General features: G+C 43.2%; 3 protein-coding genes across 7 annotated transcripts in view; 2 read left to right on the top strand and 1 right to left on the bottom strand.

The window, feature by feature from the left end:
* Nucleotides 1–24,994: 24,994 nt before the first annotated feature.
* Nucleotides 24,995–27,894, top strand: dlx6a (distal-less homeobox 6a). The gene is made up of 3 exons (XM_041901758.2): nt 24,995–25,619; nt 26,289–26,482; nt 26,887–27,894. The coding sequence occupies exons 1-3, from the start codon at nt 25,307–25,309 to the stop codon at nt 27,127–27,129; spliced, it is 750 nt and encodes a 249-aa protein (XP_041757692.1). The 5' UTR covers nt 24,995–25,306; the 3' UTR covers nt 27,130–27,894.
* Nucleotides 27,895–31,636: 3,742 nt separating this feature from the next.
* dlx5a (distal-less homeobox 5a) lies at nt 31,637–34,769 on the bottom strand. The gene is made up of 3 exons (XM_041902151.2): nt 33,792–34,769; nt 33,179–33,363; nt 31,637–32,876 (listed from the first exon to the last, which is right to left on the bottom strand). The coding sequence occupies exons 1-3, from the start codon at nt 34,153–34,155 to the stop codon at nt 32,565–32,567; spliced, it is 861 nt and encodes a 286-aa protein (XP_041758085.1). The 5' UTR covers nt 34,156–34,769; the 3' UTR covers nt 31,637–32,564.
* Nucleotides 34,770–60,356: 25,587 nt separating this feature from the next.
* ago2 (argonaute RISC catalytic component 2) overlaps nt 60,357–72,089 on the top strand; it is a 25,193-nt gene continuing 13,460 nt past the window's right edge. For 2 of the 5 annotated variants that reach the window (XM_041902147.2, XM_041902145.2), the window contains exons 1-14: nt 60,357–60,841; nt 62,331–62,378; nt 63,428–63,608; nt 63,734–63,854; nt 65,924–66,105; nt 66,455–66,591; nt 66,972–67,124; nt 67,364–67,451; nt 67,709–67,856; nt 68,528–68,647; nt 68,890–69,012; nt 69,729–69,865; nt 70,114–70,298; nt 71,942–72,089. The exon at nt 71,942–72,089 is cut by the window's right edge and continues 12 nt beyond it. In XM_041902147.2, coding sequence (XP_041758081.1) covers nt 60,817–60,841; nt 62,331–62,378; nt 63,428–63,608; nt 63,734–63,854; nt 65,924–66,105; nt 66,455–66,591; nt 66,972–67,124; nt 67,364–67,451; nt 67,709–67,856; nt 68,528–68,647; nt 68,890–69,012; nt 69,729–69,865; nt 70,114–70,298; nt 71,942–72,089 — 1,796 coding nt within the window. In that variant the 5' untranslated portion in view covers nt 60,357–60,816. The remainder of the gene's footprint in view (nt 60,842–62,330; nt 62,379–63,427; nt 63,609–63,733; nt 63,855–65,923; nt 66,106–66,454; nt 66,592–66,971; nt 67,125–67,363; nt 67,452–67,708; nt 67,857–68,527; nt 68,648–68,889; nt 69,013–69,728; nt 69,866–70,113; nt 70,299–71,941) is intronic. The other 3 variants (XM_041902150.2, XM_041902146.2, XM_041902148.2) reach the window with 3 other exon arrangements.

Genomic DNA, 72,089 nt, shown 5'->3' with positions numbered 1-72,089 from the left:
ATCTATAGATTTCACATGACTGGGAATACAGATATGCATCTGTTGGTCAAAGATACCTTTAAAAAATAGTAGGGACATGGATCATAAACAGTCAGTATCTGGTGTGACCACCATTTACGTCATGCAGCGCAACACATCTCCTTTGCATAGAGTTGATCAGGCTGTTTATTGTGGCCTGTGGAATGTTGTCCCACTCCTCTTCAATGTCTGTGCAAAGTTGCTGGATATTGGCGGGTACACGTCGATCCAGAGCATCCCAAACATGCTCAATGGGTGACATGTCTGGTGAGAATGCAGGCCATGGAAGAACTGGGACATTTTCAGCTTCCAGGAATTGTGTACTGATCCTTGCGACATGGGGCTGTGCATTATCATGCTGAAACATGAGGTGATGGCGGCAGATGAATGGCACGACAATGGGCCTCAGGATCTCGTCACAGCATCTCTGTGCATTCAAATTGGCATCAATAAAAAATGCAATTGTGTTCATTGTCTGTAGCTTATGCTTGCCCATACCATAACTTCACCGCTATCATGGGGTTCACAACGTTGACATCAGCAAACGGCTCGCTCACACAACGCCATACACGTGGTCTGCGGTTGTGAGGCCGGTTGGATGTACTGCCAAATTCTCTAACACAACGTTGGAGGCAGCTTCTGGTAGAGAAATGAACATTAAGTTCTCTGGCAACAGCTCTGGTGGACATTCCTGCAGTCAGCATGCCAATTGTACGCTCCCTCAACTTGAGACATCTGTGGCATTGTGTTGTGTGACAAAACGGCACATTTTAGAGTGGCCTTTTATTGTCCCCCGCACAAGGTGCACCTGTGTAATGATCATGCGGTTTAATCAGCTTCTTGATATGCCACACCTGTCAGGTGGATGGATTATCTTGGCAAAGGATAAATGCTCACTAACAGGGATGTAAACAAATTTGTGCCAAACATTTGAGATAAAAAAGCTTTTTTTGTGTGTATGGAACATTTCATGGGACCAACACTTTACATGTTGCGTTTTATATTTTTGTTCAGTGTAGATCCCCTACAAACTGGTCTTGACAAGAAGAAGAAAAACTGTCAGAGAAAGTTATCTTCTGCACTGTTCAACCAATCCAGTAAATGTGGAGGAGGAGTTAAGATGGAGTGTCGCCTTGTTAACGTCCATTGGCAGAACATCCGGTTGTTGGGGACTCGGCAGAGGCTAAGGTAAAGGTGGTGCTAGTGGAGGGCATGTGATAAGCATTATCTCTGGGAGTTTGGTCCAGATGATTATAGGTTTTTAATGCTTATTAACAGTTCTGCCTCCTTCAGAGTGAACATGGTGGTTCTTTACACCTGGCTGCTGCAGACCCCGTGGCAGAGGTCCCACTACGCTTAGAAACCACAGACATGCCGGTGATCACACACACACAGACACACACGCCCACACCAGCCCTGAACTTTAGTCACTGTTACTAGCCGGCTACCACCCGGTACCCAACTCTGCACCTTAGAGACTGCTGCCCTATGTACAGTGGGGAAAAAAAGTATTTAGTCAGCCACCAATTGTGCAAGTTCTCCCACTTAAAAAGATGAGAGAGGCCTGTAATTTTCATCATAGGTACACGTCAACTATGACAGACAAAATGAGGAAAAAAAATCCAGAAAATCACATTGTAGGATTTTTAATGAATTTATTGGCATATGATGGTGGAAAATAAGTATTTGGCCAATAACAAAAGTTTCTCAATACTTTGTTATATACCCTTTGTTGGCAATGACACAGGTCAAACGTTTTCTGTAAGTCTTCACAAGGTTTTCACACACTGTTGCTGGTATTTTGGCCCATTCCTCCATGCAGATCTCCTCTAGAGCAGTGATGTTTTGGGGCTGTCGCTGGGCAACATAGACTTTCAACTCCCTCCAAAGATTTTCTATGGGGTTGAGATCTGGAGACTGGCTAGGCCACTCCAGGACCTTGAAATGCTTCTTACGAAGCCACTCCTTCGTTGCCCGGGCGGTGTGTTTGGGATCATTGTCATGCTGAAAGACCCAGCCACGTTTCATCTTCAATGCCCTTGCTGATGGAAGGAGGGTTTCACTCAAAATCTCACGATACATGGCCCCATTCATTCTTTCCTTTACACGGATCAGTCGTCCTGGTCCCTTTGCAGAAAAACAGCCCCAAAGCATGATGTTTCCAACCCCATGCTTCACAGTAGGTATGGTGTTCTTTGGATGCAACTCAGCATTCTTTGTCCTCCAAACATGACGAGTTGAGTTTTTACCAAAAAAGTTATATTTTGGTTTCATCTGACCATATGACATTCTCCCAATCCTCTTCTGGATCATCCAAATGCACTTCAGACGGGCCTGGACATGTACTGGCTTAAGCAGGGGGACACGTCTCGCACTGCAGGATTTGAGTCCCTGGCGGCGTAGTGTGTTACTGATGGTTGGCTTTGTTACTTTGGTCCCAGCTCTCTGCAGGTCATTCACTAGGTCCCCCCGTGTGGTTCTGGGATTTTGCTCACCGTTCTTGTGATCATTTTGACCCCACGGGGTGAGATCTTGCGTGGAGCCCCAGATCGAGGGAGATTATCAGTGGTCTTGTATGTCTTCCATTTCCTAATAATTGCTCCCACAGTTGATTTCTTCAAACCAAGCTGCTTACCTATTGCAGATTCATTCTTCCCAGCCTGGTGCAGGTCTACAATTTTGTTTTTGGTGTCCTTTGACAGCTCTTTTGTCTTGGCCATTGTGAAGTTTGGAGTGTGACTGTTTGAGGTTGTGGACAGGTGTCTTTTATACTGATAACAAGTTCAAACAGGTGCCATTAATACAGGTAACGAGTGGAGGACAGAGGAGCCTCTTAAAGAAGAAGTTACAGGTCTGTGAGAGCCAGAAATCTTGCTTGTTTGTAGGTGACCAAATACTTATTTTCCACCATAATTTGCAAATAAATTCATTAAAAATCCTGCAATGGGATTTTCTGGATTTTTTTTTCTCAATTTGTCTGTCATAGTTGACGTGTACCTATGATGAAAATTACAGGCCTCTCTCATCTTTTTAAGTGGGAGAACTTGCACAATTGGTGGCTGACTAAATACTTTTTTTCCCCACTGTACATAGTTATTGAACACTGGTCACTTTAATCATGTTTACATACTGTTTTACCCACTTCATATGAAACTCAACAGAAACAGAAACGTCCTCTCACTGTCAACTGCGTTTATTTTCAGCAAACTTAACATGTGTAAATATTTGTATGAACATAACAAGATTCAACAACTGAGACATAAACTGAACAAGTTCCACAGACATGTGACTAACATAAATGGAATAATGTGTCCCTGAACAAAGGGGGGGTCAAAATAAAAAGTAACAGTCAGTATCTGGTGTGGCCACCAGCTGCATTAAGTACTGCAGTGCATCTCCTCCGATTGGACTGCACCAGATTTGCCAGTTCTTGCTGTGAGATGTTACCCCACTCTTCCACCAAGGCACCTGCAAGTTCCCTGACATTTCTGATGGGGAATGGCCCTAGCCCTCACCCTCCGATCCAACAGGTCCCAGACGTGCTCAATGGGATTGAGATCCGGGCTCTTCACTGGCCATGGCAGAATACTGACATTCATGTCTTGCAGGAAATCACGCACAGAACGAGCAGAATGGCTGGTGACATTGTCATGCTGGAGGGTCATGTCAGGATGAGCCTGCAGGAAGTGTACCACATGAGGGAGGAGGATGTCTTCCCTGTAACACACCGCCCCAGACCATGACGGACCTTCCACCTCCAAATCGATCCCTCTCCAGAGTACAGGCCTCGGTGTAACGCTCATTCCTTCGATGATAAACGCGAATCCGACCATCACCCCTGGTGAGACAAAACCGCAACTCGTCAGTGAAGAGCACTTTTTGCCAGTCCTGTCTGGTCCAGCGACGGTGGGTCTGTGCCCATAGGCCACGTTGTTGCCGGTGATGTCTGGTGAGGACCTGCCTTACAACAGGGCCTACAAGCCCTCAGTCCAGCCTCTCTCAGCCTATTGAGGACAGTCTGAGCACTGATGGAGGGATTGTGCGTTCCTGGTGTAACTCGGGCAGTTGTTGTTGCCATCCTGTACCTGTCCCGCAGGTGTGATGTTCGGATGTACCGATCCTGTGCAGGTGTTTTTACACGTGGTCTGCCACTGTGAGGACGATCAGCTGTCCGTCCTGTCTCCCTGTAGCTCTGTCTTAGGCGTCTCACAGTACGGACATTGCAATTTATTGCCCTGGCCACATCTGCAGTCCTCATGCCTCCTTGCAGCATGCCTAAGGCACGTTCACGCAGATGAGCAGGGACCCTGGGCATCTTTCTTTTGGTGTTTTTCAGAGTCAGTAGAAAGGCCTCTTTAGTGTTCCAAGTTTTCGTAACTGTGACCTTAATTGCCTACCGTCTGTAAGCTGTTCCACAGGTGCATGTAAGCCGTTCCACAGGTGCATGTTCATTAATTGTTTATGGTTCATTGAACAAGCATGGGAAACAGTGTTTAAACCCTTTACAATGAAGATCTGTGAAGTTATTTGGATTTTTACAAATTATTTTTGAAAGACAGGGTCCTGAAAAAAAATATTTTTTTGCTGAGTTTATATACTATATTCTAGTCAAGGCTCATCCTATATACCTTCTGCTGTACACACCTTTTCTATTCATATGCTGTCCATAATGTCTATACACACCATCATATACTTATATACACTACATTACCAAAAGTATGTGGACACCTGCTTGTCGAACATCTCAATCCAAAATCATGAGCATTTATATGGAGTTGGTCTCCCCTTTGCTGTTATAACAGCCTCCACTCTTCTGGGAAGGCTTTCCACTAGATGTTGGAACATTGCTGCGGGGACTTGCTTCAATTCAGCCACAAGAGCATTAGTGAGGTCAGGCACTGATGTTGGGCGATTAGGCCTGGCTCGCAGTCTGCGTTCCAATTCATCCCAAAGGTGTTAGATGGGGTTGAGGTCAGGGCTCTGTGCAGGCCAGTCATGTTCTTCCACACCGATTTTGACAAACCAGTTCTGCATTGACCTCGCTTTGTGCACAGGGGCATAGTCATGCTGAAACAGGCAAGGGCCTTCCCCAAACTGTTGCCACAAAGTTGGAAGCACAGAATCGTCTAGAATGTCATTGTATGCTGTAGCGTTAAGATTTCCCTTCACTGGAACTAAGGGGCCTAACCCAAACCATGAAAAACAGCCCCAGACCATTATTCCTCCTCCACCAAACTTTACAGTTGGGACTATGCATTCAGGCAGGTAGAGTTCTCCTGGCATCCGCCAAACCCAGATTAATCCTTCGGACTGCCAGATGGTGAAGGGTGATTCATCACTCCAGAGAACGTGTTTCCACTGCTCCAGAGTCCAATGGCGGCGAGCTTTACATAACTCCAGCCAACGCTTGGCATGGTGATCTTAGGCTTTTTTGCGGCTGCTCGGCCATGGAAACCCATTTCATGAAGCTCCCAACGAACAGTTATTGTGCTGACGTTGCTTCTAGAGGCAGTTTGGAACTCGGTAGGGAGTGTTGCAACCGAGGACAGATGATTTTTACGCGCTTCAGCACTCGGCGGTCCCGTTCTGTGAGCTTGTGTGGCCTACCACTTCGCGGCTGAGCCGTTGTTGCTCCTAGACGTTTCCACTTCACAATAATAGCAGTTGACCGGGGCAGCTCTAGGTGGGCAGAAATTTGACGAATTGACTTGTTGGAAAGGTGGCATCCTATGACGGTGCCACGTTGAAAGTCCCTGATCTCTTCAGTAAGGCCATTCTACTCCCAATGTTTGTCTATGGAGATTGCATGGCTGTGTGCTCGATTTTATACAACTGTCAGCAACTGGTGTGGCTGAAATACCCGAAACCACTAATTTGAAGGGGTGTCCACATACTTTTGTATATATAGTGTATTTATATTCCGGACTCTGACATTGCTCGTTCTAATATTTATATATTTCTTAATTCCTTTCTTTATATTTTTGGGATTTGCATGTATTGTTTTGTATTGTTAAGTATTACTGTACTGTTGGAGCTAGGAACATAAGCATTTCACTACACCCGCGATAACATCTGCAAAATATGTGTACGCGACCAATAATATTTGATTTGATACACAGGCACATACACACACATAAAAAAATTTAAATAATGTATGCACTCACTAACTGTAAGTCGCTCTGGATAAGAGCGTCTGCTAAATGACTAAAATGTAAATGTAAATAAAACAGACAAACAGACACACAGATAGGTAAAGCATAACATTATCCCTGCAAAGGGAGAGTAGGTGTGATGAGTGTGATTAGAAGGAGTCAGGCGCAGGAGGGTAAATCACCGAATACAGAGTTTATTCCGTCGTACACAGTTGCGCTGGATAGCTCCAACAAAATACAGGCACAGGGGAATAATCTACCCCGGCAATACAAGGTACGAGTAGCTCCACCGAGCTACACTCAACTCACATAAAACAATCACCCACAAGGACAAGGGGGCAGAGGGAACACTTATACACAGACTAATGAAGGGATAAGAACCAGGTGTGTGTAATTGACAAGACAAGACAAATGGAATGATGATATATGGAGCGGCAGTGGTTAGTAAGCCGGTGACGACGAACGCCGAAGCCTGCCCGAACAAGGAGGGGGAGGCAGCCTCGGCGGAAGTCGTGACAGTAGGCTTGATTTGGTATGCAGTTGAGTGTCTTTTCAGTTCACACTGTAAACATTATTTCTAATTCAAACATGTATTCTTACAGCATAACCTGTAAACCTGATTGGATTTAGAGTTTCCCTCATCCTACTCATAACCATGTGTTTGCCCAATATAAAGGTAAAAATGACGTCTCGACTTGAGTTTTCTGAACACATCTCAAAAACAAAAGCATCCTTCACAACTTAATATTCCTCCTCCTAAATCTGACATCTTCCAGACATGAAGAACACCAACATATAAAGGGAGACATTTGGCTACACAGTGTCACTGTTTAGTGATTTATTGATGAGTTACTAATGGTTACCTGTCAGAATATGACAATTATTTTGGGTCTATTCCTCATGCCCCTTTTAAGACGTTATGTATTGGTAACTTTTTTAACTAACAACAACTTAAAGTTTTTATGAAGCCCTCATAAACCCTTCATAAGGCCTTTATAGATGCACAAATCATTTATAAGCAAATGTGATGCTATATAGAGCAGGGTTTCCCCCGCTGGGTGCACATTTTGGTTTTTGCCCTAGCACTCCACAGCTGATTAAAATAATAAAAGCTTGATGATGAGTTGGTTATTTGAATGTTAAGGCAAAAAACCAAACGTGCACCCTGGGGGTTTGGGAAACCCGATATAGAGGACAGGGAAAAATTAATCTAGAAAATTAGTCAGAGCTGTAATACATGAATCCATGAGTGTGTATAATTTGGCTCCCGTGTGAGTGGCCTTTGAGTGAGTGCCACATTGCCCAGATATTATCCAGACACTCTAAAGACTCCATAAATCTAGACTTAGAAAAGCTGCTACTGTTATTTATATAAGACCACTTAAATAAACGACTTATTACACATGATGTACAATTTGTTACTGAGAGACTCAAAGTCATGAATCAGATTCAGATTCAAATTCAGATCAACTTTATTATCCCACCATGGAGAAATTCATTTGGTCATGTGCTTAAAAAGACGGTACATAAAACATGAAAACACAGAAACTACACAATATAATTCATTCAAAGTGCTATATCTACACATTTAAAGTGAACGTGTAATATGCTGTATACTGGAGGGACCAACAGACTATCTATTATACTGTCTAATGTCTGTTGGAATAAAAGAGTCCCCATATCTATCTGTTTTGATTTTCCTTTGAAGAAGTCTCTTTCCCCTTGTCTGGCTCCTGCTGTGACTGAGTTTTGAGTGAAGGGGATGAGTACTGTCCTGTAAAATACTTTCAAGTTTTAGGAGGATGAGTTTTGTGTAAAGGTTGGTGGCTGATTCTTGATCTATACCAATTATCCTTCCCCCCGTTTTGATCAAGCGCTGAAGCTTGACTTCAATAATTCAGCTGTAAATGTGTTTAATTGCTTTATAAGCCTCCACATTATCACTATATTGGGTGTCAATGTACCAAGATGGGTCACGCAGTCTTTAGACAAGCCATGCCACTTGAGTCCAAGTTACTGTGCATCCATTCCATATAGATAGCCTCTTCTACTTAATTTCAACTTTATTTTAAGCTTCTATGACAGAATGTTTTAGTATTAGTAACATTGTTGTCATCAGCACATTGCTGTGGCCTTCAAATAACTATAAACAGGTATTTTCCACCCGGTGCAAATGAGCGTAAAAGCAGAAATGTCATCATGGTAAAAGCAGCATGATCACATATATACAAATTAGAAGTAGCTCTATTACGTTATTCAATGTATGGCTTTTCACAGCTTTTTATGAGTCACAGTATAATGCGGCCCCAGCTCAATTTAAATCTCCACCCGGCTTTACGTCCTAAAACTCTCTTCATTTAGAATAAATAATTTGCTGCTGCATACTTCACTGGAGACATTTGAGCAATGGAAAAATGAATTATCCTTAAAGGGCTCAGTCTGTGTTGGTCAATAATCCTAACAGAGATCCATAAAAACAGAATTCCTCACACAAGGTCGCCCCTAAAGCCTCAGAGCCTTTCCCCTTAAGTTGAATTAGCAAGAGCTGGTAGCTTGAAAGCTCTCTGCTCAGCAGAAATGGCAGCCTTGTGTCCTTACACTCCATACCCAGAGACATGTACAGTAGAAGAAGGGCTTGACCAAACCATAACATGGACCTGCCCACTAATCACAGGCTGCTAAGCCAGTTCTTGATAGCTGCTGTATTCGAATCAGCAGGGGACTTAGACAAATAGTCTGCTACCAACTAAGGGCCTCGTGCCTCTTGTGCTTCCCTTGGTTAACACAAGGATCATGGGTTTTCTCTGTTTCCTGTTTTGGAAGTTGTGTCAAGATATGTCACTCTCAGTGCCTGATGTTTCTCCTGACCATGTGATCCAGGCTCTGTCGTAGCCGGCCGCGACCGGGAGACCCATGGGGCGGCGCACAATTGGCCCAGCGTCGTCTAGGGTAGGGGAGGGAATGGCCGGCAGGGGATGTAGCTCAGTTGGTAGAGCATGGCGTTTGCAACGCCAGGGTTGTGGGTTCGATTCCCCATAAATAATGTAAGTACTGTAAGTCGCTCTGGATAAGAGCGTCTGCTAAATGACGTAAATGTAAAATGTATAAGACCAGGAAAGACTCTTGGCTCCTGTTAAAGCCTTTAACTGGAGTTTTTGTTGGTCAGATCAAGTGGCCAGGATATACTCAGACCCCTATTCATTCTCATTGGTCAGATTACAGGTGAAGCCCTTTATTTCTCCACTCTATTGTCTACCATGGGTTAATTGGTGTGCAGTAAATTAAGTTTAGATATTTAAAATGTCTCTTGCATTAAATCCAGATGAAACTGATACTGATGCATTAACACAGAGCTTTCTCTCACAGCACTTGGCACTCTGTTAGTCCACTTAGGCGCTCCAGGCCTGGAAACAACTGTTCAACATTATTTTGGCTGGCTACTGTCTCTTTCTCTGCACACGTTTTCAGACCAGACTAGACCCACTACCCAAACGACTCCTCCCCAAGCAGCACTCACCGCTTTGGGGTGAAGTTTCCCCTTAGGTACAGATCTAGGATCAGCTTCTCCTCCCCCAATCCTAACCTTAACCATTAGTGGGGGAAATGTAAAACTGACCCAAGATCAGTGTTTAAGGGAAACCTCACCCTTCTCCACACCACAGGAGGCTGCTGAGGGGAGGATGGCTCATAGTAATGGCCGGAACGGCGCAAATGGAATGGCATCAAACACATGGAAACCATGTGTTTGATGTTTTTGATACTATTCCACTTATTCCACCCAAGTCATTACAACAAACCCATTCTCCCCAATTAAGGTGCCACCAACCTCCTGTGCCCCACACTCACCTGGCTGGAGCTCAGACATAACAAGGTCATCCAGAGAGAGATATAACAGGAGAAAGAGATAAGGAGATGGACTGAGGAGAAGGACAGGACAGAATGCAGCTGGAACCTCAGACATCATCATCAATAGTCTGACCAGAAGCACTGACTGGACGACTCTAGTGCAGTGACCCTCAACCCCTGGTCCTTGGACTCCCACTGGTTCCTGAGATGTTGCTGATTGGTCCCTAAGGAGCCTAGCTGACACCAGTTGACCCAGTTCTCAAGTGCTTGTTTTCAAAGCAGGAAATACCCTAAAATAAGTACAGTGGAATATGTAGCTATTGTAGCTCTGTTTTAGAACTATTAACACTGTTCTTGCCTGGCAGCAGCTCCCAGAGAATGATTATGGTCTGCTTCCAAAACTGAGCACGACCCAATTTCAGTACTTCATCAATGGATTTGATTGATGGTCAACTCTCAGACAACGGTTCAGTTTGAAGGTTTACGAAACATCTGAATCTGATAGGATGCGGGTGAACCCTCCCCCTCCTATGGGTCTTTTGTTGATTAATTAATACCACAAGTGCGGTAGGCCACGCTTCAGTAGATTTATTCAGCACAGAAGCCTAATAGACATATTATTGAGAAGCCAGGGTTGAAAAATGGTAAAGGGGCACATCAGGTTTGTTTTGGCCTGGGTGGCGCTTGTTCCATTCTCCAGAGAGTTGCAGACTACTGGTCTACCGGCTGCCTTTTATTGACTGTGTGTCTCACTGTGCGAGGGGAAAAAAATGGCTTTGTATAATAACCAACAAACCCTATGGCGAAAAAAACAGTTGGCAGCCATTTTGTGCAGAACATTTAAAAAAAAGAGAGAGAGAGACATTTCTGACCGCAACTCATAAACCACACTTTATTTAGATTGGCTCGTACCCATTATTTGTTCACAGGGAAAGCTTTCTGTCTCAGGGAAATATGTTCCAGCGTTTTCAGCTAGCTCTGTGGGGGGAGGGGAGGGGTAGTAGGGGGGTGGAGGAGGGGAAGAGAAGGGGTTGGTTGGATGAACTCTTGCCAGGTGTCGTTGCCATGGCATTCCATTAGGCGACTCCATAGCGCCTCATCAGTAGCTGAATGTCAGAGGGAGGGTTCTGAGGAGGGACTGAGAGGTTCTAGAACGTTCATCCTCGTCTTCTAGAAGCAATGCAGCATGACCTGTGATGGCTGATTGACGGCGAGGAGACAGCAGCCACTGGACGGTTGGCTTCTAACTGATGTTTGGTGTGTCACTGTCGATTCTCTACATGCTGAAGATTATGTGCTGCTGAATGATGCTTGGGTTTGATTGGGTTTGATCGTCTGAATTAGATGAATGATGTGATGGATTGTGGGGAGGACTTTCTAGATGTATGGAGCCAAGGGCATCAAAGTGCCAGGCTGAATGGATTTACATTTTTATGGTGAATGTAAGATTTTTGGGAGGGGTTTTGTGTCACATCTGTGATGCTTTATACATGTTTGGCAGGAATTTGGTGTATGATTTGACATAGGCCTATGCCTCAAATTCAAAATGTCTGTTTCACTTTGTTTTAATCATTCCATTACCATTAATGATATGATAATACATTATCCAGATTAAGATTCTGATTATCTAACCCTTAGTCAACAATAGGGTCTCGATAGTCTTGAAGTATTTGAGCATATTATGATCATTTCATATTATATGATATTGTTACAAATGTGATTATCGTTGATATACAAAACGTTTCTATCCACCTATTCATACTAGCTACCTCAGGTAGATATAGCAATAATTGTACATAATACAAAAACAGAATAAGCCTCTAATGGCTAGTCTTAGCAACTGTTGCTATGTGTAACGTTGTTGACCTCCACCTCTCCCTTGCTCTTTAAACAGGGATGACAAGCCCATCACGTAACGCCGCTGAAAGCTCTCCGTCGCCAGGCCTCTGGAGCCAAGCGATCGCCCCTCTGACCCTCTTCTCCATGTTTCCTCATTACTTTTTAATGTATTCACGCTTACGTTAGCTGCCTTCCACACTATTCGCCCTGCCTAGCTGTCTAGCTTGTAATGGGAGGAAGCACCTCACTGTTCTTCCATTTCATAGGGCCTACAAGCAGCACACAATTTGCGTCTCATTTTTGTTAACCAAAACTACTCGCTTCTGAATTTCATGCTTGGTGATGACAGAATGAGCCCCTGCATCAGTAGGAGAGCAGGATACCTCAGAGACCCTGGGAGATGCTGCTGTCATTAGGCCCTATGGGATGTTTGCAATAATAATATGGGAGGGAGCTGAATACTTTGGCTGGATGTGAGACAGTTTGTGTGTGTGTGTGTGTGTGTGTGTGTGTGTGTGTGTGTGTGTGTGTGTGTGTGTGTGTGTGTGTGTGTGTGTGTGTGTGTGTGTGTGTGTGTGTGTGTGTGTGTGTGTGTGTGTGTGTGTGTGAGAGAGAGAGAGAGAAAAAGTGTTGTCTCTTCGGCGGTGGTGTTTTCAGCTCTCTGAGTTGCATTCTCTTTCATAGCGACGTCGTGTTTACCACAGTGGGAGGCAAACACGGAGTCACAGAGGAGAGCCGGGGAAATGTGAGACACAGTAAAATGAGCAAAATACATATACTACATTAAGACTCTCTGTATTCACTCCAGCACACAACAGAGATAAAGAAAAAACTAATTTCAATATAAATGGAAGACATGGGATGGGAGCAGTGTCTGTCTTTGAACATCACTTTTGCTCGCCGCGGAAATTTCAACCAGCTTAGTTTCGCTTGGAACTCAGGATGTCAATGTTAATTTTCTCCTCGTTGCTAAGGAGACACTCTCTGAGAGGGCGCTGATTTCCTCCCCCTGGTCACCGAAGCTTTCAGTCAAAGGACTCTTTCTGTGGACAGTATTCTCAGTGTTGCTGACATCTCTCTCTCTCTCTCCGTGTTGCGCAATCAGATACAGAGGAACATCTCCAAATCAGGGGTTCTCTCTGCAGGCATTGAGACCCGACAAAGAAGGCCGCTATTGATTCTTAATGGTGGAATACGTCCCCCCTGCAAGCCTATTCAGAGTAGTTACTTTACAGAGTGCCTTCTCGCCATGATTGTCATGCCAGTGTGACGATGGTAGCCGATAGTTATCATTGGGCTCCCCTTACATAGCCTATACTCACACATAAGCAATGGCTCTGTCTCTTTAAGTTATCAGTATCAAAACGCTGGCAGCTAGAGACACATCAGTGGGGAAATTGCAAACTTCAAGTTGCCAGGGAGCTATTGTAAACACTAAACATTTCAGGCTGTCAAATCTTCAAAGGTGGAAATCAGTGACACAAATGGCTGTTATGCACTGCCTTCAAATGAGCCCTCTCAGCCTCCGTACTTCACCTCTCTGACTGACACGCGCTGTCACTGAACATGCTGTAAAGGTCGGAGCATGGGGAACTGGAAATGATACAAGGCATAGCACGCATATACAGTGAGGGAAAAAAGTATTTGATCCCCTGCTGATTTTGTATGTTTGCCCACTGACAAAGACATGATCAGTCTGTAATTGTAATGGTAGGTTTATTTGAACAGTGAGAGACAGAATAACAACAACAAAATCCAGAAAAACGCATGTCAAAAATGTTATAAATTGATTTGCATTTTAATGAGGGAAATAAGTATTTGACCCCTCTGCAAAACATGACTTAGTACTTGGTGGCAAAACCCTTGTTGGCAATCACAGAGGTTAAACGTTTCTTGTAGTTGGCCACCAGGTTTGCACACATCTCAGGAGGGATTTTGTCCCACTCCTCTTTGCAGATCTTCTCCAAGTCATTAGGGTTACGAGGCTGACGTTTGGCAACTCGAACCTTCAGCTCCCTCCACAAATTTTCTATGTGATTAAGGTCTGAAGACTGGCTAGGCCACTCCAGGACCTTAATGTGCTTCTTCTTGAGCCACTCCTTTGTTGCCTTGGCTGTGTGTTTTGGGTCATTGTCATGCTGGAATACCCATCCACGACCCATTTTCAATGCCCTGGCTGAGGGTGAGAGATTTGACGGTACATGGCCCCTTCCATCGTCCCTTTGATGCGGTGAAGTTGTCCTGTCCCCTTAGCAGAAAAACACCCCCAAAGCATAATGTTTCCACCTCCATGTTTGACGGTGGGGATGGTGTTCTTGGGGTCATAGGCAGCATTCCTCCTCCTCCAAACACGGCGAGTTGAGTTGATTCCAAAGAGCTCGATTTTGGTCTCATCTGACCACAACGCTTTCACCCAGTTCTCCTCTGAATCATTCAGATGTTCATTGGCAAACTTCAGACGGGCCTGTATATGTGCTTTCTTGAGCAGGGGGACCTTGCGGGCGCTGCAGGATTTCAGTCCTTCAAGGCGTAGTAAAGTTACCAATTGTTTTCTTGGTGACTATGGTCCCAGCTGCCTTGAGATCGTTGACAAGATCCTCCCGTGTAGTTCTGGGCTGATTCCTCACCGTTCTCATGATCATTGCAACTCCACGAGGTCAGATCTTGCATGGAGCCCCAGGCCGAGGGAGATTGACAGTTCTTTTGTGTTTCTTCCATTTGCGAATAATAGCACCAACTGTTGTCACCTTCTCACCAAGCTGCTTGGCGATGGTCTTGTAGCCCATTCCAGGCTTGTGTAGGTCTACAATCTTGTCCCTGACATCCTTGGAGAGCTCTTTGGTCTTGGCCATGGTGGAGAGTTTGGAATCTGATTGAATGATTGCTTCTGTGGACAGGTGTCTTTTATACAGGTAACAAGCTGAGATTAGGAGCACTCCCTTTAAGAGTGTGCTCCTAATCTCAGCTCGTTACCTGTATAAAAGACACCTGGGAGCCAGAAATCTTTCTGATTGAGAGGGGGTCAAATACTTATTTCCCTCATTAAAATGCAAATCAATTTATAACATTTTTGACATGCGTTTTTCTGGATTGTTTTGTTGTTATTCTGTCTCTCACTGTTCAAATAAACCTACCATTAAAATTATAGACTGATCATTTCTTTGTCAGTGGGCAAACGTACAAAATCTGCAGGGGATCAAATACTTTTTTCCCTCACTGTATTCACTGTCATGAATCTCAAGAGAGTAGGCTAGTTCTCCCTCTTTAGTGGTAGGAGAAACGATGTATACAGTGTACAAAACATTAGGATCACCTTCCTAATATTGAGTTGCACCCCCTTTTGCCCTCAGAACAGCCTCAATTCGTCGGGGCATGGACTGGGTGTCAAAAGCATTCCGCAGGGATGCTGGCCCATGTTGACTCCAATGCCTCCCACAGTTGTGTCAAGTTGGCTGGATGTCCTTTGGGTGGTGGACCATTCTTGATATACACGGGAAACTGTTGAGCGTGAAAAACCCAGCAGCATTGCAGTTCTTGACACACTCAAACCAGTGCGCCTGGCACCTACTACCATACCCCATTCAAAGGCACTTATTTTGTCTTGCCCATTCACCTTCTGAATGGCACACATACACAATCCATGTCTCAATTGTCTCAAGCCTTAAAAATCCTTCTTTAACCTGTCTCCTCCCCTTCATCTACACTGATTGAAGTGGATTTAACAAGAGAAATCAATAAGGGATCATAGCTTTTACCTGGATTCACCTGGTCAGTCTATGTTCATCTTTGTGTATTTGTTTGTCCCTGATATTGGTATATCTTCATTGTTGTGGATCTACCATTGGTATGTATAATTTTGGAGTTGTCCTCTGTTCCATTGGGGTGTCCTCAGAGTCTTCAGTTCCATTGGAGTGCCAATGGTTCCAATGCACCACTGTTTGTTTATATATAGAACCACAGAACACACTGCCACAACATGCCCAGTCTTAGTAAAGACAACTCAGTATTCCATTATTTTCAGAACTCTTTATTTAGATTCGATACAATCAGATGGAAATACTGAATTTACATTCAATGTATTTCAGGAGCTGTGATATTATTCATAGAAAGCATCTTGTTTTAGTCCTCATACACATATACATTGGAAGTATAGGTGGTAGAACAGGTGCAATGTTGCATTCAAATGTGTACTGAAATAAGGGTATGTATTACACATTATTCAGGTATTCAATACTTACCCTTTCACTGTGCCCTGAATCTGATCAAATCATATTTATTTGTTACAATTTAAAATGTACATTTTTACAAAGAAAAAAATTGCACATAACCCAGCCCAATCTTTGGAAGCAAAACAACCTAAGACAAGACCTCACGTCATCCTATCTGAGTCCATATGCAAGTGACAGAGAATCGAGCAGGAGAGTGTGGCTAAGCGCCCGAATCCATTTAGTAGGCCTGTGACACATGAATGAGGGGAGAGAGAAAGAGAGAGAGAAAGGATGGAGAGGCAAATAGTGAAAGCGTGAGGGAGAGAGAGAAAAAAAGTAGACAACCAATTTGGGAGTAATGCAACTAAAAACAGACAAGTGTAATTTCATCCATCTGGGCTGATGTGTAAAAGTGCTGCTCCGAACATTCCCCATGATTCCCCCTGATTGATCTCCTCCCTGGACTGAAACACCTATTATTAGCCACGAGCCTAATAGCACCAGGATGTCCCGCTGCTCTCCCAGGGGCCAATTCTCCGGTCGGTCATCTCTTCCCTCACTCTCTGCAGCTGTGGAAACCAACAAGGGAGAGAGGGGGGAGCACGGGTATAGGGTGAGGATAGAGGGGCGAGGGAGGCTGGGGGAGGAGAGGGAAAGGGGGAGGATGGGGTGGTTTGAAGAGAAAGAGGATGGAGATGGGGAGGAGGGAGGAAGAGGAGGATGGGGTGTTCAAGAGAATAAAGGGTTGACAGTGGAGGGTGACAGACAGTGGATGGTGACAGACAGCGGTGGGTAGAAATAGCTAATAACACTCAGGAGGTAAAACGGATAGAAGAGAGAGTGGAGAGATGGTGAAATCAAAATGAGGAGAGGAAATACGGAATAAAAAATGTTAATCATAAAATTTGATTGAAGTATTTGCCATTTATCTTCTTATGTCATGATATTGAGACAATCGTAGTGTTTCCCTTAACGATTTCACCCCTCGTTGTTCTTGTTCAAATTCAAGTTGAGTTGTGCTCAATATTTCTTTTGTAAAACGTCAATTAATTTAAGAAAATGTGAGAAAAAATCTATGGCTTCTAAAGATTTCATGATTGAATCTGCAATTGGACAGGACGTGACAGGACAAACAATCAGCATTCATACATCAAAATAGTGTCTGGTTTGCAGATTGATCCAATGCAACTGCACATCTTTCAAGAAAAAAAAACTTGAAAAACTTGATATGAGGAAGGTGAATGAGACAGTTTTGGTTGTATTAGGTAGCATCGTTGACTTTTGGGTAATTGTATACTCATAATTTAAGGTAAGGGAAGTCATTAGTTAAGCCCTCATTCAGTCTCTTTGAGTTTGATTGAATAAGGCCTTTGGTAAGGTTTGTTGCACTTTCAAGGGCCACTGATGGCTATAGGCTGTAGTTAGGGTCAAATGGCCAGAAGTGTAAAAGTCTAAAACCTTCAACTTGAAAATGGCAGTTGGAACTAATGAAAATAAGAGCTTGGGGACTTTCTGATATGGCTAGCAATACCAATGCTTTAGAGTGACCATAAAACTAATGCTCTTCTTGTTCTGTGATCCAGAGCTCAGAAAGTCAACATCTATTATCCCCAGATTAGTGTTTAATCCAGTTAACACACCTCTACTAAGAGAAATAATAATAATATGAATTTATTGTAATCTCCATACACTTAGTTGTGGCTGATCTCTTTATGATCTCTTTATGGAAAATGTATAGCCTATTTTGCATTTTACTGAAACATTGGGATAAGGATATTATGGACAAAGGAGACAACTCCTCCTAGAATGTGCATGAAAACAACAAATGCCTTTTTCAGAGTGAGAATGATCTAGTTTATTTATAACTATTGATTCAGGTTTCAAAACATTGGCCATGAGAAAGAGCTTTGTTGGAAATGTAGTTTCAGGTAGGTGTCTATGTCATCTGACAACTTCTGCAATGTGGTTTTCATGAGAACCTTGGCAGCCCAGTGAATGAGTTGGGCTGTCAGTCACAGGGCAGTTGACCAGGTGTGATTTTTTTTCTTCGCTTTTTTCCACATCAGCTCACTCTGTGCTCTTAAATTACATGCTCCTTTTGTTATAGCCATTAATGCATTGTGTGTGCCACTTCCTCCACCGTTCCCACTTTAGTCAGGGCAACTTGTCTTGTTTGAGCAAATGTAGGTCATTATTTATTATTAATTTTATTTGTGCAGATTATGTGCAATGTGCAGTTGGTCCTGATCTGTCCAACTGCAATGTCCAGTTGGTTCTGCTGTATCAAGGATTTTAATTTCTCTCTATTTTTTTGAACTATTTTAGATTTTGTAGGTAAAAATGTAGGCCTTTCCCAACCCCAGGAATGAACCCTGTAAATTGTTTTATTTTCATGCCATATATTCCTAATTTTGCTTTTTAGAAATGCATTGCATAATCTTTTCTGAGAAAAAAAAATGCGATTCTCGTAGTATTTGCATAAGGGTCTGTTGTTAGCCATTATCCTCTCTATGGAATAGTGTGTAGTGTTTATGTTCCAGGCAGTAAGTCACATATATGATTAGGTCTGAAGTTTTTTACACCACATCTGTTCACTTATCCCTTCCAGAGAATAGGCTCTACAAGCTAACTAACATGCATTCCGTTATGTGTAGATGGATTTAGGTCTTTCAGCAGCACACATGCATGCATGCACAAGCAACTCGGTCATATCAGAATTTCGCCAAATGTTGGTTATAATGGAAAATACATGTAAAAAATAGGAGATTTGTTTAGAACTTTCTGGTGAGAATATTTATTTTTTGTCTTCTTTTACCTGCTCAGGAACTGTGACATCTTTCTTTATGTGATGGAAAACTGAAATGTTGATTTATGTTCACTGTCCCACTCCCCATCAACCAAAGAAAAATTACATCGACATAAAAACCAATCCCTCTTCCCAACTTTTGTCACACATTTGTTTGTTTTGTAATTACAACAAATAAAATAAAATCTATTTTCTGAGATGAGGTCAGCAGACTTTGCTCTATCACACACGAACGTGTGCACTGATATATCTATCTCGTGAATTACCAGTTCATGACCCCAATTTAGCCTCCCATGATTTGTCATAGAAGCATTGTCTTTGAAGCGTAACTATTAATACATTCCAGTGATTGTAATTTACATCGCCCTATGGGGTAGACTAGACAGCGCATTATGGACAACTTTCTAGGAATACCCTTTTGGGTTATAGCCACCTGCGTATTCAGACAATGCACAATAGCCTAATTCCTCTTCAGTGGAAGGCCCCGCCGCGGCATCTCCTAAATGAATATGTAGATGTTTTTGTTTTATAGTAGAAGATCAAAGGCGCATTATCATAGTCTTCGCGGATTAAAGGGTTCCTATAATCAGTTGCAGCACCGTATTAGCCAATACTCAACCCAGGAAAACGTTTACGCGGGGAGCCTTCATGGGAAATAGGGCTGTTATTGCCACATGGTTTCTGTTTTATTTCATCCACCTGTGTGTGTGTGTGTGTGTGTGTGTGTGTGTGTGTGTGTGTGTGTCAAATAAAAGCTAATGTAATAATGTGTAATAATACAATCTAATAATAATGATGATAATATTATGAAGGTCTATAAAATAATCATATTAACCACATTAATTATAGACTGCAAATAATGTATTCGATAGGAATTATATGTGAATATATATGTGAAATTGTGAATATATTGTTTTGTGATGTAGACTGCAACAGTGAAAAATATATACATCTAGTGGTTACTTTTTGGGCACCATTGACAGTTCTAGGATTTACGCACACATGGGAACTTGTTTATCCTAAATAACGCCTAACAACAGTGGCCTCTGTGTACAAGATGACATGCAAACCCATCATTCGACTCCATTACGTTTCTCATCTGACAAATTGTGCCAATGCAGACCAAAGCTAGAAGCTGCAGTTTTGAGGTGTTGTTTCTCATTCATTCATCTGAATTCTTAATTCTTATATGATTTATCTATTTGAAAAAGTTGGTGTCTAGGCCTATACGTGTTTGTGTCCATAATTGGCCTTTTTTGTTTGTTTTTCAGTTGCACATAATAGGCTGTGCATGCATACTATCTTCAAGAATGGCAACAAATGACTATTTACAGTATGGATATCGAGGATAAAAGACATCCATACCACATCGAAAATACAACAAAACAACGGCTATGATTAACACACGAAGCCTAGCCTACCGCTCCAATTATATTTCTGGAGGTTTGGAAATTAATTATTGCCTTTGAAGTACATTAGAAGGCTGTGTGATTTGCAAGTGTTGAACCGAAGGCCTCACTCGATGTGGCTGCAAACGAAAAAATTACAAAATGAAAATAGGGCTCACGGCAAGAAAAAGGGTATCTTTGTTTGCCCCCCTTCGTTTACTAGGACGATTTTCTTTTTTCTTTTTTCATTTTACTAATTCATTTCAATGCCTTTCAAACTGGAAAATGGAAATTGCTCCTGCCCTCTATTTCGGCAGCAGCGTCCTGGCAACATAGCAATTTTCTATCATCAGGGATAAACGGCATCGAACAGTATATTCTGATAAAAAAGCCCATGATTGCTGGCCTTCCTGTCTGTCATCTCTCTGCGAAATCCTCTCCTTCAAACCCGAGCAGTGTGCTGTCAGAGCTAATAATGTTGCGTATTAAGTCAAGAGAGAGAGAAAAAGCACTAAAGGGAAGGAAGCCGCGGTGTTCTTATTTGTCCCCATCGAAGATTAAAGGTGTTCGGCACAGCCAGCAGCTTCATTTCGATTAATTGCGGCGTAGACATCTTGGTGGAAATAAATCGTCCAATTTGTAAATTAGTGATAGGCCTGACTCATTAGACTAGTCTTTCTGTAAAAACACTGTGCAGATAACACTTATATATACGTCTCTGAGATAACATTAGGCCATATTGTTTGAGATGGATTTTGTATTCGCATAACCAATAAGACCATGACAATAAGTACATGTTTATCATCAGTATGTTTTCAATATTAGCAAGACATTCACTTGAAATCCACATATAAACCATCAGAGAAAGTCAACCTCATCATAAATTAATTTGATAAATGTATGACTTGGCACCTAACAATATGTGTTTGCAGGTGCAATGGCTACAGTGTCTTTATCAGTGAACATGAATCCCCTCAATAAAACAATGCATTCTGAGTGTTTCGATTATTCACAATTTGAAGAAAATTATCAGAAAATCGATTTATTGAGTTGTTCGTTCGTTCGTTCATTTCAAAAGCTCGGTCTATATTTCAGCTTCAGGTTGTCTCAGTAATTATTTAAAAAGTAAACATCGAGTGCTTCCACAAAAGGCGAGAAAAAGAAACAGGCGAGATTAATGTTAATACTTGGTGTGTATGAGTCACCGTTTTAGTGCAGTAGTTTCGAATGTTTTGATTGAAATCCATTGGACTATGGAGGCTAATGGTGCATAATTTGGGCCAAAACTAGTTTTTCGACATCACTCATCGCCAGTCAGTCTAGTTGTAGCCTATAGGCCTTTACCTATCCTGCTGTGCTATGCTCTTAGAAATGGTCATGTTTCGGTTGAGTTACACTTTCTGCATTAGGCCTATATGTTTCTGATGATTGAGAAAGATCCATTGACATCCGTTGAAATGAGTCAGATCAGTGTAGTCTTCATTTCAACATGCAGATAACCAGCAATCACTGTTGTTTTGTTAATGTGATATTATGTGTGGATCACAGGTGGCTGGTGACACCTTAATTGGGGAGGACGGGCTCATAGTAATGGTTGGAACGGAATAAATGGAATTGTTTCCATGTATTTGATACCATTCAATTCCATTCCAGCCATTATTATGAGCCGTCCTCCCCTCACCAGCCTCCTGTGGTGTGGATGCCTAGATGATTTACGATCCACACTTTTCTGCACAGTCATCTTGCGTAAAAGCGCGTCAAATGTTGTTCACTATGGTGTTAGAAGGATTAGCTCTGCTATGAGCAAACAAGGAACGCCGTCTGGTGATGTTTGGGGAACTGCAGACTCAGATGATCCCCTTCTGATTTGTATTACAGTGACTCGTGTTAGACAGCTGTGTGTGGCATCCATCTGCATTCGCTTTCCCCACGCCAATTCCCTCACACTGCAGCGATGGAAATCCATCGACGACTTTAAGTCTGTGAAGACCCAGTGGGTTTGAGTTCTAGAGAAGAGAGACACTTTTAACTGCTTCTGCTAGACTCGCAAGTCCCAACGTCCCAAACGCTCCTGAAAGCAGAGCTCTACATGCATGCCAGTCAATAGCTGTTAGAGCGAGCTACCGCAAAGTCCCAGCCACTTGGCAGAAATATTAATGTGTTTTGTGCGGGCTACATGTTAACGTTCAAATATGATTAACATGTGTAGTCATTTTAAACACAGAGACTCAAAACGCCACAAATCCACGTGACACAAAGACAGACACAGTCACACAGATACACACACACGCGCAGGCACATATACATACACAGAGTTCCTTTTAGAAGAGACTTATAAGACAATAGGCCTTTACTAATAATTATTGATAGTAACCACTGTTGTTGTTGTTGTTGTTGTTGTTATTATTATTATTATTATTGTGCTATATCCATATTGTGCGTTGTGTTGCTCTACTAGGCAGCCTATTTTTGCATAGACAATGCAGTTCCAGTTTAGGAATCCCATGCCTATTCCCAGTGGTTTGAGTGATTTTAGAGTCATCTTTCACAGCTTGAATTAAAGACCACTTCTGTAAATCAGCACAACCATTGATTTGACGTTGGAGGTCAATCGCCTACTCAGGAAAGCTAAAATCGTTTTTCACAGCTGCCATTTGTTCATTTTAACATTTCCCATTAACTTTTGGTAAATTTGAGGCATAATCTCCCCTGAATTAGGCCAAAAAATGGAGAGCTATAGCCTTTAAGGCCTTGAAAAGAGAGCAACATATGTAACTAGGCCTATGTATGTATATATGTATATATGTATGTATGTATACTTTATAAAATTGCACAGCATCAATATAAGCAAATACATTTCCTCTCAAAACAATACATGATGGTTATAACAATTGTATACATTGATTGCATGTATAGCTTACTACTCAGACATATAAATGCACCACATCGTCATAAGACGAATCATAGCCTACGTCCATCATCACACTGTGTCTTTAGACTAACAAAAAAAGCCAGTGATCTTTCATTATTTTCACCACCTCAATTAATCTCCATTGGTGTACAGCTTCCTATCGCGCCTGCGGGACACACTATGCTACACTTCCACATTACATGCAATCAATGTATACAATTGTTTTAACCATGTTCGGAGGTCATACAACTGTCACGGTAGGTGATGATGCTGCGGTCTCCAAAAGGTAATAAACTATGATGTCTCAACTAATCAAGTACCGAGATAGTAAAGCATGCAAGCAACAGCATGGAAAAGCCCCTCAACGTTTGTCTTGTGCCATTCGAAGCCGATTAGAAAAGGTATGGATCTGGTTTCTCTCCTGCGTGTTGAGGTGGAACTCGGGATGAGACATTCTATGTTAGATCATTCAGGGATGACGACGTTTAGGCTATTATATCTCAGGTAAAGCCACTGTTCTACGTCCGTTAAGGTACTAAGAATTGCATTGATTCCTACCTCATTTAATTTATCTGAACAAATGCATAAATCCCCATATAGCTTTATAATAATATAATAATATGCCATTTAGCAGACGCTTTTATCCAAAGCGACTTACAGTCATGCGTGCATACATTTCTTTTTACAAACAAAGAATTGTAAAATCCATCATGCAGAAGACATGTCTCTTGGGTCTCTTACCTACATTCCTGATGTCCATATAGAAATAACCTTAAAATATTTCGTTTTTATATGAAGGCCTTGGTTTAAAATCCAATATTAAAAGGCATTTCATATATTTCATTTCTGCCAACTGTCTCTGTGCTTCTCGCTTGGTCCACTGCTGGAAAATGATTATCCGGCTAGGTTGTGCACTTTTTAAATCCCACAAAGTAAATAACAAGCTTGGCAATAATAGCAAGGTACCAAGTTCTTCTTATAGAAAGGGAGAACATTGACACTAAACGCTGCATTTAGACAACCATTTTTGATAAGAGGATAATTGATGCGATACTGGCGTATAATTAGGAGATAATTTATGCTATATTCAGTTTTATTCCACCTTCCCAAAATAAACCCAGTCTATAATCATTACAGGCGAATTGTTCTTAATTTTATAGCTCCAATTTAAATAAAGGGTGGTGGTTAATCAAATAGGTTTTGGTTATAACTGATTGCGACCGTAAATGCTTTTTCATCACCATTTTGAAATAAATGAATCCCACACTATGAAAAAAAAAACGTGTTGACAATAATGTTTTTGTTTTTACTTCCAATAGGCTATATGAAAGTATAATTGGGAGATGTTTTATAGCATTTGCATTAATAGTTTATATTGTAACATAATTTTTCAAACCGCACTGTATAATTTGCGTATATTTCACACGGTAGGCTATCAAGCATCTTATTTCAAAAGGGATAAATGATACTGTCAGTTTATCACGACATCCATCCTTCCTATCTGCATTACATTTTTTTTGTCATCTTGTTGATTCGTCGCATGCAGTTGTTCTTTGAATAACCTAATTATTACGATGGTATAGAAATTGTGTCAGTATATTTCCAGGGTGATGATATGGTATGTTCAAAATGATATTCGTTCATTAGGCTAAATCAAACTGGGGTAGGATATGGTTTGCGTAGTTTGGGCTGGCATAATGATTATACCTTGCGTTTGACTATATTGTCTGTAGGAATTAAGAGGTTCTCCCACCATAGTTGTGGCTGCAGTGGGAGCTGGTAAGGTGGGTTAACTCACACTGAAGACTAGTGAAGCACACAACTGATGACGTTGGGTTGAATGACCAATCAGAAGGCGCTGCCCTTTGAAGACAAACCATTTTACTTGTAGTGTCTGCATCAAGTCTGGAAGCAAGGACTCAATTTTAACAGAATCCACCTTAAATCTCTGCATTAACTTATGCCCAACTTGCGCCATACCAAGTAAGAATACCAGAGGATTAAAAAAATCGAAGCAATTGAATAATTCGGGTCTTAATAGGACAATATCTGTTCGCTGAGGAGAGAGACAACAACACAGCGAGAGAACCCATTTGGACTTGAGAGAGGGGGCGAGTGCTCTCAAGGCAGAACATTTGATGATGACCATGACTACGATGGCTAACGGTCTGGAGGCACAGGACTCGTCCAAGTCGGCTTTCATGGAGTTTGGTCAGCAGTCTCACTCACAACAGAGCTCTCCGTCGATGGCTGCCAGCCACTACCCGCTGCACTGTCTCCATTCCGGGTCGCACCCAGCTCATCATCAGCACGATAACTCTCCGTACTCCGGCAACAATTCTTACAACAGGTCGCTACCGTACTCCTACGTGAGCCACCCCCACCACAGCCCGTACCTGCCATCCTACCACAATAACACCACTGGCGGTCAGACAAGGTTAGACGGCACAGGTAAGATGCTTTCCCATTCATGACAAGAAATATGCTCTCTATCGTTTTCATCGTGCAGCGATAACAATGCGAGTGCCATTTATTTTTTATTAATTTGGTCAAGAAAAAGATAAAGCACAATAAACGTCCAGCAGACGGTTGAATGGCAAATTAATTTCAAATTGTGTCTGAATGACAATTTATCTGTTGTCTATTTTTTTCTACATTATATTTAGTTCATGGTGTCTCTTTTTTTCTATAGAACACTCCGCGAGATCCCATTCTATGGCCATTCTTTGCACCGGGTATAATGACAAGTGAGGAATCCTCACGAATTATTCTTGGAATTAGGCGGTCTACTCGCTTTGAACGTTGTAATTAGCATTTAATTGGCATGTCATTACGAGGAATATCCTAAATATGACAGAAAATTCGATGATGATTACAATAATGGTGGAGTGGACTGAGCGAATGTGACACGTGAATATGTATTAGTGGTCTGGATTTAATAGAGTAGGCCTATCATTGTGTTTCTCATATATTTTCCTTATTAGATATGTAGCCGTTTAAATAGATTGGGACCTATTATATTCTCTGAAATTAATTATATTTGGGGAATTATAAACTAGGCCTATTTGTTGTGGAATATGTTTGGCCTTAGTGGACTAACATTGCCATTTTTTGTTGCAGAGCAGCAGAAAACAACAGTGATTGAAAACGGAGAAATTCGTTTCAACGGGAAAGGCAAGAAGATTCGCAAACCTCGGACGATTTATTCTAGTTTGCAGCTTCAAGCTTTAAATCACCGTTTCCAGCAAACACAATACCTCGCCCTGCCAGAACGCGCTGAGCTGGCTGCATCTCTCGGACTAACACAGACACAGGTAGGCCTATTCTCAAAACATTAATTATTATACAGAAGGGTATACATTATTATATTGCTATTAGCGCTTTATTATCTTGTATTATTAGTATTTATTAGTATTATTAGTAGGCCTATTATTATTGTTATTATTGTTGTTATTATTACCTTATACCCTAAAATTGCTCTGGGTATTGTGTTTCTGTTGTTGACCAATTTAGGATTCCTTCATAATATTTACTTTTTTACCTATAGGCCTGCACGAATGTATTGTAATAATGTTATGTAGGCCTCCTAACTCATATTTATCATATCAGTTGGTCTATAAGCCTATTTATAAAAATGTTAATAGATGAATAAATACATTCATGATATAATCATTATCTGTAATCTGGTCTTCCCTTGCCTTCCTGCCATCTTGTGCAGGTAAAGATATGGTTCCAGAATAAAAGGTCAAAGTTCAAGAAGCTGCTGAAGGCAGGTGGCAACCCGCATGAGAGCGACCCTACTATGCCTGGTTCCATCGGCCTGTCTCCCCGGTCTCCAGCAATTCCTCCAATATGGGACGTGTCAGCGTCCAGCAAAGGAGTTAACATGGCGGCCAACGGCTACATGCCCGGGTATTCCCACTGGTACTCCTCCCCACATCAAGAGACAATGCAGAGATAGACTGCGTAAAGGGCGGGAAGGCCCGAGGTCTGACTCGAGACGTTCGAACCTTCACAGTTTTACCTGCACAATTGATTTCCGTCAGTCTCGAGACAAAAGGGGTGTCGCGTTCGAACAGAGAGATTCCTTGGAGACAAGATCGGCTGCTTGTGAAGGATACTTGAGGACAAAGACTGTGATATGAAACACGCTAAAGGAACTAACCGTATTAACTTACGAATGACTGTTCAGTGGGATTGCCTTTGTTGCTTTCATTCATGTCAACATCTGACTGTCAATATACCAAATATATCATTGACATTTAACCCATCACTTGGGCACAGAATGGACTACACTCACGCGTTTTTTGCGAGTTGAACATGATGCTATGATATATTGTTGAAATCTAAACTGCTCTTTGACTGGGTGTTTTTCTCATGCAAAACAAAGCAATCTGTCTGTAAATATATTATTCGATTTTAGTTGTACATTCACTTTTTATGTTTTGTCTTTCATAAATGGATTAATCCATGACTTAAAACAAAGTATCGTGTTTTGTACTGCAAGATGAAGATGATTGATATATGTAAAAATGACTGATGAGCCATTCCTTGTCAAGGTGTCATATGGACGTTCTAAAATGTAGGTCCCATATGGTTTTTCATGAAAAACTTACAGGCTATACGTCATAACACTATGTTTCCTCTTCATAAAAATAGACATTGTCAATGCACTGCAAACGAACAAAATTGTCAATATATATTAAACAACACTAGAGGAAATTAACTTACCCTGCTCCCCTCTCAATTTATCCCGCAAAAGATGGTCGCTCCTTGTCCAGTTAATCTTGTCATTTTCTGCCTCAATTATTAGAAGTATTGACACAATGTTTTTCTCCTCTCTGCCCGTCCTAATGCAAGACGCTAAATGCCAAGCTCCACGGGATCGATCTTGAACAAAGCATCCAGCTGCAGTCCCGTTCAATATGAAGGAGAAATTTGGGACAATTTATGGGTTTTATCTAAGTGAGGCTTTTTTTCCATTCTCATAAATGCAGGCATAATTAGGGTAATTTTTTATGTAGCCCGCTGATTACAGCGATTTTACCGTCAAAGATAATTACCTGTGATTTTCTACCACTTTTAATACTAAAAGGCATCTTTATTTGGATTTGAGGTAGCACATACGCGGAACAAAAGAGGGAAATTATTCGGTTATTCATATACAAATTGCTGAGAGCAGTGAACGGTTGGGATATTATCTGAAATTACAATGTTGAAAAAAATAATGAGAAAGTGTCTGCAGCTGTCAAGTCGTGGATGTCCCACAGTATACCTGCATGGGCCCCATTTGACCAAAACAGACCCTATCACGACCATATCTATAGGCCTATATTTGCCTATATAGTCTGAGTTATTCCCCAAACCCTCGTAAATAACATTTCACTTAATACCTTTCCTATATTGGCCGAGAGTAACTCGTAAAGCAGAAAAGTGCGTCGGGTGGTGAATTTCGCCATACCAAATCTTTTCACACCCGAAGGACTCCCCGCAAATCACCCCTTTTACAATAAGACTATATCGTCATAAAAACTTAATTTTATAGGATATGCAAATAGTTGCAATAGCAAGAATGCTATTTCTCATTGGTGGAGGCATCCAAGTTGTGAAAAGGCCCAAACAATGCAAATGTTTCATATTATTTCATTAAATTGATTCAAATGTACAAAAATAGATATAGCTTAGATAGAAAGCGACTTGATGAGACAGGGAGAGGGAACCGAAGAGAACAAACGAGAACATGAGGACCAGAGCTCTTGGGAGGCCATGATTAATTGAATATTTACATCGAGAGAGAGAGAGAGAGGGAGAGAGAGAGAGAGAGAGAGAGAGAGAGAGAGAGAGAGAGAGAGAGAGATGTCCACGCTCCCAGATCTTTGTGGTTTTCTGGCTAAGATAGATGGATACAGTATGTTAGTCTGCTGTAGGTTAGGAGACAAACCATATATCCAGGGTATATTATCACTACCGGATATCACTATAGGTTTCAGGCTATCCCTAGTATTTTATCAGTTTGGCGTCATGATTGCAATTGATTCTAAAATCCGAATTGGCAAAGGTTGTCTTTAGATATATATAAATAAAATAGTCCCGTCTGACAAATAAAAACACATGACAAATAGATAGGCTAGAATAAAAGCCAGTATAGGCTAGTGTTGAATGCATGCTGCTATTTATCACATCACTTCCAAAAGCCTAGAAAACACAATCAAGAGTGTCACCTAAAATAAGGTAGGTTATAACATTCTAAAACGAAAGTATGTAACAATCCTTCATAGGGATTCACAGAGCGCAACGACCTAGCTAGGATACTGAGATAGCTCCATCATGATAAAAAATATAGCCTTACCTTCATACGATTCTTTTGCCTACAATAGTGTTAGCAGTGGTCAAAAAGCTTGGGCTTCGAATGGGAACACTGTCTGCGACAGAACACGGTTCTACTGCTCGTGGTTGAGTAAGCAAATCCAGGTGTGAAAGTGTTTGCACACCCCGGTACCTCTTATATATTGCCTGCAAAATTAGCTGTTATTACTGTCACTGTTTAGTGATGGTGAGCTAGAAAAAAGCCTTCTGCAATCAAGAAGCAAGCGCATCTTTGCAAATTATAGGTAATTGTCAATGTCCAGATTAGGATAATGGAGGCCTAATCCTGGAGTATAATTATTGTTGAGTGTTATAGTTGAAGCTAGTAAAGCTAACTGTCATTATTTAGACTCGATTTGCAGGGGAACTCGCTGAGTGGAAAATGTTCAGTTGGAATTTAACGGGGCTCTCGATATAATGGCGTGTGTGTGTGTTGGAGGACGGGGGTGGAGGGGGGATAAACAGTAATATGAAAATCAAACGTAGATTTCTCGAGTAGCCTACTGGCAATGTAATTACGGAACCACGTGAACTGCAGAAATTAGGCTGATTTAAACCACGTCCATGTTTTGGATTTCCAAGTGCATCGCTTGCTTGGTAAGGCTATATTCAGCCAGGACAAGTGCATCGCTTGGTAAGGCTATATTCAGCCAGGACAAGTGCATCGCTTGGTAAGGCTATATTCAGCCAGGACAAGTGCATCGCTTGCTTGGTAAGGCTATATTCAGCCAGGACAAGTGCATCGCTTGGTAAGGCTATATTCAGCCAGGACAAGTGCATCGCTTGGTAAGGCTATATTCAGCCAGGACAAGTGCATCGCTTGGTAAGGCTATATTCAGCCAGGACAAGTGCATCGCTTGGTAAGGCTATATTCAGCCAGGACAAGTGTATCGCTTGCTTGGTAAGGCTATATTCAGCCAGGACAAGTGCATCGCTTGCTTGGTAAGGCTATATTCAGCCAGGACAAGTGCATCGCTTGCTTGGTAAGGCTATATTCAGCCAGGACAAGTGCATCGCTTGGTAAGGCTATATTCAGCCAGGACAAGTGCATCGCTTGCTTGGTAAGGCTATATTCAGCCAGGACAAGTGCATCGCTTGCTTGGTAAGGCTATATTCAGCCAGGACAAGTGCATTGCTTGGTAAGGCTATATTCAGCCAGGACAAGTGCATCGCTTGCTTGGTAAGGCTATATTCAGCCAGGACAAGTGCATCGCTTGCTTGGTAAGGCTATATTCAGCCAGGACAAGTGCATCGCTTGCTTGGTAAGGCTATATTCAGCCAAGACAAGTGCATCGCTTGCTTGGTAAGGCTATATTCAGCCAGGACAGTCATGCCTTTGGGGAAAGCAGAGAGAGGAGACGAGCATTCAGTTACATGCACAACCATGTTAACATTGGTGTATTATGTATTGTCTATCCTTAGGTCAGACGCTTCACAACATTATCATGTGTCCAGGCCAGCTTAAATTGGTGGTAAATATGTCTTCTCCCTGTGTGTGTGTGTGTGTGTGTTGTAGTGTGATTGTTTCTTGGTTGATTCGTTTATATAGGCTATTGATGCATAATGATAACATGTTTTATGTAAAGTCTGGAACAAGATGTTCGCTTCAGTGCAGTAGGCCTAGTTTGTTTAGTGGTTTGCAGTGGCAACACTGGTAGTAGGCCTAATGATATGTTCAAATGTTGAAGATTTTATTTTACCCGGAAGGTCTGACGGAGGCGGGCTGTGGCCGCGGGAGTGGCAGAGCTCTGGAGCCGATCGGCCCCCACAGGAATGCGGATTGTCTCAGATCTACGTGCCGCCCCTTCGCCTCCTCTCTGCCATTCAAAGCAGCTAATTGTAGGGGACACAAAGAGAGCACTACTGCAGACTGTCTGCCAGACCGACACCCATATTCTTTGGGGGAGTACAGAATCCAGATGCAACTCCAAAACACAAGACTGAAATGTGCTTCACTGTAACACGAATTAATGAATAATAATAGCCTAATAATAATACGACCTAATTTATTTGTTCGTCTTAACATAAACCTAAAACTAGAATTAACCTGGAAGAAAAAAGTATCAATATTGTGTGTATCTTCACAACGTTTTATTGTTTGGTTTACATCTTGTTAAACACGAACAACAAGAAAAAAAACTAAATTATATGTTTTCTTATGACTATTTAATAGATTTAAAAATATCATGCCATTCCTTGGGTATTTGTCTTTCAGGAAAACATATTTTAAAACGAATAATATAATATGATACCTGCAATCAATCCATCCAAATTCAATTGAAATTCAAAAAAATTGAATTATTATACACTCAATGATGCTTCTCTCTTCGATATGGGTTCTGTTTTAGCCAGTTATGGATCCGCTGAAAACTATTTACTATGGGCATGATTATATGCACATAACCATAAAACAGGTTGTAGTATTCAAAATTAATAACTTGACACGAAATAAATCTAGCCTAACCTTTTGAAATACCTGCAGGTAACTCCCCCTGAGATGTCCGTGGTTGTTGAAAATGAAACAGCCTAACTGTGTAGCCCAAGGTCATTAGACCCATCTCCTTGTTGATAGATTTGTGCACAAATTATTATTTAAAGTGAATCACTACTTTGCACCACTGACCAAATATGGGCACACAGACAGTTCAGGCAATTAATCTCGAGTTTGAGCTGTACATGGATTTAAAGTGTCTCACAGAAAGTAGGCTAATGTTGTAATGTTATGGAGTCCTTGATATTCAGTGTGAATAGCCTATCTAGGCCTACAGGCTATATCAGTAATCATGAGGGATTTGTGGGTTTCAGCAAAACAATTGCGTTAAAGTGTTAATTCAGGAGGGCGCCATTGAAAGTGTCTGAGTTCCATTGTCCATTTAAAACGTTTAATTAGTCTTCCAAAATGCAATAAATTACATGCACACATTTACACATTATACACGTTCTTCTATGACTGTCATCAAAACATTGCATATTCCTCTGAATCTTTTAAACACGAGTCCCATACAATGAAAATATTTGTTGAACTGGATTTCAGTATAACGTCCCCGATCCGAGAACCAAAGAGTGCTGTATCGAGTTGGGGGCCTGGAGGTGAGAATTCATGGCACCAGCCGCGGAGTACCAAGAGGCGGAGTTTTCCAAAAAGGTGGAGGCCGCCGAGTTGTTGTTCTGTGCCTGGTGGCTGTGAGGCCTGGACGGGCCCTGCGTATCCCAGACGGCGGGGGAATGCGGAGAGTTGCAAGCCATGGGATCGCTGGAGCTCGGGCTGTGTTCCGGTGGGAGTTCGCCGTTCTTCATGATTTTCTTCAGCTTCGACCTTTTGTTCTGGAACCAGATTTTGACCTGGAGATGTATGAGAATTATGTTAAAACGAGTTCATAAATAAAAGCATATAAAAAAATAAAAAAATTCCATTGCACAAAAGTCTTCATATGAATTAAGCATTCTATAAATTTTCTAAAATGGGGCGAGGTGTTTTCGTTCATTACGCACACATTAAGCATGAAATGTATATTGTAAACGTAATGCCATTTTGAACTGACAATTCCAGTGAAGGATAGCAACATAGACCAAGTGATCATTTTGATTTAAAAAACAAAACAGAACGCAACTTTGAACAGACAATGAGGTTGTAGGCTATTTACCTGCGTTTGCGTGAGTCCCAAAGAAGCCGCGAGCTCTGCTCTCTCCGGCAGCGCGAGGTACTGTGTGTTCTGAAATCTCCGCTGTAGGGCGGCGAGCTGAAAACTGGAGTAGATTGTTCTTGGTTTTCTGACTTTCTTGGGCTTTCCGTTTACCATCCTCACTTCAGGTTCTGCTACCTCTTTTTCTGAAAGAAAAAAATAAATTACTTTATATGTGGTGTATAAACTAACAAAGTATAAAGTATTAGTTCTTGGTTATACCATCTATTTCAGAGAGATCAAATCAAGAGGACATCCCGTGGACACATGTCTCTTAGGGAAGGCTCTCTGTCGATTTATAGACAGTTAGATTGAAGCAAATGCGTCTTGCAAAGAGTCTAACCGGTAAAGGAAAAGTCCGTACTTTTTACATAATTATTTTTCAGAAAAATGTGTCCCCCTTTACCAAATTTGATTTCAAGAATTTAACATGGTGGAAAATATCTCAGCTTGAAATAGGCTATTCGCATGTAAAAACAGTGTGAGAGCTCGAACACAACACAAACTTCATTAAATAATAACAATAATAATAACAACAACACTTATAATAATAATAATTATGTAGGCTAATTACCTTGAGGACTTAATGGTTGTGGTTGTACTCTGCTATAAGTTCCAGCATATTGGTGGTAAGCAGAGGCTGTGTATGCGCTGTAGTCTGGGTATGTTTTTGCAGGGTAATTTCCCGCAGATCCGTTTACGCCGTGGTACTGGTACTGGTAGGCATTGAGAGGTTTCCCATACGAGGTGGAGTTAGGCGAACAATAGCCATGGTGCACTGCTCCAGCGGGGCTGTAGTAGCCAGAATCCGTGGCCGTAGACTCGGGTAGCGTAGGGGATTCCTGAGACGGGTGATGCATGGTGGTGGAAAGCTGAAAAGGGTTCTGGAAGTCGGCAGGTTTGATACTCGGAATCCTTCGGTCGAATACTCCAGTCATAGTTCGAAGCAGCAACGTTAAAGGGGAGTCTGATTCCACTGAGATGTCTGAAGACTGACTGAAGACTACACTTGCATTGTGTGATGTGTGCTTACGCCGACGGGCTCTCTCGAACTGCTGCCAGCCCCGCAGCAAAGACTTGGTTAAATCCTAAATTGCGCTCTTACGCACTGCAGGGAGGATCTGGTTCCATTGGCCAAGGCGCGCAGGCAGCATACACCCGAACTCGCTCGACCAGTTTGCCATAGGGGATATATGACTCAGGCTATACTTTGTTGTGTTTTTACTATCAATCAAAATGGGCAATTAAACTGGGTGTCATGTCATCGGTGGACAATTTAGGGGGGTAAATTACAGTTTACAAAACGTCCGAATGGATATATTAGTCTATCATGAGCTTCAGTATTAAAACATTACGACTGTTGTATTATCTGCCTGTGGTACTATCAGTTCAGTTTCCGATAAGAAACGAAACAAAAGAAAGAAATGACTACAGTATTTATCTTAATTTTAAAATGTCTCATGATTGGACTTAATGCACAGCCAGAAATGAAACTGTTTCGATTGCCACAAAATAAAATGCAGGTGATGCAACGAAAATATCACACTACATTTCTGTTTTACTAGCATATTCATAAATGAATAGTCAGTCACTCACATGTTCCATAAAAAAAAATGTTTTTTTGTTTTTACCCCATACTGTGAGTCTACAGGCCAATATGCCCAATGTATAAATTATCTCTGTTCGGATGAGGCCTTTGATCATTCATTTGTAGGCCTATGTTAATTTTTTTTTAAATCACAGCGAAGTCTACATCATAATGATGAACATTTCTGCATCAAATGAATTATTAAACATGTCTCTTACCACGGTGAAACACTATGGAAACTACTTTATTAAACTCGATGATTTGTTCCTTAACAACAGGCACGTTAAACCACACCAAAACGCATTGAAACAATACAACATGCATTTATTTAACGAAACGACTATGCTCTGTAGGGTTTGTGGATGGTGCACGCACCTGAACAACGCGCGTATTGTGGTAAAATGGCGCCGCTCGGTGGTGAATGAGGGAATGTACGATCCCTTGATGCGAGACGTGGAATCAGCATACAAGACATTCATTCCTGTTATCTGGTTGGGGGGGTATCATTCGTAGCCTGATACTCAAAGTGTAGGTAGGCTATTGTTGCATACCGTAAGTAATCATTCAATCAAAAATAATTAAGGTTTATTTAATTGTTATAGGCCTATATTACTATGAGGTATAGTCTAATGATTGAATTATTTTGTGCATATGACCTAAGAAGTGAATGGGATGAGTCCTCTGAATAGACTAGAATAACTTTTGTGAGAAACAGAAATGCGTCTATCTCAACCCCACCAAATACACACACACACACTTGGAGAGGCACAGGGTTAGCCACCAGGGAGCAGCGCCCATGGACTTGCTCAAGGGCACAATGGCAGGAGATGGTACCCAGGATCGGACGCAGCAGCCCTCAGCAGACTGCCAGTTCAGTTCCGACTTTTTCCACAACTTTCCGTCTACTGTTCTGCCTCTCTAACCTCTGGTCACCTATTTTCTGTGTCAGGTAAGCCTACAAGTGGAATTCAAGTGGAAGTACATTTTTAATAAGGAGTTGGCTGGGTCCATAAACTCAGTTTAGCATGTTAGGTGAACCAGTATCTGGGAAGAGGAGGAGACGATGCATATAACAAGTCTCCTCTCTAGGTCAGTTTGCTATTCATTTTCCCATTAGACAGCTCTGCAAGCTGCACCTCCAATAAAACCAGTCATTCCTACACCCACAAATCGGCTTATCCAGCAGCAGTAAACATCCCGAAAGATCATTGATTTAATCACTTACAAAAGTGTATGAATGTCATATCAACCTGTTGTTTCAAACGCGCTACACGGAAGATCATATTTTATGTAAGAAGATTAAGTAGACCATATAGGGTTCGTTTCTACAGTGATCTCTCCGAAGAAGTGGATTTGGCACATGCAAAACAATACACATTATTTCCAAACAATACATTTTATCGGTTGTTTCTACATTTTTATTTAGACCATTTTTGGAAGTAAATACTGGGCTTAACTGGAGAAAAATGAAGATAGTTGCTCAGCGAAACTCCATATTTGGTTAGTAACTAACATATTCTGACATAAAGTCTTGCAGTACAACCTGCTTCCCCTACTGTACCTGCTGTACCTACCTACTGTACCTGCTGTACCTACCTACTGTACCTACTGTACCTACTGTATCTACCTACTGTATCCACTGTATCTACTACTGTATCTAAAGACTGCACCTACTGTGTCTACTGTATCTACTGTATCTACCTACTGTATCTACTGTAACTACAGTATCTGCCTACTTCCCCTACCTTACCTACTGTATCTACCTACTGTAGCTACTGTTCCAACTGTACCTGCTGTATCTACCTACTGTATCTACTGTATCTATCTACTGTACCTACTGTACCTACGTTAACTATCTACTGTACCTACTGTATTCACCTACTGTACCTACCTACCGTACCTACTGTATCTACTGTACCTACTGTCTCTACCTACTGTACCTACTGTATCTACCTACTGTATCCACTGAATCTACTGTACCTACTGTATCTAAAGACTGCACCTACTGTATCTACTGTACCTACTGTATCTATCTACTGTATCTACTGTAACTACAGTATCTGCCTACTTCCCCTACCTTACCTACTGTATCTACCTACTGTATCTACTGTAACTACAGTATCTGCCTACTTCCCCTACCTTACCTACTGTATCTACCTACTGTAGCTACTGTTCCAACTGTACCTGCTGTATCTACCTACTGTACCTACTGTATCTACCTACTGTACCTACGTTATCTACCTACTGTACCTACTATACCTACTGTATCTACTGTACCTACTGTATTCATCTACTGTACCTACCTACTGTACCCACTGTACCTACTTACTTTGCCTACCTACTCTACCTACTGTATCTACCGACTGTATCTACTGTATTTACCTACTGTATCTACTGTATCTACTGTACCTACCTACTACCCCTACTGTACCAACCTACTTTATCTACTGTACCTACTGTATCCACCTATCTACTGTACCTACTGTATCTACCTACTTTATCTACTGTACCTACTGTATCTACCTACTTTATCTACTGTACCTACTGTATCTACCTACTTTATCTACTGTATCTACTGTATCTACCTACTTTATCTACTGTACCTACTTTATCTACTGTAGCTACTGTATCTACCTACTGTATCTACTGTACCTACTGTATCTACCTACTTTATCTACTGTACCTACTTTATCTACTGTACCTACTGTATCTACCTACCTACTGTACCTACTGTATCTACCTACTTTATCTACTGTACCTACTGTATCAACCTACTGTATCTACTGTACCTACTGTATCTACCTACTTTATCTACTGTACCTACTGTATCTACCTACTGTATCTACTGTACCTACTGTATCTACCTACTGTATCTACTGTACCTACTGTATCTACCTACTGTATCTACTCTACCTACTGTATCTACCTACTGTATCTACTCTACCTACTGTATCTACTCTACCTACTGTATCTACCTACTGTATCTACCTACTGTATCTACTCTACCTACTGTATCTACCTCCCTTACAGTACCTACCTACTACCCCTAATGTATCTACCTACTTTATCTGCTGTACCTACTGTATATAGCTACTGTATCTACTGTACCTACTGTACCTAATGTACCTGCTGTTCCTACTGTACCTACTGTATCTACCTACCGTACCTACTGTATCTACCTACTGTATCTACTGTAACTGCAGTATCTGCCTACTCCCCCTACCTTACCTACTGTATCTACCTAATGTACCTACTGTACCTAATGTACCTGCTGTTCCTACCTTACCTACTGTATCTACCTACTGTCCCCACTGTACCTACTTACTTTGCCTACCTACTGTTCCTACCTACTGTACCTACTGTATCTACCGACTATACCTAATGTATCTACCTACTGTATCTACTGTACTTACTGTATTTACCTACTGTACCTACTGTATTTACCTACTGTACCTACTGTATCTACCTACTACCCTTACTGTACCTACCTACTACCCCTACTGTATCTACCTACTTTATCTACTGTACCTACTGTATCTACCTACTGTATCTACTCTACCTACTGTATCTACCTCCCTTACAGTACCTACCTACTACCCCTAATGTATCTACCTACTTTATCTGCTGTATCTACCTACTGTCCCCACTGTACCTACTTACTTTGCCTACCTACTGTTCCTACCTACTGTACCTACTGTATCTACCGACTATACCTAATGTATCTACCTACTGTATCTACTGTACTTACTGTATTTACCTACTGTACCTACTGTATTTACCTACTGTACCTACTGTATCTACCTACTACCCTTACTGTACCTACCTACTACCCCTACTGTATCTACCTACTTTATCTACTGTACCTACTGTATCTACCTACTTTATCTACTGTACCTACTGTATCTACCTACTTTATCTACTGTACCTACTTTATCCACTGTAGCTACTGTATCTACCTACTGTACCTACTGTATCTAATACCCCTACTTTATCTACTGTACCTACTGTATCTAATACCCCTACTTTATCTACTGTACCTACTGTATCTACCTACTGTATCTACCTACTTTATCTACTGTACCTACTTTATCTACTGTAGCTACTGTATCTACCTACTGTATCTACTGTATCTACCTACCTACTGTACCTACTGTATCTACCTACGTTATCTACTGTACCTACTGTATCTAATACCCCTACTTTATCTACTGTACCTACTGTATCTACCTACTTTATCTACTGTACCTACTTTATCTACCTACCTACTGTATCTACCTACTGTATCTACTGTATCTACCTACTGTACCTGCTGTATCTACCTACTGTACCTGCTGTAGCTACTGTATCTACTTTCCTTACTGTACCTACCTACTACCCCTAATGTATCTACCTACTTTATCTACTGTACCTACTGTATCTACCAACTTTATTTACTGCAGCTACTGTACCAGCTGTTCCTACTAGTATCTACCTACTTTATCTACTGTACCTACTGTATCTACCTACTTTATTTACTGTACCTACTATACCTACCGACTGTACCTACTGTATCTACTGTACCAGCTGTTCCTACTGTACCTACTGTATCTAATTCCCCTACGGTACCTAGTGTATCTACCTACTGTATCTACTGTTCCTAGAGTATCTACCTACTGTATCTACTGTATCAACCTACTGTATCTACTGTACCTACCTACACTCCAAACGAGAGGCCCGGAGCGGATACAAACAACGAATAGTTCCGCCATACTGGAGCCTGATCTTCCTGCACCTTCGTCGCTGGGAGTGCCTCTGTCTGCGGCCGCAGTGCCTACCACTACGATTTCGAAGTCGACGTCCGCAACCTTCCGTCCCTGCTCTGGATCGTTCTCCATCGGATTTCCTCGTCCTTCTTGCCAGCCGTTATTTTGGGCAGCTCCATGGTAAGAAATGTGACCGTTCGTGGGGCAAAAACAATGACCTATCCCGGAGCTCGAGTAAATTACATTATTAAGCTGCTCCCGAATGTATACTACGCCAGGACATGGAAATCGATTATATCGTAGTCCATTTGGGTTTTAACGACATTATGAAGGGCAGCTCTGAACAGTTGGAACTGGATTTCAAAGAGCTGATAGACACTAACAAAAAACCCATCATATCTGGCACCGTGCCCTCTCTGAATCATGGCATCATATCTGGCACCGTGCCCTCTCTGAATCATGGCATCATATCTGGCACCGTGCCCTCTCTGAATCATGGCATCATATCTGGCACCGTGCCCTCTCTGAATCATGGCATCATATCTGGCACCGACCCCTCTCTGAATCATGGCATCATATCTGGCACCGTGCCCTCTCTGAATCATGGCATCATATCTGGCACCGTGCCCTCTCTGAATCATGGCATCATATCTGGCACCGTGCCCTCTCTGAATCATGGCATCATATCTGGCACCGTGCCCTCTCTGAATCATGGCATCATATCTGGCACCGTGCCCTCTCTGAATCATGGCATCATATCTGGCACCGTGCCCTCTCTGAATCATGGCATCATATCTGGCACCGTGCCCTCTCTGAATCATGGCATCATATCTGGCACCGTGCCCTCTCTGAATCATGGCATCATATCTGGCACCGTGCCCTCTCTGAATCATGGCATCATATCTGGCACCGTGCCCTCTCTGAATCATGGCATCATATCTGGCACCGTGCCCTCTCTGAATCATGGCATCATATCTGGCACCGTGCCCTCTCTGAATCATGGCATCATATCTGGCACCGTGCCCTCTCTGAATCATGGCATCATATCTGGCACCGTGCCCTCTCTGAATCATGGCATCATATCTGGCACCGTGCCCTCTCTGAATCATGGCATCATATCTGGCACCGTGCCCTCTCTGAATCGTGGCATTGAACGCTTTAGCAGGATTCTTGCTCGTCACAACTGGCTACATGATTATTGCAGCTGCAGGGTGTAACTTTTGTTGACAATTTCGATACCTTTTGGAAACAAAACACGTTTTATATGGAGGATGGGATCCACCCAAATCATTTGGGTTCGTGGATCCTTTCACGGCATTATAAGGCTGCGTTGAGACAATGATTTAGCAATGACCCAAGCCCAGCTCGGCTAATCCCTACCATTGTGACACAGAGTTGTCAAAACGCTTCAGCAAATGTACATTACACCAGGGGCGTCCGTAGACACAATATAAGTAACCTAATTTATGTCCCTCTAACTGCCCTGAATGCCTCTGCTGATCCTTCAGCTATTGTATGCAGTGATCATGTGCCTAAGAACCAGATTTATACTGTTAGCACTGAGCCGGTGTGCCCGAGGAGGAAGTTCACGGTGTGCAGCTCACCCTACACTAACATAAAGAACATGAGCACATCTACTGCTGCTAAGCTTCCCAGTAAAGGAATAAAAACAAGTAAGCATCCCAGAAGGAAAGAGCTCAAAATAGCCCACGTTAACATATGTAGCTTAAGAAACAAGGTTCATGAAATCAATAATTTGCTAGTAACAGATTACATTCATATTCTGACTCTCTGAAACTCACTTAGATAATACCTTTGATGATACAGTGGTAGCAATACAAGGTTATAACATTTACACAAAATATAGAATATAGAAATGCCAATGGTGGAGGTGTTGCTGTTTATATTCAGAACCACATTCCTGAGAAGATTAGAGAGGATCTCATGTTAAATACTGTTGAAGTAATATGGCTACAGGTTCATCTGCCTCACCTAAAGCCAATTCTGGTGGGAAGCTGCTATAGACCACCAAGTGCTAGTGTAACCGGTGTGAAATGGCTAGCTAGTTAGCGGTGCGCACTAGTAGCATTTCAATCGGTGACGTCACTCACTCTGAGACCTTGAAGTAGTTGTTTCCCTTGCTCTGCAAGGGCCGCTGCTTTTGTGGAGCGATGGGTAACAGTGCTTCGAGGGTGACTGTTGTCGATGTGTGCAAAGGGTCCCTGGTTCAAGCCCAGGTAGGGGCGAGGAGAGGGACGGAAGCAACACTGTTACACTAACAGTCAGTATCTGGATAACATGCGTGAAATGCTTGATAATGTTTGTGATATCAATAGAGAGGTATACTTTCTGGGTGATTTAAATATTGACTGGCTTTCATCAGGCTGCCCACTCAAGAGAAAGCTTCAAACTGTAACCAGTGCCTGCAACCTGGTTCAGGTTATCAGTCAACCTACCAGGGTAGTTACAAACAGTACAGGAATTAAATCATCAACATGGATTGATCATATCTTTACTAATGCTGCAGAGATTTGTTTGACAGCAGTATCCAAATCCATTGGATGTAGTGATCACAATATAGTAGCCCTATCTAGGAAAACCAAAGTTCCAAAGGCTGGGCCTAATATTGTGTATAAGAGGTCATACATAAGTTTTGTAGTGATTCCTATGATGTTGATGTAAAGAATATATGTTGGTCCGTGGTGTGTAATGAGGAGCAAACAGACACTGCACTAGACACATTTATGAAATTGCTTATTCCAGTTACTAATTAAGAAAATGACTGTAAAAACTGTTAAATCCCCGTGGATTGATGAGGAATTGAACAATTGTATGGTTGAGAGGGATGAGGTAAAAGGAATGGCAAATAAGTCTGGCTGCATAACCGATTGGCAAACGTATTGCAAATTGAGAAATCATGTGACTAAACTGAATAAAAATAAGAAGAAACTACACTATGAAACAAAGATAAATGACATGAATGATAGTAAAAAGCTTTGGAGCACCTTAAATGAAATTTTGGGAAAAAAGGCAAACTCAGCTCCATCATTCATTGAATCAGATGGCTCATTCATCAAAAAAACAACTGATATTGCCAACTACTTTAACCCTTGTGCTTTGCTGGAAAAAAATGACATCCATTATGTTACGGGTCAAATTGACCCGCACAGTTTAAACACACTCAAGACAGTCAAAGAATTAAGTAAAAACAGAAACAACTTTATTTTGTCTTATCAGACATTTCAGAAAGAAGAAATACAATACTTTTTATTTTTTTAAACAATATTTAAGAACTATTTGTTAAACATATTTCCTTTCTCACAAACAAGATTTTTCAGTTTCCCCAAGTAGGTTTTTTCCCCCCTATTGGTCCATATTATCCCTTCAGTCTTTCTCTCTACATGTTGAACACAATGTGTGTGTGTGCTTTCTGCAGATGTATTTATTGCATTCTACACAAGTGGTGCTTGTTTTACTGTCTTGTCGAGGGGGCAGAGCTGGCATCTTTTCCGTTTCTTGCCACTGCCTGTATCCACTGGATCCATTTCTGGTTGATTGGAGGCATGTGTTGATGGTCCAGCTTGAATTTTCTGGACGGCAGATGCAGCTGCTGTCGACCGAGGAGGCCGGACTCTCCTCTGGATCTTGGGAGTGATGAGAGCTTTGCCGAGCTCCTCTAGGAAAAGCCGGCGTCGGTACAATTTGCCACCATTCCATTGCTGGTTGATTTCAGCCCACAGGACATAGGCATTGTAAGCAGACACATCCACAATGTTGTAGAAAATCACCAAAGGCCAGCGGGCAGTCATGCGCTGACAACTATATGTTGCTGTGACTTTATCCAAATTGTCAACTCCTCCTTTGGTGGAATTGTAGTCCAGTATTATTTGTGGCTTGATGTCCTCTCTTGCACTCAGCGATGCATCTTTGTGCATTGTGCTCATTACAAGAACATTCTTGTTCTTCTTTGGGCAGTATGAAACAACAGTTGCATTTTCAGAGAAAGCAAATTTAGAGGAATGCACAGTTCTGCCCTGCATTTTCAGAAGCTCACTGGGAAGTTCAGGTTTGTTTTTTCTGATTGTTCCAACCATGGTCAGCTTTCTCTTCTGTAGTTCAACACCAAGGCGGTAGGATGTGAAGAAGTTGTCACACGTGATGTTATGACCTTGCAGCCCTTCACTCATGTCCAGCACCACCCGCATCCCCTGGTTTTTCTCAGGCACTCCGCCGGGTGGCTTCCCAGTGTAAACTTGCATATTCCATGCATAGCTTGATGTGGCATCACATGCTGCCCATATTTTGATGCCATATTTTGCAGGCTTGTTTGGCATATACTGTCTGAAGGGACAACGTCCTCTGAATGGAACAAGGCGTTCATCAACTGTAACATGAGGACTGGGATTGTACAGTAACGGTAGAATTTCCACCCATTTATCCCATACATCTCTGATTGCAGCTAGTTTGTCTCTTTCACGTCGACCGGTCTGGTATCACGGTTATCAAAGCGAATCACCCGAGAAATTATGTGGAATTCTTGTAGAGACATTGTTGCCCGAAATATTGGCCTTCCATTCTCTTCATTCCACAGGCTGGCCGTTGCTTCTCCGTTTGACCGGTAGACTCCAGCTAATATGAGCAATCCAATGTATGCATGCAAGTCAATCCGATCCAGTGGCTTCCAGTTCTCTTGAAACACACGGCTCCCCTCCAAGTTGGTCATGTCCAGAACAATCTTCTCTATTGCTTGGGGTAAAAAGAGCTCAAAAGCTGATTGTATGTCATGGACTCGAGTGACAGCAAATCGTGTAGGTCCTGGAACCATTTTTATTACATTGGAAGCTGAGAGTCTACCTTGACCTCGTTGTGGTGACGGTGACCATTCAATATGACCATCTTTAGACTTCCATGTCTTCTCTTCTCTTGATGATGCTTGTTGCATGCTCTGTCTCTCATCTGATGTAGGGGATGGTACGGCAGACTCCTCCTCTGAATCCTCTTCAATGAAGACAAAATCTGGATCATCAACAGCATTGTCCTCTATCTCTGAAATATCCTCTGTCTCTGAAACCTCTTCTTCTTTTTCACTGTCACAGTCCAGAATTTGTGATAAGACTTCATTGATTGAAAATCTTTTGGAGCTCATTTTGAGTGTCTGTGTCAGGGACCTGCTGCTCTCACACTGAGGAGAAGCTTGGGAAAGCCCTTTTTAACCCAAACACAATTCTAAAAGTGCAACCAGGACCAGTCAAAACAAAATACATCAAAGACACTTTTTTGTTTTGCACCTGTGCAAATATATATACACATGAAAGCCTCCGGGTCAAAATGACCCACAACATCATGTTTGTATACAAAATGTACACAGACATTCCACAACACATCAGTGTGTCCACATTTTGCAGTTAGGTTCATGACCCTAAATGAGGAAAAGTCATGTAATTTCATGGCGAAAAAGAGTGGTTAACTAGTATTTTAGACAACGCAAAAGTGGAAACGGGTCAAATTGACCCACAACATAACAGGAGGGTTAATGATTTTTTAATTAACAAGATTAGCTAACTTTGGCATGACATGCCAGCAACAATTGCTGACACTACACATCCAAGTATATCTGACCAAATTATGAATGACAAACGGTGTACTTTTTTATTCTTTAAAGTGAGTGAGGAAGAGGTGAAAAAATTATTGTTGTCTATCAACAATGACAAACCACCGTGGTCTGACAACTTGGATGGAAAATTACTGAGGATAATAGCGGACAATATTGCCACTCCTATTTGCCATATTTTCAATTTAAGCCTACTAGAATGTGTGTGCCCCCAGGCTTGGAGGGATGCTACCTAAGTCATTCCTGTGACACTCTGGCTCCATGGACGTTGATTGTTGAGCCAGGGTTGTTCATTTTCATTATTTGGGGTGTATTTCTATGTTGGTAGTTTCTGTTGTGTGTATTTCTAGGTTTGCCTTTCTGTTGGGTTCATGTCTAGGTTTGGTCTATGACTCCCAATCGGAGGTAACGAGTGTCAGCTGTCGGCTCGTTATCTCTGATTGGGAGCCATATTTATCTGTATGTTTTCTTGTGGGAGTTGTGGGTTTTTGTTCCGTTTTCGGTCTGTGTACCGTGGACTTCATTGAGTCGTCTTTTGTTTTGGATTTTGGTTACTTTGCTAAATAAAGTCATGTTTCTTGGACACGTTGCGCCTTGGTCCACCTCTATGCTTGACGATCGTGACAGAAAAACCCACCACAAAAAGACCAAGCAGCGTGTCAAGCGGCAACAGGACCTACCTACACAGGATTTATGGACTCCCATAAAGGATTCATGGACATGGGAGGAGATTCTGGATGGTGAGGGGCCTTGGGATCAACCGGGAGAATATCGCCGTCCTCGTGAAGAGCGGGAGGCAGCTAAAGCCGAGAGGCGGCGATATGAGGAGGCAGCACGGAGGCAAGGCTGGAAGCCCGAGAGTACTACCCAAAAATTTCTTGGGGGGGGGCTAGAAGGGAGTGTGGCGAAGTCAGGTAGGAGACCTGCGCCTACTCCCTGGACTGACCGTGGAGAGCGAGAGTACGGGCAGACACCGTGTTACGCAGTAGAGCGCATGGTGTCTCCTGTACGCAGGCATAGCCCGGTTCGGTACATTCCGGCTCCACGTATCGGCCGGGCTAGACTGAGCATTGAGCCAGATGTCATGAGGCCGGCCCCACGCATCCGGTCACCAGTGGCGTCTCCTCGGGCCGGCTTACATGGCACCAGCCTTACGCATGGTGTCCCCGGTTCGCCTACATAGCCCGGTGCGGGTTATTCCACCTCCCTGTAATGGTCAGGCGACGGGGAGCATACAACCAGGTAAGGTTGGTCAGGCTCAGTGCTCAAGGGAGCCAGTACGCCTGCACGGTCCGGTATTTCCGGCACCACCTCCTGTCTCCAGTCCAGTACCACCAGTGCCTACACCACGCACTAAGCCTCCTGTGTGTTCCCCGAGTCCTGTGCGTCCTGTTCCTGCTTCCCGCACTAGCCCTGAGATGCGTGTCCTCAGCCCGGTACCTCCAGTTCCGGCACCACGCATCAGGCCTACGGTGCGTCCCCAGGGTCCAGCATGCCCTGTTGCTTCTCTCCGCACTAGCCCTGAGATGCGTGTCCTCAGCCCGGTACCTCCAGTTCCGGCACCACGCATCAGGCCTACGGTGCGTCCCCAGGGTCCAGCATGCCCTGTTGCTTCTCTCCGCACTAGCCCTGAGATGCGTGTCCTCAGCCCGGTACCTCCAGTTCCGGCACCACGCATCAGGCCTACGGTGCGTCCCCAGGGTCCAGCATGCCCTGTTGCTTCTCCCCGCACTAGCCCTGAGATGCGTGTCCTCAGCCCGGTACCTCCTGTTCCGGCACCACGCACCAGGCCTACGATGCGCCTCAGACAGCCAGAGTCTGCCGTCTGCCCAACGGGGCCTGAACTGTCCGTCTGCCCAACGCCGTCTGAACTGCCCGTCTGTACTGAGCCGGCAAAGCCGCCCGTCTGCCATGAGCCTTCAGAGCCGTCCGCCAGACCGGAGCCGCTAGAGCTCTCCGCCAGACAGGAGCAGCCAGAGCCTTCCGCCAGACAGGATCAGCCAGAGCCGTCCGCCAGACAGGATCAGCCAGAGCCTTCCGCCAGACAGGATCAGCCAGAGCCTTCCGCCAGACAGGATCAGCCAGAGCCTTCCGCCAGACAGGATCAGCCAGAGCCTTCCGCCAGACAGGATCAGCCAGAGCCGTCCGCCAGCCATGAGCAGCCAGATCCGTCAGCCAGCCATGAGCAGCCAGATCCGTCAGCCAGCCATGAGCAGCCAGATCCGTCAGCCAGCCATGAGAAGCCAGATCCGTCAGCCAGCCATGAGCCGTCCAGCCAGGATCCGCCAGAGCCGTCCAGCCCGGATCCGCCAGAGCCGTCCAGCCAGGATCCGCCAGAGCCGTCCAGCCCGGATCCGCCAGCCAGCCAGGATCCGCCAGAGCCAGCCAGCCAGGATCCGCCATTCAGTCCGGAGCTGCCCCTCAGTCCGGTGCTGCCCCTTAGTCAGGTACTGTCCCTTAGCCCGGTGCTGCCCCTTAGTCCGGTGCTGCCCCTTATCCCGGTGCTGCCCCTTTATCCCGGTGCTGCCCCTTAGTCCGGTGCTGCCCCTTAGTCCGGTGTTGCCCCTTAGTCCAGGTGGGGTTAGTTGGAGGGTGGTCATTGGGAGGAGGCTACTGAAGCAGGTTGTGACTGTGGTGGGGTGGGGATCACGACCGGGGCCAGAGCCGCCACCGTGGACAGACGCCCACCCAGACCCTCCCCTAGTCCTTATGTTGGTGCGCCCGGGGTTCGCACCTTTAGGGGGGGGTACTGTGACACTCTGGCTCCATGGACGTTGATTGTTGAGCCAGGGTTGTTCATTTTCATTATTTGGGGTGTATTTCTATGTTGGTAGTTTCTGTTGTGTGTATTTCTAGGTTTGCCTTTCTGTTGGGTTCATGTCTAGGTTTGGTCTATGACTCCCAATCGGAGGTAACGAGTGTCAGCTGTCGGCTCGTTATCTCTGATTGGGAGCCATATTTATCTGTATGTTTTCTTGTGGGAGTTGTGGGTTTTTGTTCCGTTTTCGGTCTGTGTACCGTGGACTTCATTGAGTCGTCTTTTTTTTTGGATTTTGGTTACTTTGCTAAATAAAGTCATGTTTCTTGGACACGTTGCGCCTTGGTCATACTTGGACGACATAGACGACCGTGACAATTCCGCTACCTAAGAATAGTAAAGCCCCCTTTACTGGCTCAAATAGCCGACCAATTAGCCTGTTACCAACCCTTAGTTAACAAACCTCCAAACGAGCTTCAATGCCATACAACACTCCTTCCGTAGCCTCCAACTGCTCTTAAACACTAGTAAAACTAAATGCATGCTCTTCAATCGAACGCTGCTGGCACCCACCCACCCGACTAGAATCACTACTCTCGATGGGTCTGACCTAGAGTATGTGGACAACTACAAATACCTAGGTGTCTGGTTAGACTGTAAACTCTCCTTCCAGACTCACATTAAGCATCTCCAATCCAAAGTGAAATCTAGAATCGGCTTCCTATTTCGCAACAAAGCCTCCTTCACTCATGCTGCCAAACATGCCCTCGTAAAACTGACTATCCTACCGATCCTTGACTTCGGCGATGTCATTTACAAAATAGCCTCCAACACTCTACTCAGCAAATTGGATGTAGTCTATCACAGTGCCATCCGTTTTGTCACCAAAGCCCCATATACTACCCACCACTGTGACCTGTACGCTCTTGTTGGCTGGTCCTCACTGCATATTCGTCGCCAAACCCACTGGCTCCAGGCCATCTATAAATCACTGCTAGGCAAATCTCCGCCTTATCTTAGCTCATTGGTCACCATAGCAACACCCACCCGTAGTATGCGCTCCAGCAGGTATATCTCACTGGCCATCCCCAAAGCCAACACCTCCTTTGGCCGCCATTCCTTCCAGTTCTCTGCTGCCAATGACTGGAACGAACTGCAAAAATCTCTGAAGCTGGAGACTCTTATCTCCCTCACTAACTTTAAGCATCAGTTGTCAGAGCACCTTACCGATCACTGCACCTGTACACAGCCCTTCTGAAATTAGCCCACTCAACTACCTCATCCCCATATTGTTATTTATTTTGCTCATTTGCACCCCAGTATCTCTATTTGCACATCATCTCTTGCACATCTATCATTCCAGTGTTAATACTAATTGTAATTATTTTGCACTATGGCCTATTTATTGCCTTACCTCCATAACTTGCTACATTTGCACACACTATATATATTTTTTCTGTGGTATTTTTGACTTTATGTTTTGTTTTACCCCATATGTAACTCTGTGTTGTTGTTTTTATCGCACTGCTTTGCTTTATCTTGGCCAGGTCGCAGTTGTAAATGAGAACTTGTTCTCAACTGGCTTACCTGACCTCCAGAGTGGTGCAGTGGTCTAAGGCACTGCATCGCAGTGCTAGCTGTGCCTATAGAGATCCTGGTTCGAATCCAGGCTCTGTCGTAGCCGGCCGTGACCGGGAGACCCATGGGGCAGCGCACAATTGGCCCAGCGTAGGGGAGGGAATGGCCGGCAGGGATGTAGCTCAGATGGTAGAGCATGGCGTTTGCAACGCCAGGGTTGTGGGTTTGATTCCCACGGGGGGCCAGTATGAAAAATTATGTATGCACTCGCTAACTGTAAGATGCTCTGGATAAGAGCGTCTGCTAAATGACTAAAATGTGAAATAGGTAAAAAATGGTGTTTGACCAGATACAATGCTATTTTACAGTAAACAAACTTTCAGCATGCTTATAGAGAAGGACATTCAACAAGCACAGCACTTACACAAATGACTGATGATTGGCTGAGAGAAATCAGTGCGGCTTTTGACATAATCGATCATAGTCTGCTGCTGGAAAAACGTATGTGTTATGGCTTTACTCCACCAGCTATATTGTGGATACAGAGTTACCTGTCTAACAGAACACAGAGGGTGTTCTTTAATGGAAGCCTCTCCAACATAATCCAGGTAGAATCAGGAATTCCCCAGGGCAGCTGTCTAGGCCCATTACTTTTTTAAATATTTACTAATGACATGCCACTGGCTTTGAGTAAAGCCAGAGTGTCTATGTATACGGATGACTCAACACTATACATGTCAGCTACTACAGCGACTGAAATGACTGCAACACTTAACAAAGAGTTGCAGTTAGTTTCAGAGTGGGAGGCAAGGATTAAGTTAGTCCTAAATATTTCTACAACTAAAAGTATTGTATTTGGAACAAATCATTCACTAAACTCCAAACCTCAATTAAATCTTGTAATAAATAATGTGGAGATTGAGCAAGTTGAGGTGACTAAACTGCTTGGAGTAACCCTGGATTGTAAACTGTCATGGTCAAAACATATTGATACAACAGTAGCTAAAATGGGGTGAAATCTGTCCATAATAAAGCGCTGCTCTACCTTCTTAACAGCACTATCAACAAGGCAGGTCCTACAGGCTCTAGTTTTATCGCAGCTGGACTACTGTTCAGTCGTGTGGTCAGGTGCCACAAAGAGGGACTTATTGCAATTGGCTCAAAACAGGGCAGCACAGCTGGCCCTTGGATGTACACAGAGAGCAAACATGAATAATATGCATGTTAAGAGATAGATGGGAGGTGTTGAATGGAGCTGAAGGATGGTCCTCTGTAGCTCAATTGGTAGAGCATGGCGCTTGTAACGCCAGGGTTCGATCCCCGGGACCACCCAGACGTAAAAATGTATGCACACATGACTGTAAATCGCTTTGGATAAAAGCGTCTGCTAAATGGCATATTATTATTATTATTATTATTATTATTATTATTATTATAACAACTAACAACAACTAACAACAACAAGATAACTAATGTAAAGCATACTGTGTCTATAATAAGTACAGTTGAAGTCGGAAGTTTACATACATCTTAGCCAAATACATTTAAACTCAGTTTTTCACAATTCCTGACATTCAATCCTAGTAAAAATTCCCTGTCTTAGGTCAGTTATCACCACTTTATTTTATGAATGTGAAATGTCAGAATAATAGTTGAGATAATTATTTATTTCAGCTTTTATTTCTTTCATCACATTCCCAGTGGGTCAGAAGTTTACATACACTCAAATAGTATTTGGTAGCATTGCCTTTAAATTGTTTAACTTGGGTCAAATGTTTTGGGTAGCGTTCTACAAGCTTCCCACAATAAGTTGGGTGAATTTTGGCCCATTCCTCCTGACAGAGCTGGTGTAACTGAGTCAGGTTTGTAGGCCTTGCTCGCACATGCTTTTCCAGTTCTGCCCACACATTTTCTATAGGATTGAGGTCAGGGCTTTGTGATGGCCACTCCAATACCTTGACTTTGTTGTCCTTAAGCCATTTTGCCACAACTTTGGAAGTATGCTTGGGGTCATTGTCCATTTGGAAGACCCATTTGTGACCAAGCTTAAACTTCCTGACTGATGTCTTGAGATGTTGCTTCTATATATCCACATAATTTTCCTTCCTCATGATGCCATCTATTTTGTGAAGTGCACCAGTCCCTCCTGCAGCAAAGCACCCCCACAACATGATGCTGCCACCCCCGTGATTCACGGTTGGGATGGTGTTCTTCGGCTTGCAAGCGACCCCCTTTTTCCTCCAAACATATGGCCAAACAGTTCTACTTTTGTTTCATCAGACCAGACATTTCTCCAAAAAGTACGATCTTTGTCCCCATGTGCAGTTGCAAACCGTAAGTCTTTTTTATGGCGATTCTGGAGCAGTGGCTTCTTCCTTGCTGAGCGGCCTTTCAGGTTATGTCAATATAGGACTTGTTTTACTGTGGATATAGATACTTTTGTACCTGTTTCCTCCAGCATCTTCACAATGTCCTTTGCTGTTGTTCTGGGATTGATTTGCACTTTTCACATCAAAGTACGTTAATCTCTAGGAGACAGAACGCGTCTCCTTCCTGAGCAGTATGACAGCTGCGTGGTCCCATGGTGTTTATACTTGCGTACTATTGTTTGTACAGATGAACGTGGTACCTTCAGGCGTTTGGAAATTGCTCCCAAGGATGAACTGAACTTTTGGAGGTCTACTATTTTTTTCTGACGTCTTGGCTGATTTCTTTTGATTTTCCCATGATGTCAAGCAATGAGGCACTGAGTTTGAAGGTAGGCCTTGAAATACATCCACAGGTACACCTCCAATTGACTCAAATGATGTCAATTAGCCTATCAGAATCTTCTAAAGCCATTACATCATTTTCTGGAATTTTCCAAGCTGTTTAAAGGCACAGTGAACCTAGTGTATATAAACTTCTGACCTACTGGAATTGTGATACAGTGAATTATAAGTGAAATAATCTGTCTGTAAACAATTGTTGGAAAAATGACTTGTGTCATGCACAAAATAGATGTTCTAACCGACTTGCCAAAACTATAGTTTGTTAACAAGACATTTGTGGAGTGGTTGAAAAACAAGTTTTAATTACTCCAACCTAAGTGTATATAAACTTCCGACTTCAACTGTATATAGGTTATAGGTTGAGAGCTTTTGTGAAAGAGCACAGATAGAAAGATAGGGCATATAGAAGCAAACTGGATGGACATCATGAAAATGATCGGAGAGGTTGAGGATGTTCAGGAGTAAAAAACAAACAAAATATAATTATTGTAAAATTGACTGTGTCCATAAAATGTATATAGTATGTATAAGCTGGAAGTAGAGGCCTAAGCATTGTTGTTCACTAGTTTACTCCAATTAGGGAAGGGGTGGTGGGGTTGGAAAGTAAAAAAGGGAAATATATTTTTTTTAAGGATACAGTGAGGGAAAAAAGTATTTGATCCCCTGCTGATTTTGTACGTTTGCCCACTGACAAAGACATGATCAATCTATAATTTTAATGGTAGGTTTATTTGAACAGTGAGAGACAGAATAACAACAACAAAATCCAGAAAAACGCATGTCAAAAATGTTTTAAATTGATTTGCATTTTAATGAGGGAAATAAGTATTTGACCCCCTCTCAATCAGAAAGATTTCTGGCTCCCAGGTGTCTTTTATACAGGTAACGAGCTGAGATTAGGAGCACACTCTTAAAGGGAGTGCTCCTAATCTCAGTTTATTACCTGTATAAAGACACCTGTCCACAGAAGCAATCAATCAATCAGATTCCAAACTCTCCACCATGGCCAAGACCAAAGAGCTCTCCAAGGATGTCAGGGACAAGATTGTAGACCTACACAAGGCTGGAATGGGCTACAAGACCATCGCCAAGCAGCTTGGTGAGAAGGTGACAACAGTTGGTACGATTATTCGCAAATGGAAGAAACACAAAAGACTGTCAATCTCCTTCGGCCTGGGGCTCTATGCAAGATCTCACCTCGTGGAGTTGCAATGATCATGAGAACGGTGAGGAATCAGCCCAGAACTACATGGGAGGATCTTGTCAATGATCTCAAGGCAGCTGGGACCATAGTCACCAAGAAAACAATTGGTAACACACTACGCCGTGAAGGACTGAAATCCTGCAACGCCCGCAAGGTCCCCCTGCTCAAGAAAGCACATATACAGGCCCGTCTGAAGTTTGCCAATGAACATCTGAATGATTCAGAGGAGAACTGGGTGAAAGTGTTGTGGTCAGATGAGACCAAAATGGAGCTCTTTGGCATCAACTCAACTTGCCGTGTTTGGAGGAGGAGGAATGCTGCCTATGACCCCAAGAACACCATCCCCACCGTCAAACATGGAGGTGGAAACATTATGCTTTGGGGGTGTTTTTCTGCTAAGGGGACAGGACAACTTCACCGCATCAAAGGGTCGATGGACGGGGCCATGTACCGTCAAATCTTGGGTGAGAACCTCCTTCCCTCAGCCAGGGCATTGAAACTGGGTCGTGGATGGGTATTCCAGCATGACAATGACCCAAAACACACGGCCAAGGCAACAAAGGAGTGGCTCAAGAAGAAGCACATTAAGGTCCTGGAGTGGCCTAGCCAGTCTCCAGACCTTAATCCCATAGAAAATCTGTGGAAGGAGCTGAAGGTTCGAGTTGCCAAACATCAGGCTCGAAACCTTAATGACTTGGAGAAGATCTGCAAAGAGGAGTGGGACAAAATCCCTCCTGAGATGTGTGCAAACCTGGTGGCCAACTACAAGAAACGTCTGACCTCTGTGATTGCCAACAAGGGTTTTGCCACCAAGTACTAAGTCATGTTTTGCAGTGTGGTCAAATACTTATTTCCATCATTAAAATGCAAATCAATTTAAAACATTTTTGACATGCTTTTTGCTGGATTTTTTGTTGTTATTCTGTCTCTCACTGTTCAAATAAACCTACCATTAAAATTATAGACTGATCATTTCTTTGTCAGTGGGCAAACGTACAAAATCAGCAGGGGATCAAATACTTTTTTCCCTCACTGTATGTATATGTATTTATATGTATTGTGACGTCACGAGAGGCTACACAGCTTTCAGCGGGATTGCTCAAGTAGTGCAAGGAGACAAGGTTCAAACAAAACAAGGATTTTATTATAGGTCTTGGGAAATTAACGAAAATATAACAAAATTCTGTTCTCTTGTGGCTCTTTAAGGGTTAACAGTTCAGGGATGTCTCTTCCACATCCAAAATCATAATTCTCACTCGCTCAGATAACTTTTCCCCAGCCTTACTGTAGTCCACGTTGCAGCTAGTGGCCAACCCAGCAAAAAGTCCTTCCAAATGTCTCTCACGTATTTCCACAGGTGCATATATCCAAAGGTGAGTATTTCCCAAAGGTAAGTATCTCCAAATCCTTATATTCCTCATGGAAGTGGACGTGCAGCACTCTTGTCCTCCAGAGAGCCCAGGTTGGAGACTGTGTCTCTTCACCCCCCACACACTCCCCTCAGTGTGTCTCTTCCCCTTCCCAAACCTTCAGCTCATCAGCTCCTCATTTGTTTCAGCTGCGTGGGAAGATTGGCCATAGAGGGTGGAGTTCCCGACCATACCAGCAGATGGAGCCATAGCTGTCTGGGTTTGCAGCCACCTCAGGGGATGTAACGTCCCTCCAGGACACAGCCTCTCGTGACATCACACATCCCCCTCCTCGGGACCGACGTCCTCGTCGGGTAAAGGCAGCGAAGAAGGCATCACGCCGGGAGAGGGCGTCCGCATTGCCGTGGTGCTTGCCAGCCTGCTCTCTCTTCAACTCCTCCACCTCTAGGACCAGGGACTCAGCCTCCTGTTGTCTCTCCTTGAGTTTCTTACTGAACGCATCAGCCTTGGTTTTAGCAGAGTTTAGCTTCTGTTGAGCAGCTTTCAGTTCCTTCTCTCTCTCTGCCTCCGCATTCTTCATCTTGTTCTCCAACACCTTGTACTTCTCCTCTGCCTTCTTCTGGACCTCCTTACTACTGCGCAGGGTCTCCTCACACTCCTCGATGGTCCTGCGCAGCCTCTCCAGCTCCTCCTGTTGCTTATGGAAGGAGCTCTGTTGGAAGTTTAGCCTGGAGGATATCTAACTCTTCTGTCTTCATGTCTAACTGTTGCTTTAACAAACGATACCTCTCAGCGGTCCCCTTCAGACCAGACAGTTCTTTGTCCAGATTCTGTAGCTCCGTCTCTGTGTCGGTCTGGGCACCTGCCATCCCTATCAGAGCCCGGGCGGGAGTGAGTAATTCGGAGGATTGCACCGGAGCCTTCCCAGGATGAGTCTTGCCTCTCCGTTTCCGAGGTACTCGGGTTATCCTCTCCTGAGACTCTCTCCAGAGTGGGTAAAAGGCTGGGCAGTCTCGTCCAATTAGGACAGGGACGGGGAGGGAATCAACCACCCCCCGCCGTCGTGTGTATGGTTCCCCGTGTGCTGGTCATTGTAAGTTCAGTAATGGGGTATTCTCTGGTGTCCCCATGGACACAGGAAACTGGGAGGACTTTCCCCGGGGTCAGACACGTTGGGCCCACCAAATCCTTACGCACCAGGGTGGCCCGGCTACCAGAATCCAGTAAGGCCTCCACATCATGGTGATTCACAGTTACCGGGCAGGTGGGGGGTCGATCTGGGCCGCCATCTACGACTCCCAAGAGCGAGGCAAAATGGTGTGTGGGTGCTGAGCTGGAGGACTCCGCAGTGGGCATAGGTTCATCGGCTGGTTTCCCACACTGCCAGGAGATATGTCCCATCTCCCCACACCGGTAACACTGTCGAGTTTCCCCCCTCCTGGTGTACTCTTCTTGGACCCGCCTGGTTTCTGGCTCCCCCTGGAGCCGGGATAAGTCCTGACGTGGCTGGGTTCGAGACCTTGGGGTCCTTTGGACGGGTTCTTCCCATTTGTGGTGGGGCCGCACTCCTGGGGTCTTTTCGGGAAGCATTCAGCATCTCCGCTGTGGCCTGGTACTTTTCCACAGCTTCCACGGTCAGATCAGCCGTGGTCAAGGCCTGTTGACTGATGAACCGTTTTGCCTCATAAGGCAGGGCGCGTGAGGTAACGATCCACCACAACGGCCTCCACCACCGCCGCTGCTGTATTCCTCTGCGGATCCAGCCATTTCCTTGCGATTCGGACAAGTTCATGCATCTGCGCCCGAGGAGGTTGGTCTGGTTGGAAGGTCCAACTGTGAAAGCGCTGGGCCATACCAAACTTTGTGAGTCCATATCTGCTGAGGATCTCAGACTTCAGGGCATCATAGTCAGTAACCTGGTCAGGGCCCAGGTCCCGGACAGCATTCAGCGATTCCCCGGTTAGAAAGGGGGCTAACAGACCAACCCACTGTTGCTTGGGCCAGGCTTCCCTAGTGGCCGTGGCCTCAAATGCATGCAGGTATGCCTCAATGTCATCGGTAGCTCCCATCTTAGATATGAAGTCACTTGCCTTTATTGGGCGGGTATTTTGGACCACCCTCTGTCTCTGCAACTGCAATTCCTCTGCCTTCAGAAGGTTGGCTTTCTTTTGCTCCTCCAAGAGAGCCACGTTTGCTTGCATCTGGGCTTGCTGGCCAGCAACAAGGGCTTTCAATATGTCCTCCATTTCAGTCGGGCGGGAGCCTACGGCCAACTTGGAAAACTGGGTGATCAAACCTTCGGTATCCTCCTCTGACATGCACTATTAACGCTTGAGCGTGCCTGTATTCTCCACCATCTGTGACGTCACGAGAGGCTACACAGCTTTCAGCGGGATTGCTCAAGTAGTGCAAGGAGACAAGGTTCAAACAAAACAAGGATTTTATTATAGGTCTTGGGAAATTAACGAAAATATAACAAAATTCTGTTCTCTTGTGGCTCTTTAAGGGTTAACAGTTCAGGGATGTCTCTTCCACATCCAAAATCATAATTCTCACTCGCTCAGATAACTTTTCCCCAGCCTTACTGTAGTCCACGTTGCAGCTAGTGGCCAACCCAGCAAAAAGTCCTTCCAAATGTCTCTCACGTATTTCCACAGGTGCATATATCCAAAGGTGAGTATTTCCCAAAGGTAAGTATCTCCAAATCCTTATATTCCTCATGGAAGTGGACGTGCAGCACTCTTGTCCTCCAGAGAGCCCAGGTTGGAGACTGTGTCTCTTCACCCCCCACACACTCCCTCAGTGTGTCTCTTCCCTTCCCAAACCTTCAGCTCATCAGCTCCTCATTTGTTTCAGCTGCGTGGGAAGATTGGCCATAGAGGGGTGGAGTTCCCGACCATACCAGCAGATGGAGCCATAGCTGTCTGGGTTTGCAGCCACCTCAGGGGGATGTAACGTCCCTCCAGGACACAGCCTCTCGTGACATCACAGTATGTATGTGTATTTGTATGTGTATGTATATATACACTACCGTTCAAAAGTTTGGGGTCACTTAGAAATTTCCTTGTTTTTGAAAGAAAAGCAATTTTTTTTGTCCATTAAAATAACATCAAATTGATCAAAAATACAGTGTAGACATTGTTAATGTTGTAAATGGCTATTGTAGCTGGAAACAGCTGATTTTTAATGGAATATCTACATAGGCGTACAGAGGCCCATTATCAGAAACCATCAGTCCTGTGTTCCAATCAAATCAAACCAAATTGTATTTGCCACATGCGCCGAATACAACAGGTGTAGACATTACCGTGAAATGCTTACTTACAGCCCTTAACCAACAATGCATTTATTTTTTAATAAAAAAGTAAAATAAAACAACAACAACAAAAAAGTGTTGAGAAAAAAAAAGCAGAAGTAAAATAAAATAACAGTAGGGAGGCTATATACAGGGGGGTACCGGTACAGAGTCAATGTGCGGGGGCACCGGCTAGTTGAGGTAATATGTAGATGTGGGTAGAGTTAAAGTGAATATGCATTAATAATTAACAGAGTAGCAGCAGCGTAAAAAGATGGGGTGGGGGTGGGGGGGCAGTGCAAATAGTCTGGGAAGCCATGATTAGCTGTTCAGGAGTCTTATGGCTTGGGGGTAGAAGCTGTTGAGAAGCCTTTTGGACCTAGACTTGGCGCTCCGGTACCGCTTGCCGTGCGGTAGCAGAGAGAACAGTCTATGACTAGGGTGGTTGGAGTCTTTGACAATTTTGAGGGCCTTCCTCTGACACCGCCTGGTATAGAGGTCCTGGATGGCACGTTGTGTTTGCTAATCCAAGTTTATCATTTTAAAAGGAAAAAAAAACATATGGGGGATTGGAAGTGATGCAGACAATTACATTGATGGAAGTTACAATCTATCTGGAATATTAAAGCTGATCCCCCCCCCCACAATTTTTTTTTATATAAAATAATAATAATATACATGTCAATCTCTCCTGGCTCAAAGTGGAGGAGAGATTGACTTCATCACTGCTTGTGTTTGTGAGAGGTGTTGACATGTTGAAAGCACCGAGCTGTCTGTTTCAACGACTGGCACACAGCTCAGACACCCATGCATACCCCACAAGACATGCCACCAGAGGTCTCTTCATAGCTCCCAAGTCCAGAACAGACTATTGGAGGCGCACAGTACTACATAGAGCCATGACTACATGGAACTCTATTCCACATCATGTAACTGATGCAAGCAGGAGAATCAGATTTTAAAAAACAGATACAAATACACCTTATGGAACAGCGGGGACTGTGAAGCAACACAAACATAGGCACAGACACATGCATACACACACATGATAACATACGCTCTACACACACACGCACACATGGATTTTGTGTGGTAGATATGTGGTAGTGGAGTAGGGGCCTGAGGGTACACACTTAGTGTGCTGTGAAATCTGTTATGAATGTATTGTAATGTTTTTTTTAAATGTATAACTGCCTTAATTTTGCTGGACCCCAGGGAGAGTAGCTGCTGCCTTGGCAGCAGCTAATGGGGATCCATAATAAATACAAATACAAATACTGTACCTACTACCTCTACTGTATCTACCTACTGTATTTACTGTATCAACCTACTGTATCTACCTACTACCCCTACTGTACCTACCTACTGTATCTACCTACTTTCCCGTACTGTACCTACTGTATCACCCTACTGTATCTACCTACTTCCCCTACTGTATCTACCTACTGTACCTACTGTATTTACTGTATCACCCTACTAGGGCGGCAGGTAGCGTAGTGGGTAAGAGCGTTGTGCCAGTAACCGAAAGGTCGCTGGTTCTAATCCCCGAGCCTCCTAGGTGAAAAATCTGTCGATGTGCCCTTAAGCAAGGCACTTAACCCTAATTGCTCCTGTAAGTCGCTCTGGATAAGAGCGTCTGCTAAAATGACTAAAATGTAAAAAAAATGTACTGTATCTACCTACTTTCCCTACTGTATCAACCTACTGTATCTACCTACTGTATTTACTGTATCAACCTACTATATCTACCTACTTTCCCTACTGTACCTACCTACTGTATCTAGCTAACACCCCTACTGTATCAACCTACTGTATCTACCTACTGTATTTACTGTACCTACCTACTGTATCTAGCTACTTTACCTACTGTATCTACCTACTTCCCCTACTGTATCTACCTACTGTATCTACTGTACCTACCTACTGTAACTACTGTACCTACTGTATCTACCGACTGTACCTACTGTTTTTCCTGTATCCTACCTGCCCTGCCTATCTGCGTGTACAGTACAGCCTACTAGCTACATCAATACAAAATCATCCATCCAATATCAATATTTAATGTTACTTAACTCAATGGCAGCCATTCGGTGACTGTGGATCTTCAAGGTAGTTTGCAGGTCTTTTGTATAATGCACGAGATTGGTTTATCCGTGATTCTCCTCCCCCCCCCAAATACAACATACCCCGGAAATGACAGCTGTTTCTTCTTCCTGTGAATGACATTTGCCAGTGGCCAAATTGAGTAAACATAAATGTACATTTGGTTGGTAACTTTACAGCAAAGTTGTTGTTGCACAGTGTTAACATGGCCTGAATTAAATACATGTAATTCATTTTGGTTGATTCGTCTTCCCCTGGATTTCGCCAAGTTGTAAGATAAAGACGGCCAAGGAAAGAGCGCGTGGGGATAATAGCGGGCTGTGCGTGTGACATCACACAGATTCTTCACTAGCTCCTCTCGGCATAGCTCCCGTTTGTATTTAGGGGGATGGGGCCATGCCGAGGATGATAAAGCGCTCATGGTGTTGTAATTTACTCCTTGGCTAAATCCTTCCACTTCCTAACGGAGCCTTCCACATTGTTTTATGTAGTACCCATTCACGTATGTATTTTGGCGACGTTTGACCTGAGAAAAGTGGAGTAGCCATACGACCACGGTGCAAGCTGAAAAACTACAAAATGTATTCCAGTGGAGCTGCTGGAGGTAAGTTGTGCATTGCTAGTTAGCAAGACGGCTAACTAAAAATGGGCTGATTTTATTTCGTTGGGGCATCTTCAATCATTTGCATGATTTTTTGTTTTCATTCTGTAACAAATTGTTCGCCAACCTCAATTTCAGAATAACATTTCGTTTCCAACTAGCTAGCTACCTAGATAATGTTAGCAAGCCTTGCCACCGTTCCCGGCCTGTTGTTACTGTAGCTGTTAACTATGCCTGTTGACCTGGCTAACGATAGCTGGAAGTCGATTAACTTGTTTAAAGCAAATGTTTACTAATTTGTCCAAATGAATCTTACTTTAGGATTGGACTTGAACAACAAGTTATAGAAGAAAGAATTCGATCATCAAATAGTTGGCTATTAGGTAGCCATCTTGCTAGCTAACGTTAGCCAGCTCAGATGAACAAATTGTTAGCTAGCCAGTTAGTCACCTTCCCGTAGCCAACTGCGGCTTGTTAGCCTTTTCAAATGTTAGCTATCTAGCTGGTTTGCATGCTGACTAGCTAACACAATTTAGCTAGCTTAATGACTTGGTTTGTATGCTAGTTAACTAACACTATTTAGCTACTTTTTTAGCCATTGTTTGTTTTGTAACTTGCTATGTTAACCCTAGTTATATTTTTCAGAGGCTGTTTGAAAAAGTTATTCTCTATGCTCTTGGCTAACTAGTTACCATTATGGGGACCAGTCAATTTGCTATGAATTAAGCAAGCGTCGATAATTTAGTAATGCATCCTTTGCTAAATTAACGTTAGTGAGTTGACATTGATAATGTGCACCGATTGTTTGTGAGCAAATTGTCGTAAAGTTAAGGCCAAACAAAGAAAATATAATCCTCTCCTAACGTGCTGTTTTAGTTTGTGCAGGTGATAACATGGCCTGGTATTTAGGTTTGGAAAATCATGCATTGTGACTAGTAGTTAACCTAACTTACTAAAGTTAGCTAGCTAATAGATTATACTAGTAGTAGCATAGAATTGTTCATCCCTCCTAGGTTTTTCAAGGTGCAGCAAATTTGGGTGAAATTAAGATTAGCTAGAAAATAAGGTTGCACCACTGATATTCTTGTTGACTAACTATTTTTCTGTTTATTATTTCCTACCCTCCACCTATCGAGAATGATAATGCCAAGTTTCAGAAAGATTAGTGGTTTAGGAGTGGTCAGACTGCCCGGTTGCTGATTTGCTGGTGTGTGCTTGTTGATAAGGGAGCAGAAACATCGCCCCAGCAGGTGTAGCTACATGACCCTGTTCTAAGGCTGATAAGAGGGGAAGGCATTTGGAGATAGTTAGCTAGCTATACAGGAATAAACTATGGGGAATACAAATGTACATGAAGAATGACGTGACAAGGATTCCTTTGGGCATTTTCAACAGAAGGAGTAATATCTAAGAATATTACAAAACATTTTGTGATCCATTCAGCCTTCATTGTGAAACACGTCAATTGACCACCAATTTTCTTCTTCTCTAGCTGCTGAGATGCTTGAACCACCTCACTCCTCTGGGTCAATTGGCTCTGGTAAGCTTCTTTCACACCAGTCTTGGGCTAAGTCTAGCACTATGTTCGTACCGCCAGCCTACTATACCCTGTAGTAGACATGTTTGTTTTCTCCTGTCCCCCGGACTGCTGTAATTTAAATGTCTTGATTATGGCATGCAAATACGGCAAGTGTAATTGTAGGAGTCACTTGGATGAAAAAGTGTTTACCAGCAAGAAAGAACAGCGGACTGCACAGAAGCGCTAGGCATGTCTTTTCCAAAGAGACTGGTTTGCATCTCTCAATATGTCCTGAATATCAGACCCCTGAAATATTTTATTCTACTGAATATTACAGCAGTTATTCTCAGACATTCTGATTTTAAATAGAGAGAAGTCCTATAATTTGTTAAAGTTCACACTCTTCATAGAGGCTTAGCTAGCTGAGAGAACAAATGACCACCGGGGGAAAAAAGTCAGCTCAAGGGAAGACTGCATTTTTCTGTTAAACTTTCCTGGTAGTTTTCCCTGCCACATTAACAATGTCTTAATCATGCGTTAAGACTCACAAGGACATTCCACTTGTCCTCTTCAGAGTGACATTGGACATGACAGCTTTGTACTGTATAGCTAGCTAGCTAGTGTGCATTGTTAAAGTCAAAAGGGAGTTATGTGGATTCAAAGAGCTGGAGAACAGAGATAAGACGTCAAAGGGAGTATGTTCAGACAGGTCCCTCCGTGACCTCAAGGACCCAGACTGAAGACACCCGTTCGCTGAATGAACACAGTCAAACTCGGACAGGGCTCACCAACCAAATAGTTCAAGCATGGCAGCAAAATGTATTGAGCATCCATACAACTATTCACATTCTAGAAAATAATATTCCACTTTCAAGTGTGAAAGAGTAATCTTGTGAGTTACCCCATTATAGCCTGGTCCCAGGTCTGTTTGTGTTGTCTTTCCAACTCATGAACATATGAGTTGGTAAAACTTATCAAAGTTCTGGGACCAGGCTAAATCATCTGTTCTGTATGTACAGTTATTAACTTGTTTCTTTGTTTGCTTCCTACCCCTGACCCCTCTGATCCAGATCCCCCGTCTCCCCCAGTGCCAGAGTATGTGTTCAAACCCCCCTCACGGCCAGACTTTGGCACCATGGGCAGGACAATCAAACTGCAGGCAAACTTCTTTGAGATGGAGATCCCCAAACTGGAGGTCTACCACTATGACATCGACATCAAGCCAGAGAAATGCCCCAGAAGGGTCAACCGGTATGGAACTGTTTTATTTGGTGTATGGGCTTACCCTGAGCCAAATAACTAGTAGGCCATTATCTAGTTAATTACATTTTGTACTGTTGATAATGTCTAACACGCTCCATTTGTGTTCTTCTCAGTGAAATTGTGGAGCACATGGTACAGCACTTTAAAACGCAGATCTTTGGTGATCGAAAGCCAGTGTATGATGGGAGGAAGAATCTTTACACAGCCATGCCCTTACCCATAGGGAGGGAAAAGGTAAGTCTCCCCGTCTGACCAAAGGTGTCTGTTATGTGAAGGCCCCTATGTTATTGGACAGCTGTGATTGCATGCAATGTGATAGTGTATACACTTGGTGGTCATTTTATTAGGTACACCAATCTAGGACTGGGTCTGACCCCCCTTTGCCTCCAGAACAGCCTGAATTCTTCAGGGCATGGAAATGTTGCTCAAATGGTATCAAGGGACCTAACGTGTGCCAGGAAAACATTCCCAACACCATTACACCACCACAATCTGCCTGTACCATTGACACCAGGCAGGATGGGGCCAGGGACTCATGCTGCTTACGCCAAATCCTGACTCTGCCATCAGCTTGACGCAACAGGAACCGAGATTCATCGGATCATGCAATGTTTTCCACTCCTCAATTGTTCAGTGTTGGTGATCGCGTGCCAACTGAAGCCTCTTCTTGTTTTTAGCTGAGAGGAGTGGAACCCGGTGTGGCCGTCTGCTGCCATAGCCCATCCGTGACAAGGACCGACGAGTTGTGCGCTCCGAGATGCCGCTCTGCACACCACTGTTGTACGGCGCCGTTATTTGTCTGTTTGTGGCCGGCCTGTTAGCTTGCACGATTCTTGCCTTTCTTCTTCGACCTCTCATCAGCTAGCTGTTTGCGCCCACAGGACTGCCGCTGACTGGATTATTATTTTTTTGTCACACCATTCTCGGTAAACCCCAGACACTGTCGTGCGTGAAAAGCCCTGGAGGCCGACCAGCTTCTGAGATACTGGAACCGGCGTGCCTGGTACCAACGATCATACTACGCTCAGTCGCTTAGGTCACTCGTTTTGCCCATTCTAACGTTCAATCGAACAGTAACTGAAAACCTTGATGCCTGTCTGCATGTAGCAAGCCACGGCCACGCGATTCACTGTCTGTAGAAGCTAACCATTTTCGTAAACTGGGTGGTCTACCTAAATAAACTGGCCACTGAGTGTAAATTACAGCCATGATATTGGTTTTCATCTTGTGTATAGACTACTTATCACACATGTCTTGGGGTATACAGTGCTGTGAAAAAGTATTTGCCCCCTTTCTGATTTTCTCTGCTTTAGCATATTTTTGATACTGAACGTTATCAGATCTTCAACCAAAACCTAATATTAGATAAAGGGAACCTGTGTGAACAAATAACACAACAATTACGTACTTATTTCATAAACAAAGTTATGCAACACCCAATGCCCCTGTGTTGAAAAAGTAATTGCCCCCTTAAACTCTAACTGGTTGTGCCACCTTTTAGCTACAATAACTGCAACCAAATGCTTCCTGTAGAACTGCTTTAACTCAGCGACATTTGTGGGTTTTCAAGCATGAACTGCTCGTTTCAAGCCCTGCCACAACATCTCAATTGGTATTAGGTCTGGACTTTGACAAGGCCATTCCAAAACATCAAATTTGTTGCTTTTTAACCATTTTCATGTGGACTTGATTGTGTGTTTTGGATGATTGTCTTGCTGTATGACCCATCTGTGGATGGCCTGACATTCTCCTGTAGAATCTTCTGATACAGAGCAGAATTCATGGTTCCATCTATTAAAAAGCTATACTTTTGACTCATTTGTCCATAGAACATACTTCCAAGAGTCTTGATGATCATCCAGGTGCATTTGGCAAATTTTGAGTAAACCTGTTGGACGACATGGGTCCCATTTATGCCTGTCGAAAACCAAACATTGCATTCCATAGTATGTACCTCATACCAACGGTCAAGCGTGGTGGTAGTGGGATGCTTTGCTGCCTCAGGACCTGTTGGGTGTTGCATTACTTTGTTTATGAATTAAATGAAATAAGTATGTAATTGTTGTTGTTTAACTCAGTTTCCCTTTATCTAATATTAGGTTTTGGTTGAAGATCTGATAACGTTCAGTATCAAAAATATGCAAAAATAGAGAATCAGAAAGGGGGCAAATACTTTTTCGCTGAACTGTATATTCAACAAACTTGCCTGTTGAAATGAAAAACCCTTTAATCAAGCTTTTTGATGCTTCAAGGTAGTCATGCCGATTTTGTAAACATGCCAAAACACCTGTGTCCACAAACAGGTGGAGCTGGAGGTGACCATCCCAGGCGAGGGGAAGGACCGGAACTTCAAAGTGGCCATAAAGTGGGTGTCCTGCGTCAGCCTGCAAGCTCTTCAGGAAGCCCTGTCTGGACGACTGCCAAACATCCCCTTTGAGACCATCCAGGCCCTGGATGTAGTCATGAGACATTTGCCCTCTATGAGGTCAGTCTTGTCCCCTTTAAAACGATCAGTATATTTTCGCTATGTAGTGTTGGTATTTAATGGTGCTATTTAGAGTTACAGCACATTCATAGTTGTCAAACAATCGTTCTCGTGCAAATGGGCTCAATCGAACCAGTAAATGGGTCCACCCATTTCCCATGACACTTCTTCAATCTTTCCCTCAAACATGGTCACAAATCGCTGTTTTCTTTGTACACACCAAAGCCTTACAATCCCCATTCACTTCTAGTACGTTTGTCCCTGTGGGTTATGCAAATTGTCTATTGTAAGCCAATTTCTGTTGAGAGAAGGGTATGAATCACATTTTCCTCCTACCCTCTTCCAACAGGTACACCCCCGTCGGACGTTCTTTCTTCACCCCTTCAGAGGGCTGCTCTAACCCCCTGGGTGGGGGCAGAGAGGTCTGGTTTGGGTTCCACCAATCGGTCAGGCCTTCCCTGTGGAAGATGATGCTAAACATTGACGGTATGTTTCACGCCGCAAATTACTGCGTCCCAAATGGCACCCTATTCCCTATATAGTAGGGAATGTGCCATTTGTGACACAATCAATGTGTCAGACTACAGTATGTCTCTGTGTAGGGTGTATGAATGGAAGGAGGATAGTACTGGGAATGTCATTCCATGGTAGGTTTCAGTCAGTAAATAGGTGGCATTGATTAAGCTCTCACTAAAGTGCTGATTGGGTGGGGCTTGTACTTTTGTGGTAATGCCATTGGTCCAGAAAGTGTAAACCCAACCCACTATGCTCAAACGAATGCAACCTACCATAATCGTAAGTTACAGTATGTATCTGGAAGCCGGAGGATAGGTCTGTGAATCTGTGCTTGTGTTTTGTTGTTCCAGTGTCGGCCACCGCGTTCTACAAGGCTCAGCCTGTGATTGAGTTCATGTGTGAGGTTTTGGATTTCAAAAGCATTGAAGAACAACAGAAGCCCTTAACCGACTCCCAGAGAGTAAAGTTTACCAAGGAAATCAAAGGTAATCATTCATTACCAGGTAATCAATAGTTGCGTTGGGTTGGTTGTTTTGTCTGTCTGAGTGGAAATACTTGAAAATACTTATATCCAACAATTCTGTACTATAACAAATATAAATGTTGCTATGATACGTGTATATATTTTTGTGTATTGACTTAAAATCTTAATTTGACATCAGAGTAGAATGTGATAAAATAGGAAAACGTGATTGTCTACAGAGTGTGAATCTGACCACTGTCTTGCCGTTGTGATTCTCAGGTCTGAAGGTTGAGATCACTCACTGTGGTCAGATGAAAAGGAAGTACAGAGTGTGTAACGTGACCAGAAGACCAGCCAGCCACCAGACGTAAGAAGTAACACCCTAAAATATTCACAACAGCCTCAATTCCTTTAGTTTTCTGTGATATAAACACGACTGGTTTACATAGGGATGTAATAGAAACTAACCTATATTAACATATGCTTAACACATCATTTCATGCACAGATTAGGAGCAGATCCCAATCAGGTAAAACAGAAATCCCCACATGGGATCTTGGATTTCTTTGGAAATCCATTGTAACTTTTTTTCTTTCTTTTGCTCGCTCATCTGTTTGACCTCAGGTTTCCACTGCAGCAGGAGAATGGCCAGACCATAGAATGCACGGTAGCGCAGTACTTCAAAGACAAATACAAACTCATACTGCGCTACCCCCACCTCCCCTGTCTACAGGTCGGACAGGAGCAGAAACACACCTACCTCCCCCTCGAGGTCAGTCTGCAGTTTCCCCTCACAACCTCTCAGATGGTTTACTACTGGGTTCAAATGGTTACAAATAATGAGGACCCGGGCGGTATTACAGAAACTCCAGTTCACCATTACATCGTCAGAGGATGCACAAGAGTATGTTTTAGTAATTTAGCAGACGCTCTTTACAGTAGTGAGTGCATACATTTTTGTACTGGTCCCCCGTGAGAATCGAACCCACAACCCTGGCGTTGCAAGCGCCATGCTCTACCAACTGAGCTACACGGGACATCCTTGCGTCCGCCACACCCCCTTTGAATCAGCTGTTTTCTCGAAGGAGAAAAGCATGCACACATTTAAAAACTATACGATACTCATCCTTTTATCTTGAAAATGCATTGCGCAACTAGCTACGTTTAGTTTTTAATCACTTTACACATTTATTTTGGGATTCCACCCCATAAACGCAATTTGCCTGATGACGCGCGAGTGGAGGAGTCTTATTTCATACAAGCGTATTTGTTTCCACATTTCCTCTCCTCTATTACCTTTGACCTTATTCAAAAGGAAGAGAGGACTGAGGATTTAGCAAAACCAATTAAGAATCTCCATATGCGAGACTATTCTCCGGATGATGCCTTCGTGATGTGTCCCTGAGGGTGGTAATAAAGCTGTGTTGTAATGCATGTGTCTAGGTCTGTAACATAGTGGCTGGCCAGCGGTGCATCAAGAAGCTGACCGACAATCAGACGTCCACTATGATCCGTGCCACAGCCCGATCGGCACCCGACCGTCAGGAAGAGATCAGCAAACTGGTAAAGAGACTTAACTGACTTGAGAGTGTAAACTCAAGCACAGTGTCTTGAAAGCTGCTTTTATGAACTTTAAAATGATCTATTTGGATGTACAACAACAACAACTCTGAACTACTGTTATTGAACTATTGATGGCCTGACCATATGTGAATGTTTTCGTTCAGTCAGTCTTTCCAACGTCCTAGAGTGTGTATATATAAACCCTCCGAATTATTTCCACTGAACCTTTGCTCTCTTTTCAGATGAGAAGTGCCAACTTTAACAATGATCCTTACGTTCGTGAGTTTGGGGTGATGGTGAGGGATGAGATGACCGAGGTGAACGGTCGAGTCCTCCAGGCCCCATCTATCCTCTACGGAGGGCGGGTAGGTTTCTGCCATTTAAGCTGGGTTGATTGGGGTGAACGGCAGAGTCCTCCAGGCCCCATCTATCCTCTAACGGTTATCAGCAATAGCCAATGAGAGCTGGCCAGAGAAGAAGCCAGTGAGATGATAACGTTGTTTCGCCTCACCCAGAATGCGTAGACTCTCGCACAGGAGCCATGACTACTACTAGTATGCGTCTGTACTTGCCTTTAACCAAAGCCAAAGTGTCAAATAGTTACAGGTCTGAAGTGCACAAGCAATGTTATTCAATTCAAAATGTTGACTAGACATTTCAGCTCTGTATGGCAAGCGTGAATGTCTGACAACGTTTGAGGCTGCTTTGAACCACAGCACGTTGTAGCTATGTTAAATCTAATCACATTGGGGAGACGGCGTGGTATCAACAATCCTCACGACCAAGTGAAGAGTCTTGTAGTGTGTGACCTCAGTCTGTGCCACAACGTTTAGTGTGCATACCACTATGTTGGCAACACAAACATAAACTACAGGAAAGCCAGTCATTCAATGTGAGGCTCAGCGATGTTAGGATTTTGAAAGTATGTAGTGTACACCCGGGTTAAGGTATCATTGTCATGTTTTGTTTTATTGCATAATTCTTGCTGGAACCATGTAGACATAGAAAAATATTTAAAAAATATCCCATTCCCAGACAACTATTTGTCTCTGACCCTTATCTCTTCTCCCTTTTACTCAAGCAGAATAAAGCAATAGCAACTCCCATCCAGGGAGTGTGGGACATGAGGAACAAGCAGTTCCACACTGGCATTGAGATCAAGGTGTGGGCCATCGCCTGCTTTGCCCCACAGAGACAGTGCACTGAACTCCTCCTCAAGTAAGAACTACAGCTGCAAGGAGCCCTTAGAAGTAGCCTCATGACCATCGGGGGGGGGGGGGTCTATTAAACATTCCGTTTTTTTAAATGGAAGTTATAGTTTCAGATGTGAAAGTATTGAAAAATACTTTTTCTTCCGTGTTGGCCCTCTTATGATTTCCATCGACACCATATTTTTGGAATCCAATAAAGAGTTTTAAGACACTTGTATTGTGTTTTTGTACCATTTTAACCTGTTTTTCTCTCAGGGCGTTCACAGACCAGCTGCGTAAGATCTCTCGCGACGCGGGGATGCCCATCCAGGGCCAACCCTGTTTCTGTAAGTACGCCCAGGGTGCGGACAGCGTGGAGCCCATGTTCAAACACCTCAAGTACACCTACCAGGGCTTGCAGCTGGTGGTGGTCATCCTGCCTGGGAAGACGCCTGTCTATGGTGAGGAAACTGGAAGCTATACTGAACAAAAATATAAACGAAACATGCAACAATTTAAGTTACAGTTCATATGAGGAAATCAGTCAATTGAAGTAAATTGATTAGGCCCTAATCTATGGATTTCACATGACTAGGAATACAGATATGCATCTGTTGTTCAGTCTATTCTTGTTCTGAGAAATGAAGGCTATTTCTTGCAAGAAATTGCCAAGAAACTGAAGATCTCATACAACGCTGTGTACTACGCCCTTCACAGAACACCAGTCTCAACGTCAACAGTGAAGAGGTGACTCCGGGATGCTGACCTTCTAGGCAGAGTTGCAAAGAAAAAGCCATATCTCAGACTGGCCAATAAAAAGAAAAGATTAAATCTGAGAGATGGCTTTTTCTCTGCAACTCTGCCTAGAAGGTCAGCATCCCGGAGTCGCCTCTTCACTGTTGACGTTGAGACTGGTTATTTGCGGGTACTATTTAATGAAGCTGCCAGTTGAGGACCTGTGAGGCGTCTGTTTCTCAAACTAGACACTAATGTATTTGTCCTCTTGCTCAGTTGTGCACCGGGGCCTCCCACTCCTCTTTCTATTCTGGTTAGAGCCAGTTTGCGCTGTTCTGTGAAGGGAGTAGTACACAGCGTTGTATGAGATCTTCCGTTTCTTGTCAATTTCTCGCATTGAATAAATAGCCTTCATTTCTCAGAACAAGAATAGACTGATGAGTTTCAGAAGAAAGTTATTTGTTTCTGGCCATTTTGAGCCTGTAATCGAACCCACAATTGCTGATGCTCCAGATACTCAACTAGTCTCAAGAAGGACAGTTTTATTGCTTCTTTAATCAATACAACAGTTTTCAGCTGTGCTAACATAATTGCAAAGGGGTTTTGTAATGATCAATTAGCCTTTTTAAAATGATAAACTTGTATTAGCAAACACAACATGCCATTGGAACACAGAACTGATGGTTGCTGATAATGGGCCTCTGTACACCTATGTAGTCCCGTGTAGCTCAGTTGGTAGAGCATGGCATTTGCAACGCCAGGGTTGTGGGTTCGATTCCCACGGGGAGGCAGTATGAAAATGTATGCACTCACTAAAAAACTGTAAGTTGCTCTGGATAAGCGCGTCTGCTAAATGACTAAAATGTAAACAATTTAAATATTCCATTAAAAATCAGCCGTTTCCAGCTACAATAGCCATTTACAACATGAACAATGTCTACACTGTATTTCTGATCAATTTTATGTTATTTTAATGGACAATAAAATTGCTTTTCTTTCGAAAACAAGAATTTCTAAGTGACTCCAAACTTTTGAACGGTAGTGTATGTTCCTAAGTGAATGACTGTCACTGTTTATAAATCCTATTGGTTCAGTTAGTGCTGTGCTCTATATGCGGTTTTTGATTATTTAGTGGATTATATTTTCAACCGTATGAAATCAAATTTCATATGTAAACGTTCTACCTTACAATCACACACATTTTTACATTTTAGTCGTTTAGCAGACACTCTTATCCAGAGTGACTTACAATTAGTGCATTCATCACACTAATTCCGAATTCATTGCAGCACACACAAAGCTAGCTGTATATCGCTCCTGTTGTGCTGACATAGCTTGTCTCCCTCATCCCTGCCTCTCTGTGGTGTAGCTGAGGTGAAGCGTGTTGGTGACACGGTGCTGGGGATGGCCACCCAGTGTGTCCAGGTGAAGAATGTTCAGAAGACCACTCCCCAGACCCTCTCTAACCTCTGCCTGAAGATCAATGTCAAGCTGGGCGGGGTCAACAACATCCTCCT

Source organism: Coregonus clupeaformis, chromosome 17 (genome assembly GCF_020615455.1).
Source record: "Coregonus clupeaformis isolate EN_2021a chromosome 17, ASM2061545v1, whole genome shotgun sequence".
NCBI classification, from domain to species: Eukaryota; Metazoa; Chordata; class Actinopteri; order Salmoniformes; family Salmonidae; genus Coregonus; species Coregonus clupeaformis.
Note: the sequence above shows the minus strand (reverse complement) of the source record. Positions and strands in the feature narration are given on the sequence as shown.

What these genes read in the sequence shown, in the direction of transcription:
- dlx5a (XM_041902151.2), bottom strand. Translation starts at nt 34,155, where the DNA reads ATGACTGGAGTATTCGACCGAAGGATTCCGAGTATCAAACCTGCCGAC. An exon ending in ACAACCATTAAGTCCTCAAG is followed by an intron (nt 33,364 to 33,791) that starts GTAATTAGCCTA and finishes TTTTTCTTTCAG; the next exon opens with AAAAAGAGGTAGCAGAACCT. An exon ending in TGGGACTCACGCAAACGCAG is followed by an intron (nt 32,877 to 33,178) that starts GTAAATAGCCTA and finishes ATACATCTCCAG; the next exon opens with GTCAAAATCTGGTTCCAGAA.
- dlx6a (XM_041901758.2), top strand. Translation starts at nt 25,307, where the DNA reads ATGATGACCATGACTACGATGGCTAACGGTCTGGAGGCACAGGACTCG. An exon ending in GACAAGGTTAGACGGCACAG is followed by an intron (nt 25,620 to 26,288) that starts GTAAGATGCTTT and finishes TTTTTGTTGCAG; the next exon opens with AGCAGCAGAAAACAACAGTG. An exon ending in TCGGACTAACACAGACACAG is followed by an intron (nt 26,483 to 26,886) that starts GTAGGCCTATTC and finishes CATCTTGTGCAG; the next exon opens with GTAAAGATATGGTTCCAGAA.